The sequence below is a fragment of the Salvia splendens genome, chromosome 21, assembly GCF_004379255.2.
Source record: "Salvia splendens isolate huo1 chromosome 21, SspV2, whole genome shotgun sequence".
NCBI lineage: Eukaryota > Viridiplantae > Streptophyta > Magnoliopsida > Lamiales > Lamiaceae > Salvia > Salvia splendens.
In genome coordinates, this window is record NC_056052.1 from 20,293,632 (window position 1) to 20,356,672 (window position 63,041).

General features: G+C 38.9%; 4 protein-coding genes across 5 annotated transcripts; all 4 read left to right on the forward strand.

The window, feature by feature from the left end:
* The first annotated feature begins 12,692 nt into the window (after positions 1 to 12,692).
* Positions 12,693 to 13,552, forward strand: LOC121783486 (protein TIFY 10A-like). The gene is made up of 3 exons (XM_042181575.1): positions 12,693 to 12,886; positions 12,976 to 13,146; positions 13,230 to 13,552. The coding sequence occupies exons 1-3, from the start codon at positions 12,760 to 12,762 to the stop codon at positions 13,379 to 13,381; spliced, it is 450 nt and encodes a 149-aa protein (XP_042037509.1). The 5' UTR covers positions 12,693 to 12,759; the 3' UTR covers positions 13,382 to 13,552.
* A 10,907-nt stretch (positions 13,553 to 24,459) lies between these two features.
* LOC121783620 (3-oxoacyl-[acyl-carrier-protein] synthase II, chloroplastic) lies at positions 24,460 to 31,319 on the forward strand. 2 transcript variants are annotated; one of them, XM_042181747.1, is made up of 13 exons: positions 24,460 to 25,030; positions 25,728 to 25,933; positions 26,008 to 26,211; positions 26,633 to 26,743; positions 26,836 to 26,931; positions 27,082 to 27,127; positions 27,201 to 27,280; positions 27,695 to 27,763; positions 27,867 to 27,951; positions 29,415 to 29,569; positions 29,659 to 29,739; positions 30,387 to 30,446; positions 30,675 to 31,319. In XM_042181747.1, exons 1-13 carry the CDS (start codon positions 24,721 to 24,723, stop codon positions 30,786 to 30,788), a joined length of 1,617 nt encoding a protein of 538 aa, XP_042037681.1. In that variant the 5' UTR covers positions 24,460 to 24,720; the 3' UTR covers positions 30,789 to 31,319. The 2 variants fall into 2 exon arrangements, with proteins under 2 accessions (XP_042037681.1, XP_042037683.1); XM_042181749.1 differs by lacking the exon at positions 24,460 to 25,030 and adding an exon at positions 25,239 to 25,611.
* A 4,413-nt stretch (positions 31,320 to 35,732) lies between these two features.
* LOC121784359 (glutathione S-transferase T3-like) lies at positions 35,733 to 36,527 on the forward strand. Its single transcript, XM_042182509.1, has one exon. It carries the CDS (start codon positions 35,733 to 35,735, stop codon positions 36,525 to 36,527), a length of 795 nt encoding a protein of 264 aa, XP_042038443.1.
* A 2,664-nt stretch (positions 36,528 to 39,191) lies between these two features.
* On the forward strand, positions 39,192 to 44,910 carry LOC121783725 (respiratory burst oxidase homolog protein E-like). Its single transcript, XM_042181875.1, has 14 exons — positions 39,192 to 40,014; positions 40,088 to 40,247; positions 40,788 to 40,836; positions 41,053 to 41,166; positions 41,678 to 42,076; positions 42,272 to 42,655; positions 42,763 to 42,858; positions 42,989 to 43,104; positions 43,229 to 43,399; positions 43,471 to 43,627; positions 43,768 to 43,956; positions 44,037 to 44,165; positions 44,314 to 44,392; positions 44,483 to 44,910. Exons 1-14 carry the CDS (start codon positions 39,444 to 39,446, stop codon positions 44,590 to 44,592), a joined length of 2,724 nt encoding a protein of 907 aa, XP_042037809.1. The 5' UTR covers positions 39,192 to 39,443; the 3' UTR covers positions 44,593 to 44,910.
* The last annotated feature ends 18,131 nt before the right edge of the window (positions 44,911 to 63,041 follow it).

Sequence of the window (63,041 nt, forward strand, 5' to 3'; positions counted from 1 at the left end):
AATTAAAGAAAACGGAGAATCAACTCTAGTATTACTGGGTAAAAGGAATGTTTGTGGCTTTTTGCCAAAACACATGTTTCACAATTAATAGAATAATGTTCAACAAAATGGGGAAACAAAATTTTTAAATAACCAAATGATGGATGCCCTAACCGCCTATGTCACAACTACGCCTCTCGTTCTATTGTTTCGTGAGTCAGCATTGCATTGCTAGTTTGAGCTATCTCATCCACGTAGTATAACCCGTGACGTTCAGTGCCACGCCCAATAATCATTCCTGTCCGAATATCCTGTAGAAGACAAACTTTTGGATGTATTAGGAGGGTGCAATTAAGCTCAAGGGTTACATGACTGACAGACATCAATTTTTGTGTTAAAGATGGGACATAAAGACAATTAGAGACTTTTAGGGTATGAGATATTTGAATAGTGCCAGCATCCTCTACCCGTGAAATTTCCCCACCAGCAGATTCCATATAAGCACGCTTAGACTTATGAAATAATTCTATATCAGACTTATCATACGTCATGGTGTCGGCTGCCCCACAGTAAAAAATCCACCCTCTATCCTTTTTTCTACCCAATTCACTTACTTGACACGAGACAACAACATCAGGCTCATTTTCTAATACCGAGAAATGATTTTTGCACACTTTATCATCAACAATTTTGTTTTGGGGTTTAAAATACAAATAATCTAAGGTACGAGGGCCACTATCCAAACCATTGGGGTGATTGTGTAAAAAAGGCAAAATGTGGGGTTCCCTTTTTAAAAAATGGGGTTGTTTTTGTGATTTTTGTAAAAGAGAAGGGTTTGGGAATAAATCCCCAAACATGTTACCTTCTTCGGACACGTCTCCTCCGTAATTCGCCCTAGCCGCTGCTGATTCAGTTGGCTTATCTCACTCTCTGTTAATTCCAGTCGCCTACCAGCCTGCTCCGTTCATGGGTTCCTTTGTCCGACCCGCGAGACCCCCGGCGTAGGAGATCTCTTGGTTGCCCCGTCGGGGCATTTTCATTCCTCTCATCATCCTGTCCCACCGCCATTTTTCCTTTTGCAGTTGATCGATTGCTTTTGTGTCCATCCTCCCACCACTCTGGAAAGCTAATTAAATGAAAGCATGTTTCCTTTGTGTGCTTCGACATGCCGCAATGAGAACAATGGAGTTTGGATTTGTCGATTTTGGCATGGTGAGAGGGGTTTCCGTGATTAGGCGGTGGCGGTGGTGGACTTGTGTTCTGGTGATTGAATTGAGTCCGCGGTGGTGGTGTTCCATATTGGCCCCAAAGCCTGAGCCGATACCCGACTCATGTGTTGTCGGCTTCCAGATCATTGTCCGATTCTCCTCCTGTTTGATGATGCCAAATGCCGCTTCGGCAGTTGGCTCCGAGGTTTCCTTCAATAAATCTCACCGGAGCGTGTCGTATCGGTCATCCAGCCCCGACAGAAACTGGTACAATATCTTCGCCTCGCTCTCTTTGTGGTATGTAATTACGGCTTTGTCTCAACACGTATATGGGCAGGGCTTTCTTGTTTCGATGTTTATCCACAAATTTTGTAACTCTCTCCAGTATTCTTCTAGAGTTTGACTTCCTTGTACAAGCTTGCTTATTTTTGTGTCGAGATCGTAGACTTGTAGTGGATCGGCCCTCACTCCGAACGTTGTCGTTAGACTCTTCCACATGTCTTTTGCAGTTTGATGTTGTGCAAACTGCATCAACAATCTTGGCTCCATATTTTGAACGAGCCATGACTAAACGGTGTAGTCCGCTGCCTGCCATGCCTTGTACTTGGAATCGGTTGGTTTCGGTGGTGCTGCCTCACCTCAAGGTGATCAAGTTTCTCCCGGCTGCCTACAGCGGCACGCATCAACCAAGACCAAACGGGGAAGTTTTTCCCGTCGAGTTTTATTCCTACAGTCACCGTTTTAATAGTTTTTGGCCATATTGATTGATGCTCACTTGATTTTAGTTTTTTGGTTTGTATGGCTAGGAATGTGTATCGATGGTTTGTTTGCTGATTTTGGCCGATTGGTTTGAGAAGGGTTAGAATAATGATGATTTGAATCTGAGATCACAAAACATAAGGATCGAAACTTGCTCTTGATACCATGTTGTAGTTTGAGATTTGGGGTTGTATTGTTTTCATTGATATTATGAATGAATATTACATGCATTCTCCACCCTTATATAGGCTATGGAGTCTCTACAAAGGAAATAATAATATGCCTAACTTACATCAATCTAAATAAGGTAAAAGCTTCTACCTAGTTTCCTATAATATTTGGTAACATTTCTTCCCTTGTTTAACACCTCCGCACGCAGACGTCGACCGCAGAGTCCCCCTCGTCGTCGACCCTTCTCTCTGATACGACCGACATCGTATCATAATCTTATGAAAGAAAAAATCTTATAATTAGAATTAGGCCGACAAAGCTTCCTACGAAAATATCATCATCGTGTTTTGCACATCACATTATTGAGCAGCCATAATTGTCACAGTTATGAAAATTATTACTTTATCGATGTCTCTCTACACGACAAAAAAAGTTTACTACTAACTGATTTTATCATTGATTTCCAACGGTAATACAAATCTTATCAACTGATCAATGAACAGCCAGTGTTGGAATAATTGAATGAACAATTACATAAAGCTGTCTATGATGATTAACCAAGAATAACGGAGAAGGAGATAAACTGTAGAGCGGAAGCGTACCTTGATCCATAACAAATTGAAATGCAGAATTACTTTGCAGCGGCTATGGATCTTATGAACGATCAGAGACGTCCTTCACAATAGTTTGCCAAGAGAATACAAAGATATTGAACGTTCTTCTGACGCCTGGGACCATAACCCTGGTTTATATTTATATAAAATATAAACCCCTTTATTTTCTATTCGGTCCTCATCAAATAGAAAATCACATATGGTATCTACACTTATTTCCATAACAAATAAATACATTTTAAGCCCAAACTTAATCTTTATTGAATCACTTTAATTAGGCAACTAAAAGATAGCCATACACATTAAATTAGTCATGTGGAAGCTCAAATTTCTAACAATCTCCCACTTGGGCAACACATGACACCAAATAAATGTGTACAAACCGAATGAGCGCTCAAATATGCTATCAGATAGTGTATTCCCGAACAATCTTATTATCAACCATATCGGCATAAGACTAAAGAGGCAGTCACCATATTTTTCATGATTAAACACATCAGTAATCTCATATGCCAGCATAATCAATTATGGAGTGTAGCATGGAAATTTCATGCAAGATGATCATACATGCATATTTCCAACTGGTCATCCCAAATCCTTAGTGAGATCAAACCAAAACCAAATTACAAAAGTAATGGACAAAACACAATGCTTTATTTCTCCAGAGAATAACATGAGTTTATTATAACTTCATGTTCAAAATACTATATAGAGCAATACCCAAAACTACTCCCACTGAACAGAAGTACCCTTAAACAACATAGCACTCATTTGGGCTATATGCTCATGAAAGACTTTGGGTGATAGTCCCTTGATGAGCGAATTTGTCATCATCAAATCCCTTATACTCTATATGTATTTGTCTATTCCAAACTCTTTATTTAACAACCAGGAAGCTCCTGTTGTTTTAGAATATAATACCGCAGAGTTATTGTCACAACATAACTTAAGTGGTCTTTCTATACTTTAACAATATGCAGCCTCGTGACAAAATTTTTGCAGTCATATTCAATTACTAGATGCCCCAAAACAAGTTATGAATTCTTGTTGTCATGGTAGAAGTAGCTAGAAGTGTTTGCTTAGCACTTCTCCACAAAATGGCTCCACAGCCAACAAACATACTTAACTTAAAATGGATCCTTTACTGTATTGGCATCTAACAAAATCAGAATCAAAATTCCTAAAGATCTTTCCAAATAATATGATTTTCTGTATGTGAGCATGTAATGTTTAGTTCTCCGTATATATCTCATAACCCGTTTTCCTGCTTCCTAATGATCCATATCGAGTTATTGAGATATCTGCCCAACATATAAACAATTAAAACCAAAAATTGGGTCTAATACATACTTGAGCACACATTAGGCTCCCAATAGCCGAAGCATATGGAACCTTCTACATTTTCTAAATCTCAAGATTTATTTTAGGGCACTGAATGAGACCTGGTAGGTCTTCCTTAGTCATATGGGTATTTCTTTACTTGCAATTATGCATCTCAAATACTTTAGGCACTTTTTCACTATATCCCTTTTGTGACAGTGAAAATTATTTCTTTCGATTCCAAATACAAAAGAGACTTCCCCAAGATCTTTCATCTCAAATTTCTTCGAGAGAAAATTCTTGGTGTTGTGCACCATTACCTTATTATTAATGACAATCAATATGTCAATTACATACAATACCAAGAAGATGCATTTGCTCCCACTGAACTTGTGATAAGCACAACCATTCTTTCCGAATCCAAATGAAAGAACTACTTCATAAAATATGTGGTACCATTGACAAGAGTCTTGGTTGAGGTTGTTGAGGTCGATTTTAGATGATCTCATCAATATCAACATGAGATTGAATGTTTACAACATTACCATACTGAGGTTCTTGATTTGCTTCTTCTTCAATGGTAGGAATTGATTCCTAAACACTGTCAGAAGCAGTATTAGGTGTCAAAGCAGACTCCTCAAAAGTAATGTCCCTTATTACATTCTTCCCCTTAAACTCAACATCCTCAGGGAATACTATATTTATTGTCTCAAAATTAGTTCCTTTTGTGGGATCATAAAATTTAAAAACCCCTAAATTCTTCTGGCTGACCAAAGTGAGAATATATGCTACAGTCTTTAATGCTTCTCCCCAAAGTGAATGCGACAAGGAAGAATGAGAAATCATATTCCTTTACATATCCGTAAGAGTTTTATTTCGTCTTTCAACTACACCACTCATGCTAGGCGATCCTGGCATGGTGTACTAAAGGACGATCCCACACTCTTCCAAATAGAAGGCAAAAGGTCTTTGACATTGTTCACCTGAGCAGTCATTTCTGTCGTAGTATTTGCCACCACGTCCAGATTTAACTTTCTTAATGCCTTTGTTGAGTTGGAGCTCAACATCAGCCCTGAATATTTTGAACTTGTCTAAAGCCCCAGACTTTTAATAGATTAAATGTAGGTGCCCAAAACAAAAATATTCGCCTATGAATGATATAAAATATTATTGATCATTCCAAAAACCCCAAGGGAATGAACCACAAATGTCCATATATATATCAATTCTAAAATTTATAGCTTTATTGGTACCTAATTTCTTATGTTTGGCCTGCTTTCCTTCGATACATTGAACACACAAATCAAGTTCTGAAAAGATAAGTATATTCAAAATAACATCCGACACAAGTCTCACAATCCTTTATTTTGAGATATAACCAAAACACTTGTGTCATAAATTAACCAAATCTTTATTATTTAATTTTTGTCTGGTCCATTTTGATTTAACATATAAAGATTCTGAATATGAAGTAACATAATTAAGCATGTAAAGATTGTCATAGACACTTAACATAACAGTGTTCATAATACCGGAATTATTCGAAAGAAGAAACTTACTATTTCTAAATAAACAAGAGAAACCAAATTTATTCTAAGCAGAAATAGAAACCAAATTCTGTCTAAAGAGAGTATAATAAAGTATCCTTCAAAACAAGAATAATTCCAGAACAATCTACAATGCTCAATAGTCTATACTTCCACCGATTTGTCTTATCCCACATAGATGTATCTTTTACCATCAATTGACTTTCGGTAGCTCAGATAGCCTTGCAGTGATAACCTTATGTGAGCAGTATCACCAGAATCTACCCACTATATATCATTAGGGATTAAATCCAAATTACCTTCAGAACATACCAAAACAAGAATTGTAACTTCCTTTGTACGCCATGCGTGATATTTGTCACAATTCTTCTTTTTATATCCATGTCTACCACAAAAGAAACAACTATCATTATCCTTATGTTGTTTCTATTGTGATGAACCTTTATCCATAGTAGCATTCTCAATACACTTTCTCTTAATGCCCTTTACTTTATTTCTTGAGATACTGACCAGATGTGCAACGCCAAATGCACAAACAAGTCTTTAGAATTCAAGCTTAAGTGAAGCAATGTGAGCCATTTTCATAATGTGCTCCCTTATGTTGCCCTTGCCCTTATATACTTTATTGAGATCTCAACCACGCTTGTCTCAACCTTATCGTTTTTCATTAAAACGTTCCTTAATTTTGGCAAGGTATTCAATGACCTTAGTGATATACTTAGATGTAGTGCCTCGAAAGGCTTCTAGTAGGGCTGACAATTTTTGACACGACACGATAATCCGACACAAATTCGCACGAAATTATTGGGTTGGGGTCAAGTCTTATTGGGTGCGTGTCCTTATCGGGTTGACTCATTAAGAACCCAGTAATTTCGGGTTGGGTTTGGGTGGATGCGGGTCGGATACAGATAACCCATTAAGAATAATATTATTATTTTAAAATATATATATTACTTTAATTTTTTTAATTTCTTGTAAATTAGGTTTAATTAGTACAAAATTAATTTTAATCGTGTAAATTAGGTTGCAAAATAAGGTTTAATCGTGTAATATTAGGTTTGGGTCGTTATCGTGTCGTGTCAACCCATATTATATTGTGTCGCTAACGGGTTCGTGTCGGGTGCGGGTCATGTTCGGATTTGAATGTAGAAGGCCGGGTTCGTGTTCGGATTTACAGTTTTCTTAACAGATCTGGTTCGGGTTTGGCCTTATTGGGTTGGATCATTATCAGGTTGACCCGATAACGACCCAATCCACATGATTTGCCAGTCCTAGCTTCTAGGATGCTAAACCCAATGATTAGACTTACACGATTTGAGTATTCCTACTTCTCGTAGTTTCTTCTTTGATAAGAAGTACTACCGTCCATAGGAGAAGTAAGTTGCTCAATCCTTAACGCGTAATCTAGATCCATGCAACCCAGAGCAATCAAAATATAATGTTTGCAATCCTTAAAATTCTACCCATTCAACATTAATATATTGTTTATATTGGAAGAAAATGCAGAAGCATCATAATTGAACAGAAAACAAAATCGAAATAACTGCCATGCTCACATAATAAAATTCAAATAAGAAGGTAACATCTCGAGGTACCGGCACAACATCAATATCAAGTCTGTGGACAGTAATATGAACTTGCAAGTGGTAACCTTTTATAGTAATCAAACACTGACAATAAGATCATGTCAAGTAGTGTCCACTTGTGGGCATCACACTTACTCACACGAAAACTAGATAATCATCACGTATTTATCACCACAGGTATGTGTGTATCTCGTGCCAAATATTAATCTTCTTGTGGGCCGACTAATATCCGCATTAAAAAAATACACACACTTACCGTCCTAACATTCGCAGTAAAGAAGTCTAGACAAGAGAGGTTACTGTTGCAACGTCTTATTTCTACTAATCTATTCTGAACATTAGTAAAACATATCGAGGTACCGAGCACAACATTCACAATAAGTCATCAGACACTAACAATAAGATCATGTTAAGTAGTGTCCACCTGTGGGCATCACACATTACTTACACGAAAACTGAATAATTGTCACGTATTTATCACTAAAGATATATGTGAATCTCGTGCCAAATATTAATCTTCCTGTGGGCCGACTAATATTCGCATTAAAATTCACACACATCAATAAGGGAACATGAGATGCACAAAAAAAACGAATTTAAACTTTAAAACCGAACACAAACACTCGCAAGCAAGTCGTTGTTAACTTTCCGGAATACAGTGACTAGCCAACGAGTCACTGGGTTCGCGTATCTCGCGAACTCAGCAAGTCGCTGAATCCTGACGGCCAGCCCTATAACTCCCCAGCAAATCGCAAATTGCTGACTCCTAATGGGATTCCATAAAATTTTTCCAAATCCGATTTTCACTAAAATCGACAAAATATCCGAATTTTGATGTTCCCAAGATCGCAACCAACGAACGTAAACACATCCAAAAGCAACATCAAAATAACTAAACAAATCCACGAAACACGAACCTTAGATTTATGGATTCACTAAAACATGAAATAGCGAAAAAAAAACCTTAATCGCCAAACAAGAATATACAACGTGCAAAATTTTACTGAAACTAAATCAACCAAACACATAACCACAAATTCTCAATTCTCAATTCTCAATTCTCAATTCTCAATTCTCAATTCGCAATTCTCAATTCTCAATATACATACAAACAATTCTCCATAAATCAACATGTACACATGTATCAATTCTCGATAATTTTCAAGCACATATATTATGTGGCCCATGAAAATCACTTTGAATTCCCTTGATCTAGTTTACGAACCATGAATTGAAAAAATCAAAACACAAACCAAATACGCACGAATTATTAAATCACAAATTGTTGACCAAATAAATAGAATATCGATGGCTATGAACTGGATGTCTGAAACGAGACAATTATGAATGAATTCATATTATATCAACCAAAGTAGTATGCGTACGCGTGAAAAAACATATACTCCAAAATCTATTAACCAAAATTCCCATAATCATGATTATTGGCGAGGGTTAGGGCGAACGACAAGCGCGAATTCGGACCAAGTTATATGGAAAGATAACTGAACCGGTTGGATCAGTTAGCAAATGTCGTTGCCACTTGATCAAGTCGATCTCGCTTTCGCTCGTTTACCCACCAAAGTAATTTATAACTCCCAATTTTGCACTACTTTAACAGTAAATGGCAAGTTCGGGGTCGATCCCACAAAAAAGTTGGTGTATCAGGTGTGTGAATAGTGAACAGGGGTTGGCTGCTGCCACGCTTTAACTTGAGAGTTTTTAACTACTGATTTTACTCTAGACAGAATTAAACTGGCTAATTTGAACAAGGTAAATTTAACTATTGGATCAAGTGCATCATAACGAAACTGAAACTAAAGCAGTAAATGCGAGGATGAAAACGAAAACAACTTCGATTAAACTAGAACAGTACAGCACGAATTTTAAACTAAGCTAACACTCTGGAAATTACGAAAGCAAGTAAAACCGAGAAGAGCCTCGGCGGGAAATTTAAGACTTTGCTGACAGATAACAAGTATTTTGCAGCGCTTCTTCTGTCGCCCTTTTCTAACTAAACATTACTTTATCTAAGCTAAGCTAAGCTAAGCTATTCTAGAAAACTGAACTAAGCTAGAGAACTAAACTAAACTAGGCGGAAAGTAAAGGATCCGATCTCCTTCATGTGGTGGCACATTCTCTATTTATAGGCTCGGCACGACCTCCAGCTGGATAACGATCTTGGCAGGGAGTATTCGCTCATGCTGAGAGTGAGCGACTCATTGATTGCTACGTGCTCTTCTTCTAGAACGACGACGCTTTTCAGTAACAAATTCGTGACTCAGCTCCGTCCTTGCGTCTCATATATCAGCACGTGTCCCCTTCTAGAACGTTGTCCTTGATAACAGAATGTTGCGCACCATCCAGTTCATAGCCTCGCGTGTCCTTCTTCTGACATCCAGCGGTCCTCTCCTTAACTGTTTGATTACTCCCCTTGATCAACTTCCCCCGAAATCTGGCCTTTTTCGCCTGTTGTACTCGCTTGATCAGTTTGATCTTGTTGCTTTGGTCAAGCGGCATTCCTGCACATTTAATACTTGCTTTGCGCGATAAATCGATCAAATAGAGTACATTTTACTCTTAACTCGATGCATGAAATGAGCCTTATCAATTATCTTTTGATAATATCTCAATTTGGAAACTATTCACGCATATGTAATAAAAATCAGAGAATAATCATTCATAATCAATTCCAATATAATAAATGCGCATAATCATTATAAATTGGTACGGATGTGAATCATTTGCGATTTTTAATTCATGAATTGGAGAAACGTCTCCACAAACCCTAATATAAGAAATTTGATATCTTGATCCCAAAGACAAACGAAAATATAACACCTTAATACTCCTTTTCCAATTCTCATAGAATCATCAATAGGGTGGTTCTGATTCCACTTGTTGAAATGATTGAGTGAACAATTACATAAAGCTCTCCATAATGATTAACTAAGAACAACGGAGAAGGAGATAAACTGTAGAGCAGAAGCGTTCCTTGATCCATAACGAATTGAAAGGCAGAATTGCTTTACGACAGCTATGGATCTTCCAAACGATTAGAGACGTCCTTCACAATAGTCTGCCGAGAGAATACAGAGATATTGAACGTTCTTCTGACGTCTGGGACCATAACCCTAGTTTATATTTATATAAAATATAAACCACTTTATTTTCTATTTGGTCTTTCATCAAATAGAAAATCTCTTATGGTATCTACACTTATTCTCATAACAAATAAATACACTTTAAGCCCAAACTTAATCTTTATTGAATCACTTTAATTGAGCAACTGAAAGATAATCATACTCATTAAATTAGTCACGTGGAAACCCAAATTTCTAACAATTAGTAAATATCATCGACGGACTATCGATGACACTATCCGTCAGCGATATCTACTCCGAAAAACGTCCTTCGACACACAAGGGATACAAAGCAATATATGAATCCAAACTTCGTAATCAAATCCAAAGGAAACACTCCAAATTAGGGTATAATAAAACAGAAGAAGTAAACAATTCAAAATAGCTTCGTAATGCAACAAAAGTAAACGATCCAAAATAAACACCGAAGCAGCTAACAAACATCACAGAAGTCTAAAATAACCATAGTTATGTTGGAATCGTGGTCCGGTCAACGCAAATGGACCGGGTCGTACAAGTGACGATTATTTAATTTTGAAATAATTAAATAATTTATAATCGATCTACGCCTCGAGTAGATGAGTGTGTTATATTCACTTTCTCTAAATCGATTCCGGTGAGTGAGAAATAATATATTAAAGTATGTCACGATATATGGAGAGATGTAATTAATTAATTGAATAATTAATTAATCTTATTTTGGACACGTAGATAAAACAATGTAGCAAATGAGCATACGGAGAAAGCTTAATGAAATGCGTGCACATTGATCGGGTCGTCCAGATACATTTTTGGAATGAACAACTACGTGAGAGGTGTCTAGATACATCCGTCCAGGTTCATGCTCCATGATTGACGTTTGTAACGTGTGTAACGTTTGTAACCGCCGACCGTTACAAATTAGCCTTAATGGCATGTTTGACTCCATATCCTCCCATGGCCTATAAATAGTGGTGCACACTCTTGCATTCTTCACACACTAAGACATTTCAAGATATACTTGAAATCTCTACACTCAAAGCATTCTCTGCATAAGCTCCCTCTCCCTTTTGTGCATTGTTCTTCTGTCGAAGCTCTGCCCTTACATCCATCCAGTTCGTCGGAGCTCTGCTGATAGCGGTGCTGCTTTATCAGAGACGAAGTCGTTTTATCTTTGGGGACGACACGTCAATCCGATAGCACTACCAGGGTGTATCTCGTCTTGTGGAAAGAGGACTCCTCGACTCGACTTACTACTGCATTTACAGTTTATTGTTTCGAATTCTTCTTTGTAATTTCGTTTCAGTTTACTATTCTTTATTCCTTCTTTTGGGTTGTATTACGTCTGGCTATTGTTTATATCTTGTAATCCAGAAAATCCAATAAGTTAAAATCCTAATTAAGCCCAAACAAAAAAATAGTGGAGTACTAAAAAAAATTTCTCCGATATTGGTGCCCTTTTGTTGAGAAATTTTAGCTCTTCGGAGAAAATTGAATTTTCTTAATGTGTGTTGAAATGTTGGAAATTGGCAAGAAACGTTTTTTTATGAATAAATAAATAAGAAGTTGTTGATGGGTGAAGTGTCTGTAATTGTATGGTCTAGAGTAGGTTGTGCAACTCTAATTTACTCACTCCGTTTTTTAAAAGTAGCAACTATTTCCATCGTTCCTTAAAAATAGAAACTTTAGAATCTTTTTATTTAAGGACATGAACCCCATAATCCATTAACTCTACTTTCACTACTTTTTCTCTTCATCTATCTTATTTACTCATTTTTCTTTTTCTCTCTCTTACTTTGCAATTTTTCTCACTTACTTTACGAGTTGTGCATTAAAACTCGGTCCGTTTCAAATGTTTCTATTTTTTGAATACATAGAGAGTATACTATAGGTGTGATCCGTTGCTAACCTTTAAAGTTGCTAACTCTATAATTCATTAATGCAGTATATTAAAAATATCAACACAGTCAATATTGAAATGTCAATATAAACTTAGATATTTTAATATATTGTGTTGACATTGATATTTAAAATGTCAACACAGTATATTAATATCTTAACATAATTTGTGTTGACAATGCGATCGTATTAATATTTTTAATATACTATATTAATAAATTAATAATTTAAAAAAATTAGTATTATAACCCATGCCATGTATAATATTAGTCCCTTGTCTATAATAATAAACATATACTCTATAGTTGGTCGTCTGGAAAATATGGTAATAAAAAAGAAGAATAATAGCCATCCACTTAAAACATAGTAATGGTGGAATAATGATAAGGTGTATGCTGTCTGCTGAAGGGGCCCTACAATTAAAATATCCCATTACAAACACAATATCCTCGTGCTCTATTTACGAATCTTCATCAATTATAAAGCAAAGCCAACCCCCTTCACCCTTATCATCTTCCCAATTCAACAACTACTCTGCTTTCTCCAATTCATTTACGATGGACAAGTTTCACGGCGCCAGATCCAACTTCTCGCAAACCTGCAACCTTCTCAGCCAATACTTGAAGGAGAATGGCGGATTCGGTGACCTTAATTTCACCCCCGACTTTCCTCAATCCTCCATAGGTATAATTTAAATTCTGTTTCCGACTTTGCTAGATTTGATTTTCTCTCTCTCTCTCTCTCTCTCATCATTTACTATTTGAGGGAAATAGGATCTGTCAATCCGGATCAGAATCCAAAAGCGGAAAAGGAGATCGGGCAGATGACGATATTCTACGCGGGTAGAGTGATTGTGCTGAACGATATTCCGGCGGAGAAGGCCAAGGAGATCATCAATTTAGCCACCACCAATAATTATCCTGCGGTTTCGCCGCTTGGCTCAGGTAAACACCCTCGCCGAGTCTAATCACGCGGATTTTGTGTTTACTGATTTATGAGAGTATTGATTTGGCTTTCGCGTCTGCAGATCTACCAATTGCGAGGAAGAATTCACTAGCTCGGTTTCTGGAGAAGAGGAGAGATAGGGTCGCCGGAGCTGCGCCGTACAAGGCCAGCAAACCGGCGGTGAAGGCGGAGCCGTGGCTGGAAACGGACCGGCTCCAGATTCAGCGAAATTAGGGTTTCAGATCCATCGGATTTTATTATTTACATGTTGTATTGTATTGTATTGTAGTATTGTATAATTCCCACTAATCTACTCATTTCATATATTATTACTATGTTTTAGGAAGCAAAATACAAACAACATCTTATCGTTATATGTATATGTTCGATCTTAGTTTCTTTTCATCTGTCTGCTTGTCTTTTTGATTGGAGAGATTATGATCCGTTTTTTTTTTTTAATTTTTCTAGTAATTAGAATTGTTACATGTTGAGTATTGAATGCATAGTCATAACCATTTGTGGCAACCTTTATGCAAAAATTGGCATTCGGTCAAATCATGTCGTCCTGTTCATGTTAGTGGGAAAATTTATGCGTACAGTTGAAGCACAGCTTATTATTCGTTCTTGTGGGAACGAATCATAGTATTAGACAATTTTTTTAAGCACTCAGGGCATCAGCGGGGCACCCTATGGCGCGCCACGTCATCAGTTTTATCCTCCTACCTCCCCACCTGTAGTGAGGCGCCCTATGGCGCGCTACATCATCATTTTATTGTTTTGTTTAATTAATTTAAATGTTTTCAAATCACAAGTAACGAGTAAATAAAAAACGTCTACATAACAAATGGCGACGAATTAATAAAAAAAGTTACACCATTCAACTTACAAAAAAAAAACAACTAAGTCGGTGCAATTCCCAACTTCCGACGCAGCTCATCGATTAATGCCCGGAGATATTCGGCTTCGTCGGGGTCGGTACACTTCTTGAGGGCCTTGTGCGTCTGCAATAACGTCCTCGCCATCGACGATGTTGCCAACAACTCAAACGCGGTGGTCGTCTGGGTCGGGAGCGTTTCCGGGAACTTCGCAGCCTTGACGCCGGGCGGACGCCGGGAGGACACCGGTGTGCCGGAACTCCCTTCATCCACGTACGTCCGGTTGAGGTCAACCGGGTGATTGCCGCTGCCGCTGCTCGTGTAATCACCAGCTTCGGTGGTCTTCGTCCTCTTCGGCGCACCAGTGTGCAGAATTCCACCTTGGAACTTATGCTTGTCTCTCAAGAGCGCCCAGATGGCCTCGTGCTTGAAGTCGTCGTACATCGACCGGTACGACAACAGCGCTTTAGCGCGCACGTCGCTCAAGCTCTCGCCGCTCCCCTGTGCCCGCATGAACTTCTCGAACTCCGCCGCGTTCACTTGCTTCTTCACTTGATCCCAGTGCTTACGGAGTTGCTCACGTTTGCGCTTGTACGCGGTCGGCGGCTTGGCCTCATTGTAGAGGCCGGCGATGCGCTCCCAGTGCACGCCCTGCCTCTGGTTGTTCGCGAAAATCAGGTCTTCCGATATATCTACCCAACACAGGGCCAAAATAAGGGTTTCGTCGTCGGTGTAGTTCGTACGGCCGGTGGCGTACTCATCGCATATTCTGGGAGGCGGCAACTTCTGCGCCCGCTGCCGGTTCCGCTTCTTTTTTGGCTGGGGCGGAAGCGGTCGCGGCGAGTTCGGGATCGGCCGTTGCGGCGTCACGGCGGGAGGGAGCGCTTGGTCGGTTAGGAGACGGCTCCATGTCAGACAACCCGTACGATTCCGTATTGAAATCGGGATCGTACTGGGTGTCGGCGTCGAACGAACAATATTCGCCGGGTTCTGTACCCGGCCAACGCGCCTCTCCGATAAACATAGGACTTTTGGGACTTGAATCCATTTCGTAGTAATTATGTAAATGTAATAAGTTTCGAAAGTGAAATCATGAAATGAAATTACAAATGAACTCTATTTATAAAAAAACGAAACCGCGTGCCATCGTCCGCGTCGATCGTCCGCGTAGCCCACAGTGGGCCCGACGATGGCACGGACGATGGCCTATCGTCCGCGGCCATCGTCCGCGTAGGCCGCAATGGCGCGGACGATGGGCATCGTCCGCGCTATACTCCGCGCCCTTAGTATAGGGCGCGGCGATCGTCCGCGGCCTATGTCACGCACCCGCAATGGGGCGGACGATGTCGGGCGCGGACGATGCGCGCCATCGGGCTGGCCTCAGTTGAGAAAAATGATAATTAAATTTATAACTTTTTAAAATTTGTATATTTAATAATTTAGTTTTTTTATTTAAAATTTACTTTTTAAAAATTTAAGAGAAAAAAAAGAGGATTTGACTACGAAAAAGTGACCTGAAAAATCGTGTACATTTTAGGTACTCAAACTATAAAAAAATATTATACCTAATACTCCATCCGTCCGCAAATAGAAGTCCTATTTTTTCATTTTGGTTTGTCTTCGAATAGAAGTTCTGGTTCATATTATCATAAATGGTAAAGAGACCCACATTCCACTACTCATTCAACTCACATGGAGTATAACTTAAAACTAATACTACCTCCGTCCCCAAAGAGTATGAACTTTGGATTTTGCACGGGTTTTAATGCATTATTGGTAAAGTAAGAGAGCGCTAGATAGACAAAGTTTTTTAAGTATTGTTAGTGGAAAATGAGTCTCACCTCATTAGAGAGAACATAGTTTCCAAAATTGGAATGTTCATACTTTTGGGACGGACGAAAAAGGAAATAGTGCATACTCTTCAGGGACGGAGAGAGTATATACAAGTGGGACCAATATTCCACTAAATTTCTTTCATCCACTTTTCTTTATATTTTCTTAAAACCTATGCCGAAAAGAAATGGGACCCCTGTTCGCGGACGGAGGGAGTACTAGAGAGATAGTGAAAATATCATACGCAGTACTTATATATGTCATTTTTATAAAAGTCCAAAAATATTCTCTATGCAATAGGGACATTTTTGGTGAAAATTTGGGATAAATAGTGAAAATGTACCATAAATGTGATTATATCTTAGTCCAGAGACTTATTACAATATTTTTAAAGCTTAGAATCTATTGGCGTGCAAAACTCAAAGTTTAGAGACCATTTGTGTATTTCACTATATAATACTCTATCAGTCCCATCAAAGGTGACCCAATGTTTTTCGTCCATCCCAATCTTACTTATTTAAGGAAATAATTAAATTATTCAACACCTTTTGTATCTCTTACTTTTATTTCTCTTTTCTACTTTAACACCCAATAACTTTTTATCTCTCTTACTTTATTTATTTATTTTACTTCATTCGTCCCAACTAAGTTGAGTCATATTCCTTTTAGAATGTCCCAACTAAGTGCAGAGCATCCACAATAGGAGTGGACTAGCAACAACCTAGCAATAACACAGCCTAAAACTCCTCCTACCACATCATCATGTCATTCCAATAGCTTAATCAATGTTCTAGCTCAGCAACAGCCTAGCAACAACCCAACCAATGTCCTAGCCGTCAAATATAAATGACAATACGAAATTAAATTGGACAAAAAATGGAGAAAGTTCAAACATAATAAATTAATTAAAAAAATTAAAAAAACATTCGCCGCGCAATAGGCAGCGCTCATCCACGCCCTAGCTCTAGGGCGTTTTTTTTCATCCTCTCGGCTAGCCTACCGCAATAACGGACTAGTCAAGCACCTAGCCGCACGTCGGTGGCTAGGGCGTCGGCTAGTCCACTATTATGGAAGTTCTGAGTCATTTACTTTTTTGACAAAAACAAAACATCCAATTACTATTACTTTATTTCATCACCTACTTTACCCTCTCTTTATTATTCCTACTTTATTTTTCTTTTCTATTTTTCAACACAATTTCTTAATCTTTGTACCCAAAAGTTTTTAAATACTCAACAATCTTTTCTATCTCTTACTATTATACAATTTTTATCTTTCCTATTTTTATTTATCTTTCCTATTTTTATTTACAAAAAGTTTTCAAAAATTTATGGGTGGTGCATCTCTCGTTCAATTCTTTAATATGATAGGTTTTATCACCTACTATGATTTAACAGTGGAATATTGTAGTATGTGATTAATTGTTTCACACTCCCTCCTCCCACAAGAATATGAACTCTTTCTTCTTTATTCTGTCCCACAAGAATATGTATTTTTCAATTTTGGAAACTCTTTTCTTTCTAATGAGATAGGACTCATTTTCCACTAACCATACTTTTATTACTTTTTCTCTCAACCTCTCTCTTTCTTTACCCATTTTGCATTAAAACTCATATCAAACTCAAAGTGCATATTCTTTGAGGACGGGGGGAGTATTTATTATTGATCTATAGTATTTATTATATCCATTTTTGTTTAACATTTTCATAATGATATTGTTCCTAATTGGAAACATGTAGTAGTTTTTAGTCTTCTCTTGTCTAGATCTTTAGAGCTCCTCTCCTATTGAAGATGGAAGAATTATGTGTGAAATATGTGTTAGAGTTTGTATATTAGAAATCACCTTTCGAGTGATTGAATACTGTAAAAACTCTTATATTATTTTCCAAGGAATAAAACAGATTATTTTTGTCATAATGTTGTTATGTTTTACATTTAATGGATGTTTATTGCATGTTTGAATGTATAAGTAACTTAACAAAGTCTAAGTCTTTGTTTTAGTAGACCGGTTGTGGGCGTCGTCTACTTTAAGGTAACACGGTCAGTTCTGAACAAAGAAAAATAAGAATTTCACAACCCAAATAGGCCTAGACTACCTATCGTGAAAGGTTGCAATGTCAGTCCGCATATTTCTAAGTCTTACTAAAATAAGATGACATTGGTGTGGTAGAGCACTGAATTGTATCTAACAGCGAGACAAATCTTTATGCTATCTACTGAAAGACGATGTCTGATAATTATTTATTTCTTAATCAATGTACGTTAGCATTGAGCATACGATATTGATTATGCACTACTTTGACTTACCAAATGGTGCGGGTTTTTCGCAACCCAATAATCCTGGTATATTGGATAGTGATGATTAATATCTAGCGGTGCTAGGATTGCTATTATATTGAATCGTGTGCGAGGTGGTCTCGTTTGATAACGTCCTCAAGAGGAGCTCGAAATAAGGCTTTATTATTCGGAACCTAGCTAATTGGAGTTTGATTACTCTATGAATAATAAATAAGCGTTTCTTGCTGAGTCCACTCTTGGGATTAATAAGATGTTAATTAATTAAGTCTATAGCAGACACTAATTAATTAATGGATGTTTCTATCTTAAGCGCGGAAATTAAATGACAAACAATGGAAACCCGAATTACTTATAATTTCGGATTTGGATGGGTAGTGCAATATTACTTCTATAGTGGCTGCTCGTAATATTCCAATACAAGCTCGTATTGAATTGTGGGTTCAATTTAATTAGTAAAAAGCTAATTGGGAGAGGTCATATCCAAAACCTTCCATAGATCCTTGTTTGGGCCCAATATGTGATTTAATATAAATACGAGAATAAAGGAGATAGAAAATATACTTATTTTAATCATAATTTTCGTTCCCCTCTCCTACACTGTGAAGGATGAAATTTTCTCCTTTAGCTCTTCTCCGTGAGATAGAATTTCTGTCTTCTTTATTTAAGTCCTAGTATTCTGGTGAGATCAGCCCACCCTAATATCAGCATACAGTCCGGGAACCAGTCAGAAGATCCGTGGTTTAGTACTCAAGATCTTCACGTGGAGAAGGCGCTAGCTATCTTCAATTCTTTGGAGAATCATCAAGGTAAAATGGCTAATCCGTAGAAAAGCATATTTTAGGTTTCAATTATTCTTAAAGCATGATTTTATTTGAGTTATGAGCATGATACATGTGATAATTGCGCGAATAGAATTTGTCTAAATAATCTGCTAAATAGATCGCTTTGTTATCTGATTTATTTGTATGCACGCTTTCGCTGCTAACCCCTTCACTCATCTGCATTGACATGTTGGAAGACCCTATCATCAAAAACAACCACAGGATGTTTTGGAACCTGGTTGCCAAGAAGTACAACACAAGCATGCCGAGATGAACACTTAACATGATAATGACTACTATGGAAGCACTGGTCCCGGTGCAGAATGACATGACGCACTTCACTAACATCGTGGGAACAACCTGAAGATGTGGTCAAGTTGCCATAGTTTTATCGACATTGTCCATAAATCGAAGAATTTCTTCTTTGAGGAAGAGAAAAGGATTTTCAAGTTCGAAGATATTTGGACACTTTTTCAATGGAGCCCTAAATTCAGTGGTGGGATTCGGGGTTGAATGTGACACACCGTAGAGGACCAAAGTCTTGGCCAACGACAACTACTCAACAAGCGAGGGAGGTGCGTTTATCGACATGAACACGACTGTGGAGGAACCCGCCAACTATGTTTCATCTCTCAACACTTATAGCCGTCCTATGGGTGACTAAAGCGACGAAGAAGGATCCAACATCTTTGAGCACTAAACCGACTCCAACCGCACCCGCCTCTCGACTCTAGATAAGGTTGCTTTAGCAATGAACAAATTTATTAAAACTCTCTTAACTACGACAATTGGAGAGTTTGATGGAGAAACATAAGTCAGCAATGTCTGAATTAGTTCTAGAAGTGCACAACGACATGTTTGCTTAACTCCGCGCCAACTTAAAGTCGAAGACACCCGAGGAAGTATAGGAATTAAAAATTTTAATTTGTATATAAATAAAAAGATTCTAAAGTTTCTATTTTTAAGTAACGACCCAAAATATAAATAGTTGCTATTTTAAAAAAAAACGGAGGGAGTATTTTTTTAGAGTGATTAATTGTATTAAATCTCTATTTTTTCTATTATTATGCTGATAAGTTGGACATATTACATACTAACTACCGATGTTTAAAATATTTAACGGAATGTATTAACTTAAAACACTAATGTAAACTTTTTGTATGAAATATATAAACTTAATATTTTTTGTATGAAATATATAAATTTAATACTTTTTGTACTAAATTGAAACAAAGGTAAAACATTTTGTATGGAATATGTAGTTAGCCCTCACGGTGCAGGACAAGGTTTAAACTAGCGCATAGAGTAAGAGGAATATGAAGACGAAGATGGAGAAAGGAGACGTTGGCCGGCGGTCGCAGTTCAAGTTGTGAATCATCACAAAAATCATCCCCAACCCTTTCCAAAATCGTCATATCTCTGCAAATGCAGCAATGAACTAAAGCGTTGGGAATGAATTAAACCGTCTCTAATCTTCTCTCCGACTGGAACATCATCCTCGTCCCCAATCTTGAGCTTGAAAAAAGCAACAATGGTGATTGATATTTAGACGTAAATGAAAAAGGAAAGAGAAAGGAATAAAGTGTTGTTGAAATGAGATATACAAATCTTGCCGGGCGAAATTACAATGGAAAATAAAACAAGGAAATTACATGGAAAACTTTCTATCCGCAAGACGAGATACGCCTCGGTAGTGCTCACGGTTTGGCGTGTCGTCCCCAAAAGATAAAATAGCTTCGTATCTGAAGTAGCAGCACCGCTAGCAGCAGAGCTCCGTCGAACGGGAGTAAGGCGGGGGCAGACCTTCGAAGGGGAAGATTATGCAGAGAGGGAGAGAGCGTGTATGCAAGATGCTTGTGTATGTTCTATGTAGAATGCAATGGATGCCATTATGTGGGCCATGCTCGAACCACGCTCAACGACCAGCTCCAAAGAACAGCCCAAAGACCAATTGTCAAGATCCAAGGCACCAGGCACCCGGGGCACGGTGCGCGGGTCGCGGGTCGCGAGAGGGCGGCGGCGGCGCGCGCGTGTGCGCGAGTGTGGGCTCTATCACCCGTCTTATTCCACGATAATTATTACACATGATAATTAATCTGATTAAATACTTCATCAAAGAAGTTTATCATCCCCGATGTAGGATAATTAACACCTAGTTAATTAATCCTTCAGTCTTTTCACATAGCTCATTTCTAGCTTTATTGTGACCAACTTTAATATATTATTTCTCACTCACCGGGAATCGGATTTGAGAAAATGAATATACTACGGTCATCTACTCGGAACGTAGATCGATGTTATTGCATTTAATTTCACAAAATTAAATGTCTTGTAACATTTATTATTAGTCAAAAATCATTTGACCAAGCACGATTCCAACATAAAGAATGTTAATGAGACAATACGAAGAAAGAGAGGGTATGTTGTAATGGATCAAACATGTCATTTATGGAAGAAAAAGAGGGTATGTTGTAAAGGATCAAACATGTCTTTTATGGGATAAGGGGTATTATGATTCGAAAAAAGTATCAAAGAGTGCAAAAACACTTCAAACATGCTAAGCGCAAAGTTCAAGGACCTTTCATGATAAATTTTTTCGTTGACCGCAAATGTGCGACCAACAAAGTTCAATTCGTATTTATGTAGTTATCCCTTTTATTATTTATATTTAAATCTTTATAAAGTTTTAATGGTATGATATCAGATTTTAACATGTGCTATTAAGTTTTGATTCTGTAATATTAGGTTCAGATCGTTATCGTATCGTGTCAACTTGAATTGTATCATATCGTTAACAGTAGAGCTGAAATTTTTCGACAGACTCGAAATCCGCCACGAACACGCGCAAAGTTAATGAGTTTGAGTCAAGCCTTATTAGGTTAGAGTTATTGTTGCTCTAATAAAACCGCAATAATTTTGAGTTGAATTTAAATTAGACTTTATTAAATGGGTCAGTACCGAGTTGACATGATAACTACCAAAGTCACACAATTTATTTGCCATAACTTAAATATTGAAAATATTATTCATTATTGAATGCAAAACTTTGTATACGTCTGTACAACTAATTAAATGTAATTAAATAAATATTTATGCATTTCTAAAAGTACACTTCAGTTTAAATATACTCCTATTATTATAATTGAACTGTACCTCTTGTGACTATTGTTTTGTCCTATTAATATAGGATATCGTCCGCGACATAGGGCGCGCCTTATGAATCGGCCGCGGACGAAGGGGACGGACGATGGCGGGCACCCACAATGGGGGTATCGTCCGCGCCCGAGGACGATGGACTCCATAGGGCGTGCCATCGGGCGCCCCATTGCGGGTGCCCTTAGTCCAATTAAAATTTTAGGATATTATAGATTAATAGTATAATTGGTGAGTATATTGTTAAGTGTACCTCGTTATAGTGAAAATTTTACCCAAAAATTTATATTGGACTATTTTTTATAAGATGGATTAAAATTTAAAAAATATCTAATTTTATTAGACGGATAGAAAATTCTATACCAGTATAAATTGTATCCTTACGATAATTGTATACCAGTATAAAATGTATCCTTTGTCCATGTATTGACCCGAGATACTCGATATCATAATAGTAGTTGATTATGCGATGTATGAGTATGATGATTTGATTATGTGATGTATGAGTATGAATATTATTATCATAAAAAATCATCGCTCAAGAAGGAAGACTTAATAATTCCCTTGCCTTAAAAATGATTATCATAGTATAAAATTCTTTGCAAGTGTGTATACATTTTTGATACAGTACAATAGAGGAGAATAGTACAGTAAAAATTAAAAAGAGAAAATTACCAAGCTATAGTTCAGCAGACCGCTGAGCGGCTCCTTGTCTTCCGTTCACTTATCGGTGGACCACTGAGTTGGTTTGCAATGTGGTGGAGGACGTCAGAATGGCTACTGGTGCGGGACAGAACGTGCCGCCTGTTGCGTGCGCGACACTGCACCGCCAGGGTGGGATGAGGTACGAGGGTCTAAAATTTAATTTAATATTCCCTCATTCACACGCAGTGGCGGACGCATGACTTTATAGTGAGATCGATAGAGATATGTGTAAAGTGATTGTTGATAGATGCAACGCCAACGTAAAAAAACAACTTTGTCGAAAAAGAGTTTTTAAAAAAAATAAAATAAACCCTTAAATCACGGGATTGGTTTTGCTGAAAATCGATCGCTCGTCAATTATTTGTCATGGTTGAGAACAAGCCACCTGTGCTACTTAGTTATTTAGCACTATTGTTAATATAGATAATGCATAGTTATTTGTAAAATGGTTGGGGATTCCATGGGTCCCCCATGACCATCTTTAGGCCGCCACTGTTCACACGGTAGTCTAATCGTATTTTTTTTAGGCCATCCAAAGATAGTCTAATAGTTTCTTTTCAAGGTAAAAACTTTATTCTCTTATCTCTTACTCTTTCTTTCTCTCTCTTACTTCATTTTCTTTCCATTTAACTTCTAAAAAGTCATTCTTAATCTTCATGCTAAAAAAATACCTCAACTAAAATGAGACGTATTGAATATTTAATTTCAAATTCAAAACTCATTATATACTCACATATCCTGCACCAAACTCATCCATTTTTTGGTTTCTCATTCTATTCTAAAAGGAAAGCATTGTTGTTCGAAACCATCATCAGAAACAATCAAAAAGTTCAGGATGTTTTAGAACCAGGTTTCCAAGAAGTACAACACGAGCAGCCTGAGATGAGCACTTTTATGTGATTATGACTATTATGGAAGTACTGGTCCTTGGTGTAGAATGACATGATGCACTTCACTAAAGTCGTGGGAACAACCAGAAATATGCTCTAGCTACCATAGTTTTATCGACATTGTCCATAAATCAAAGAATCTCTTCTTTGAGGAAGAGAAAAGGATTTTTCAAGTTCGAGGACATTCGACCACTTTTTCATAGGAGCCCCAAATTCAGTGGTGGAATTTGAGGCTGGATGTGACACACCGAAGAAGATCAAAGTCTCAGCCAATTGCGACTACTTGACAAGTGAGGGAGGTGAGTTTATCGACCTGAACACGACTGTGGAGGAACCCGCCAACTATGCCAACTACGTTTCATCTCTCAACATTCAGAGCCATCCTATGGGGACTAAAGCGACGAAGAAGGATCTTACATCTTTGAGCACTAAACCGACCCCAACCGCACCCGCCTCTCGACTCTTAGATAAGGTTGCTTTTGCAATGAACAAATTTAACAAAACTCTCAAATTCCGGCAATTGGAGAGTTTGATGGAGGAACATAACTCAACGATGTCTGAATTGGTTCTAGAAGTGCATAACAATATGATTGCTCAACTCCGCACCAACTTAAAGTCGAGGAAACCCGACGAAGTGTTGTTTTTAATTTTTACAATGAAAATATTTAAGTTTTTAATTTGGATGGAAATAAAAATAGAATATACTAATAAGAACAATTCGGTCCCCTCCCTCCCTCCCTCCCTCTCTGCTGCTGCTCTCTCTCTCGTCAGATTCAATCAATGAAAACCGCCCTCTCGTTTGTTTCACCAGCGTCATTGCAATCCAACCTCACTCTACGTGCTAGTACATAAGAGAGAGCAAAATTGACCTCAACCTCTTCTCCATAAATACAAAGTAGCTACTGTATGCTTACTACAGATTGATACAGGAGATAAATCATAAATATACAGCCATAGATTCCGTATAGAGGTCTAGTCTTGGCTGAGAGCGGATTTCGATGGCGGCGTCATCGGCGATGTGCTCTTGGCTAATGGCCGCATGCATGTGCGACAGAGAATCCGGCGTTTCTGCTCTATCGACGACGTCGTCTAACTCACGCCGCCGCCCAATGAAATGCGCCGCCCACCGGCGCAGCATGATTCTCGCCAAATGCGCGCCGCGCATTGGGAATCTCGTGAATTCCTCTCTCGCCTTAGAGCCCCGCCACCACTTGGATAAATCTCACGAATGTTTCTTCGGCTTCGAATCGAGGAATGTTTTAATGCAGCGCGCCCGCCGGAAATTACTCCGTTCCTCCGCCCATTCTGGTGCAGTGTTTTTGCTCATTATTATTTTGTTTTCGCGTCTGTATTGTGTGTTTTGTTTTCTGATTTTGTCAAGTGTTTGCTCATGTTTGGATTATTATTCTGATTTATTTGTGGTTCTCCATGGGTTTTATTAAATTTTGAGCTGATATACCTATTTTCCCCCAATTTATTTTCAATGGCCTAATCATCATCCTGTGGGGGGATTCATTTCAATCACTTCTTAGTTTTGGACTTTAGCTTTGGACGGATAAACTGGAAGTTTGTATTATGTTTTTTCTCTATTATTCATTGCATACATCTGATATCAACTTCATTGCAGCTGGTGGCTCTCATTGTGGTGTAGTTGTTGCTCTAACCTCACTAATACGAGTGAAGCTAACCTACTTTCTGTGTCTGAAGTGTAAATTATTTTGTTTTGGTGGTGGTTGGTTGGTGCGGTTGGGTTCAATTATGCTTGCCAATTTGCATGTTGTCGCCTTCTCGTTCTCATCCCTGCAATTCCAGCTTCGCTGAGAAATTGACAGCTATGGGTCAATGTGCAGTTCATCTTATTGCGGACATTTAATTTTATTCATTTTAGTGTATGCTAAACACTTTCAGTAGTTATGCTCTTTTATACTCTGTAGTACTATCAGTAGATATATACATACATATACGAATATTGTATTAATTTTTGTTATTTGCATGTGAAATACAGGAGAAACAAAGGCAGTAGCTGTAAGTCCGGCCATTGAAGTTTCACTCAGTAAAAAGCCTCCAATCAAGCAACGGCGAGTGGTCGTGACAGGTATGGGTGTGGAGACACCGCTTGGTAGTGATCCAGATATCTTCTATAATAATCTTCTTGATGGAGTCAGTGGAATTAGTGAGATAGAGGCTTTTGATTGCTCGAAGTTTCCAACCGTATGTCTTGAGCTATATCTCATTTTCATCGCTTCAGGACAGTTAGATTTTGTTATTAAGGGTTTCAATTGCAGAGAATTGCTGGAGAAATCAAGTCATTCTCAACAGATGGCTGGGTTATACCTAAACTTTCAAAGAGAATGGACAAGTTCATGCTTTACATGCTGACAGCAGGCAAAAAGGCATTGGCTGATGGAGGAATTACAGAGGATCTCATGGATGAACTGAATAAAACAAAATGTGGTGTTCTAATTGGCTCTGCTATGGGTGGAATGCAAGTATGTTTATTTTTCCATTTGCTTAATATTGAATAAAGAAAGTGGCTGGGCATTAACTTTTGCTGGGCGCCAAGCTAGAAATATTACTAGAATTACTTTGCTTGCTTCTCATATTGGCTTTCTGGCTTTTCAGTTAAAATCCAATTTTCCGGTATCTGGTTCGCATGCCATTTCTTCTTGAGATAACAGATTGGAATCTTTTGTAAACTTTATTTTTCATCAAATGAAATTATAAAAATTAGAATGTCATATTTGGTCTGGTGGGGTATTTTTCTTGAGTTCTGCACCTTCAATAGCTCCTTACAGTTTCACCATAATGATCTACATGCTTAAGACTTGGAAGATAGATATTCTGTCCTATAGTTTTGGTCATGATATTTACAGTTTGCCTCCTCTCTCAATAGGTTTGGTATTTGTACAGGTTTTTTATGATGCAATTGAAGCATTGAGGATCTCATATAGGAAGATGAATCCATTTTGCGTTCCTTTTGCAACTACCAACATGGGTTCTGCTATGCTTGCCATGGATCTGGTTAAATAAATGCCTTCTTTTTTTTAACAGTGGTGGTTTGGAATTTGGATAATGCATAACTCATGACATCATCTAGCACTTAATTAATACAGGGATGGATGGGTCCAAACTACTCAATATCTACTGCTTGTGCAACAAGTAATTTCTGCATACTAAATGCTGCTAACCACATCATCAGAGGTGAAGCTGTAAGTCAATTGGTTCCTCTTTCAAGATCCAGGCTAGTGGTTTCTGTTTGTATGCACCAATTCTTCGGTGAACGGATGGGAATATTTCCAAAGATAGTGAATTCTATCTTTCTCCTTGCCTGATTCTGATAATTGTTTGATATTTTTCAGGACATGATGCTTTGTGGTGGCTCAGATGCAGCAATTATACCAATAGGTGACTATCCTTTCTCTTGTTCACAAATTTCAAATTTGACTTTTTAATGTCTCAACCATAAACTCTGGTTTAGGCTTGGGAGGCTTTGTTGCATGCAGAGCATTATCACAACGAAATGGTGATCCAACTAGAGCCTCGCGCCCCTGGGATAGTGTAATGTTCTGTTCATTTTATCCGTATCATATGTGCATAAGTTTGATAGTAAACATCACCTAAAAATCAGGATCTTATGTTTCATTTTAATGTTTAAAAATTTCAAGTCTCCCCATGCTCATGTTGCTACATTTGCTGTACTTTTGATTACTCTATCTTCATTTCTTTGTAAGATAAATTTTTACTGCCTTGATAGTTGATGCCACTGTAGCTTTTTTGTAACAACTTATGTGTACTGGCATGGTCTTGTGGTAGTTGTATAATTATTACTTTGAGAGAACTTTGGTTTGACCAAATTTAATATTTCAATATTTATTATCTCAGTTCAACCAAGCGTTTAACTTACAATCCTGCAGTATGCTGGTAGCAGAATAAGAGCTATTCAGTATTTAATTTATGTGTTATCTTTGACAGAGTCGTGATGGATTTGTTATGGGAGAAGGTGCCGGAGTACTGCTCTTGGAAGAACTTGAACATGCCAAGGTTTTTTAAAACTGTTACTCTTACAATATATGCCGGAAATTTTTGTGTTGGGTTGGTAATAATATTCAGACAATTACATGTCAAACCATTAATGGATGAGTAGAGTAGAGGTGCAACTATCTATGCTGAGTTTCTCGGAGGAAGCTTCACTTCTGATGCTTATCACATGACAGAGCCTCACCCACAAGGTACCCCTTGATTTACTTTAAGTTGTCCAAATTATTTTGTGAGAAGAGAAGTAAATTCAATGAGTAAGACTGTCATAGAAAGGAGGTGAACTGTGAACTCTCTTGGTAATTAGCTGCAATCTGTTGAAACGATTGACTGAATCCCTGAACAAAGTGCGCATAATAGCAACCATAAAGTCAATATTTTTTGTTTTAACTTTTCGTGCAAGATTTTCCTCATTTTCAACTACTTCCAGCATAAGTGAAGTAACCTTTTAAAACTAGGAGCTAATTTAGTACTCCATAACAAATTGTAAGAATTTCTTAATTTAATTCCTTTATAATGACATAATGGATTTTCCTGGAAAGTTCAATTCTGAGGTATTAAATATTGCAAATAATCATAACTTGCAGTAGTAATAATATAGACATTGCATATAAATTTGTTCTTGGAAGAGTTACTTGTATGTTTGTTGTAGGAGCTAAGGCGTTATGATTTTGATTGAAGTTTTTAAAGAATAAACAAACACAAAAATATAAAAAGACTTATAACCGAAGCATTTTGAATTGTTTGGTTGCTTCTTAAGTTCCTATCATACCCATAGCGAAACTCTGGTTCTCTTTCTGGCCAATGTGTACCCAAATGATATTTATTTGTTCTTACAGTCTAGAGAAACAAGCTATACCGTCCCTTCAATGCTCCCTTAAGATTGCCAAAATGTACTACAAAAAACTTAAAAGAAGATGTTTGGATATGTGATCTTTGGTTAACTGCATTGCCACTTTGCTAGTTCTACGATTTGAGCAATTTCTATAGAGAGATCAAGTGACCAACACATTTTCGTTCACCAAATAACTAAGAACTTACTGCAGTTCTAGTTATGGTTGATTGTCACCATGCTAATTTTATCAAGGAATATGCAGCCTGTAAATTTCCACTGTACTGTCTTAATTCTGTAGTTGTAATTGATTTTTCATTTATCCATAGGATATGCATGAGAAAATTTACTTTTATAAATTTTGACATGATATTTACATCAATAAAACCTGTATGGCATGCCCCTTCTCTGGCCACTTTCTGGAACTGATTTCTTAACTTTGGTCTGTTCCATATTTACTGCTCAGTCCATATTTGACCAATATAATATCAAAGACGATACATTGGGACCACCAAATGCAGCAATTAAATTATTTGTAATGATAATGCAGAAGCATTCCCTAACATCTTTGGGATGGATAATTACAAGATTTTCATCCAGTTTATTCCATTATCTGATGATTTGGAACAGTCTAGATATTGCGATAGTTATGTATTTGATGTATGCAGAACAGGCATTACATATTGGTCCTAATAGTTATCTGATGTTGAGCTGTTCTTATCAAGTTCAACTTCTGTAGTAAACAAATTAAAAGTAGTGTAGGCTTCTGAATATATTTGTGCCTGCTGCCATGTGTTTTGACTTCCTGACCTTACCTACGAGCAGGAACTGGTGTCATTTTATGCTTAGAGAAGGCTTTGGCTCAATCAGGAGTTTCTAAAGAAGATGTAAATTATATAAATGCACATGCGACTTCGACTCCAGCTGGTGATCTTAAGGAGTATCAGGCTCTTTTTCATTGTTTTGGCCAGAATCCAGAGGTCTCCTCATTAACTCAAACTCTTTTTCATCTACTGAGGATTATTTCAAGGTGTTTGTATAGATTGAGGCTAATCCTAATTTATTTTAGTTGAAAGTGAACTCCACAAAATCCATGATCGGGCACCTACTAGGAGCAGCTGGTGCCGTTGAGGCTGTCGCAACCGTCCAGGTGCCTTAAATTTTTAATTTTTTTGAAGACGGTTCTGAATATTCAGCATAACTTTGATATATCCATTTGCAGTAATCCTCATAAAGATCTGTGCATAGAAAATTTTGACTTTGTGATGTCTTATTGATAATTGTTCAAGCAGTATTGTAGTAGGACTGTAGGAGCTATTGCTATTGTATATTTTTACAAATTTCTTTTCCTGACTGAACATCTCCTTTTACCAAGTGGGTGATTGGGTGGGACTTGGCTTTCTTAACATTATATGCGGGAAATGGATTTTCTAGTAATTTAAATCAAGAAATGCAGAAAAAGGCTTTTTTTTCAAGGATTAAGGTGCTCAATTTATAACTTCGTAGTAGAAAGTGAGGAATTGAGTTTTTGCGTGGGATGAAGAATGACTTTGACTACCTCAGTTACCTCTTATAAATCATTTTTAGTACAAAGATTAACATCTTCACCTAAAAGGTTTTACTCTGTTGGGATGGAGAGCATCTGGATTCTAAGCTGATACAACCACCACTTGCACTTAGCCACTTACGTGATATTTAGCGATATTCATTTGGATTTATTGGCCAACTGAATTCACGTACTCATGAACATCTGGAGTTATAATCCATTATTGAATTATAATCCTTGTTTTCTTATAGGCAATTCGAACTGGCTGGGTTCATCCAAATATCAATCTTGAAAATCCTGATGATGGTGTGGTATGAATTTTCTGTCCCTTATAAATTTTGTATGAGATCATTAATAGTATACTCTGTCGAACATTCCTGCACTGCAACCAGAAATTTATTTGACCTTTTAATCAGATTAACCCAAGATTGTATATCTGCTTATTAATCTACTGAAATGAAATAGTCAATCCTTGTGATGTTTGTCAATAGACAAGAATGTATCTCCTCATATGTTAACAAAGGCCACTCATGATCCAGGATGCAAATGTGCTAGTGGGACCAACAAAAGAAAGACTCGACATTAAAGTGGCATTATCTAATTCGTTTGGATTTGGTGGTCATAACTCATCGATTTTGTTTGCTCCGTACTAGTAGATTTTTTTTTGCTTGTATCGGGATGAGAATGATGCAAGAGGTACATGTCTCAAGATTTTACTAGGAAAAAGGCGCACAAGACAACTCTTGAGGCATACCACATTTATTTTCAGTGATAAGCTAGGCACATTCCTTAGTAATTAGCATCTCTTTCGAGTCTGTTTCTTTCCTGTGATGAATGTTCCTGCTAGAGGAGAGCAACCTTACTCTCTGTGCCAGATGAAAAGTTTAGGTCAATTCATTGGCAGAGGCAGTGTTGTGTTTTGTCGAATTATGTCAGTCGTTTGCCTTGCGACTGAGGGGATCATCTCTGCAGTGTTTTTGTTCAGCCTTTTTTGTGCTAGAATGGGATTAAAGCCGATTCGAAAATTTGATTATTTCTGATACTTGTTTAGACCATTGGCAAAAACCTGAGTTGTGGTGTAACATAAAGTTTTGATATTGATTTGCTTCAAATGTGTATAAGCTATGATATATTGTGAACTGAAATTAAGGTTTTTCGAATCTGGTATGGTTTATTATAAATAATGTATGATGTACCTACAACACTTAATATTTGTTTGGTATAAAATAGACGGTTTTTGACAAATCAAAAGCTTGAAATATTGCATATGTCGTGATACATGTAATACAAATCATAGTTATAATTAAATAATTTCTAAAGTATCATATCGAACAATGGATTACATATTACAAATATTAATAATTTTTTGTATATTTTATATACAAATGTATGAGACAAAATATGAAATTGAAGTATGATAAACAACTATGAAATGTTCAGATTTACCTATGACAATCTGTGATATGTTTCACACAATTTATTGTATTTTACATATTACGATCAAGTAAAATTCTCATGTGATGAAAGGGATAAATGTCTACTTATGTAATTTTGATTATGAATTCGAAATTTTGAACAAAGTGCCATTAATAGGGTTAAGATATTCCTATTTAGCATAGTATTCCAAATCACTTTAGTTGGCGCTGCTGTATTTTAATTTTTGTACAAAAATATTCTCAAAAGTAACAAAGTTACTCCTACTAACAATAACCACATCCTTTTATTCTGTAAACGATAACAATTTATGTAAAAAAATGTGACATTAACCGCACGTTTTCCTTGAAAGTTTTTTATAAACTTGAAACTTTGCAAGAATGCATAAACGTTGCGAGACAATTGGATGAGTGTAAAACTCGCACGTACTATTTTTCAAACTAAATTTGCAACACGGAAGGGATGATAAGAATGAGATTGCGACAGTACAAAATATTTCTCAACAAAAAAGAATAGTAGATTAACAACATGACAAGCATAACAAGCATAATAATAATCAAAATAATGAGATAGATTTTGTCTTTTGGTCCTAAAAGTGAACTTAGAGCATCCACAACGGCGAGCAGGACGACGTCCGTCCGTCTGTCCGTCCGTGCCAGCGGCACGGAGACGCTGTCCGTACGTCCGTGCCAGCGAGCAGGCGACGTGGCAGCGTGTGATTGGCCAACGACATAGCCGTTGGCAATTTAATTTAATTTTTTAAAAAAAATCAAATTTTAATTAAAAAATCTGATTAAAAATAAAATATATATATTTTCCCACTTCCCAAAAAATTATATCCGTTTTCTATCCACTTTTAATTTATTTTTCAATTTTTTTCCCCAAAAATACACATTTTCATCTATAAATACCCCCACTTCCACACTAAAAATTCACACCACACTACACAATTATCATCCAAATTCTCTCATTTCCATTCTCAATTCTCATCCAATCTTTCATTCACTCTTACTCTTACAACAAAACAATGTCCGGCCACGGCGATCACCCCCCGGGCTCCCACGGTTGGAACCCCGATTGGTTCGGTTCACAACCGTTTCCTAGTCAGGAAATGGAATATTCGGCCCCTCCTTAAACCCAAGGTTCGGAAGTTCCGGGTGGCTACCGGCCTTACCCGATCGATGACCAAGATGCCCCCCGAAGGGAAATACGGGTGGACACCCGAGCCTAGAGCGAGGTCAAGCGGCCCCTCCCAAACTCGGACTCCTCCTACTCGCGGTGTCCGCACACCGTACACTCCGGCGGAGATGGAGCAATTGTTCTAAGCGTTCTTGTCAATCTCCGAAGATTCGGAGATTGGCACGAACCAATGCGGCGATCATTATTGGTGGCGCATCTGTCGCCGGTACAATGAAAACCGGCCAGTTTGAAGAATCGAGCGCAACGAGAGTATGGTGCGCAACGAGAGTATGGTGCGCAACGCCATATACAGAGCCAACGAAGAAATCCAAAAGTTCCAGGGGTATTACCTCCAGGAAGAGCGGTCGGCGGGGAGCGGCCTGAGCGAGGTCGACATCATCAGTTGCGCCTTGTCGACCTACCAATCCATGAACTACAAGCCGTTCAAGTACCTCAAACGATCAAGCTCCGAAGACGTGGCTAGCCAACTTGCCGGAGCTAACTTGGGTAGCCCCGACGCCGGCCCGAGCGGTTCCCAACGCCGACTGCAAGGAAGGAAGAAGGCGGCGGCCAAACGCCGTCGCGCCGCGACTCCATCCGCCCCCGCTCCCTCTCCTTATGTGCCACCTCAACCTTGTGGGGGGTTTTGGCCCAACTCAATTTGGCCGATAGGTCAAATATGACCCCCGAGCAACTTCGATCGCATGTGGCGATGATACAGGGTCTCCTAAGAACGTTGGGGGTATTGCTGGACGATAATTAGTCTTCACCGGGGACATTTTTACGCTTAAATTGTGTAATTTTTATTTTTTAGTAGTTTAATTATGTAATTTTCATTTTTAGGATTTTAATTATGTAATTTTTATTTTTTAGGAATTTAATTATGTAATTTTTAATTTTATTGTAATTTGTAATATTATTCCGGGTATTTTTAATGAATTTTAATTTTGTGAAAATGTTTTTATTTACATTGAATAATAGAATTATGGGACCCTTGTGCTCGTCCTTGCGGAAGAGCACGGATGTGAGTGTTGTGCTCTTGCCTAAGAGCAGGCAGAAAAAGTGGGGTCGGGTCCACATCCGTGCTTGCTGTAAGAGCACGGATTTGGATGCTCTTAGATCCATTAATCTCTGATAAGTGTGTCTTATTTAATTTCAGATTATATAAAATTATACACCAAATTTTCAGATGCAATAAATGAAATATTATACTCATACTGCTATTCAATAGTTTTTCCAGCCCATCTTTGTTAATTAAACAAATTAACAATACGAGGATGCAAACTCTACTTACTCCAACAAACTTCAAATAATTTACAGGTGATAGATTTGACTAATAGTTAGCTACTAGTTTTTTAAGAAAATTAAATAGAGCAAATTAAATCATAGATGCATGATTGTTGCAACTTTGCAACAAAATGAAATGCCCTCCCATAAAGAATTTTACAGCACATATTTTCAATGATATGTAAAGATGAATGTTTTCAGTTTTCAAATTTACACATTGAAACTGTCAATATTATCTAAGACGGCAATGATTCGAATATTTTGATTATTTTTGTATTTTATTACTATGTCTATATTTTCTTTCTTGAATTTGATAGATAACTATTGAAGAATTTTTCATTGACTTTCATATCAAAGGATCTCAAAAATAGAATGGAATCACAAGGTTGAGTCTTTGACTGGGAGTTTCAATAGTTTAGGTCTAATTAATAGTTTAATCTTTCAAGCCATCCAACAATATTTACTAGTATCTTCTAGTCCCAAATCAGTCAGACAGACTCAATTTCTTATAACATAAACATTGTGATTATTTAATTTTCCGTATGTTTGATGAATATAATAACTTAACAAAGTGCTCTAAATTGAGATAGCAAGAACGTATGGCTGTGAATTACTATCTTGTTCCCGATATACTCCTTCTGTTTTTTAAAAATAACAATTACTTCTATTTTGGATTACTCCTTTAAAATAGAAACTCAAGAAGAGGTAAATATACATTCTCAAAATTAAAGAAGGTATAATACCTTCTCAAATACTTCTTCCCTGGGAGAATAAATTTTTATGAAGAAGAGGTAAATATGATAGTTATGTCTCTTTATCTCTCCATTTACCCTTTTCCTTGGAAATGCTCTTTTTGGCATGAGTTTCAGAAAGAAATGGACAGCCTGGATTATGCAATGTATCCATATAGCCTCTGTCGATATTAGAGCATCCACTATAGGAGAAAGGGGGCGGATGGCTCGGAGGGGGCGATCTATATTGGGCGGAACGTCCGCGCCCGGGGCGGACGATTCAGAGTGGGGCGGACGAGGTAGCGGCGGATAGGGGGCGAGGACGGGGCGGTGGGGGATAGGCGCGCCGGTCTATAGTGGGGCAACGGCAAGTGCACCTTAGCCCCCTCGATTTTTTTTTTCGAAAATTTTTCCTATAAATACCACTCCTCCACCCTCCATTTTCACCATTTTCACACACTCTCCTTTCATTCACTATCTACACTTTCACTCTCTAAAATGCAAGGTGGAGACGACGAATCACCCGGCTCACACGATGAGGGCTATGGCGGCAATCCTTCCCAGCCGTCGGGATATGGCGGCTATCCTTCTCAGCCGTCGGGATATGACGGCTATCCTTCTCAGCCGTCGAGATATGGCGGCTCTCCGTCCCAGCCATGGAGTTGGAATCAATCTCCCCCGCCATGGGCATCGAGTCCAACTCCTCCACCATCTCAGCTGTGGAGGTCTTCGAGTCCAACGCCCCAACCTTTTCAGAGGAATCTGAGCCGCTCGGAGTTTGGAGATTACAGACCCAACCTCGACGCCCTTCACCGGAGACCCCTTTCCAATCCAGCAGCTCTCCTTTCACGCAGGCAGATCAAGACGCACTGGATATGATGTTCAATCTACTTAGTTCCGGCGTACCGGATATGCCCGTTGCGACGAGAGGAAAGGGGTCCGGTGGCGGTGGCGGCGGCCGTCGCCATGGCGGATCGGGCAATGTCAGCGGGGCCGGCGGATCGGGCAGCGGGGCCGGCGGATCGGGCAGCGGTGTCGGGTCCGCGACTGGCAGAGCTTCCAGCAACTCACTTCCAGCCGGACGGCAAAAGGCACTACACCAAGGAGGAGTCCGTTGCTGTGGCGAGGGCGTGGGATGCCGCCACATCCGACCCCATATTGGGCACCGATCAGAACACGTTGAGCTTTTGGAAGCACGTCGTTGCGGCCTACAACGACTTCAAACCTCGCGGTGCCAGATCGCGTGACGCGGAACAGTTCCGCAAGAAGTGGTCTAGGATTCTGCCGCCCACCCGGCGGTTTGCGGGCATATACCAGAACAACCTGCTCCATGCGGAGAGTGGCCGAAGCGAGGCTGACGTGAAAGCACTTTCGGTGAGCCAATACAACTCGCTGGGCTATCCCAAGTTCACAATGTGGGAGGAGTATCTAGTTCTCGAGGACTGCCCGAAATTCAAGGCCATCTGTGCGCAAGAGCAGGCTCCGGCGCTGAAGCGGACAAGACACAACATTGTCGGGGACTACAACAGTGGCAGCGGCTCGCAATCGTTCGACCTGAACGAAGAGCAAGCCGAAGAGCCATCCTCCACACACTCTAGGCGCTCCCGCCCTCCGGGACAACGTGCCTCTATCCGACGCGCTAGAGAAGCTGGCAGTTCCTCCCGCCGATCGTCGGCAGCGTCTGGATCGCGTGCCCCGCAACCTGCGCCTATGCCGTCGTCAAGAGTAACCGAGGTCTTGAGGGATAACGTATATGTGTAGTTGACACACGAATTGCATGAAGTCTGCAGCAAATTCGAGGCCGCAACCGACCCGTACATCAAGAATATATACTCCGACCTCATACGTCGGCTGCAGCGCCGTCTGTACGTGGCTGATGATGGTCCTGGGGCTGCGGCGGCCGGCGGCAGCCAGGGCGACGGAGAAGGAGACGGAGAAGAGGAGGAATCGGACTCCGCCACCGATTAGACGGTGGCGGCGTTTTTATTTGTATTTTTTTTGGATGTTCGTTGTATAATTTTACATTTACAAATACAACGAATATTCGGTCTCAATTAACTCGTTTCATAATTATTTCAATTCCGCTGATTTAAAAACAAAATGAAAAAATTAAAATGAAAATTGGTTATAAAATTTCGGGGCTATTGGAAGTGTCCGCCTATAATGGCGGAAACAAAAAATTGGGGCTGTGGACAAAAAATTGGGGCAAGGCTATTGGGGAAGGCCGCCTATAGTGTATGCTCTTAGTCAATGGTTCGCTCACATTGCCTTTTCATCTACAGGGAGGATTGAGACAAGGAGACCTACTGTAATGAGGTAGACTTCATTCTCTATTAGCAATACTCTAATTATTTTTTTCTATCACTCTTATACTTACCAATTGTATATTAAAATATGTGATATCCTAAAACTTTTACTTTTATTGGGCGAAGGAAATATAAATTTTTCAGTTAAACTTTGGCGTTTGATTAACACATTCTCCTCTATGTCGATGTTGGCCTATTTTATTCATGCTTTCACGTTTAGTGACTTTATTCATGCTTTCACGTATTCCCAGTTAGACTGATCAGTCTAGGTAGAATCCTTTGTTTTCCATCTCAGTCAAGTAGTTAATTCTTAACCCACTAGCAGTCAAACTCTTCCAAAATATCCTTACACATGCTTATAATCTCATATCCTTGTGAGATTCGACCCTTACTTCCATGTGCTAATTAGTCGTTTGTGGGTTAAGGTTTTGAAAACGCTTGGATTACGTGTTCAATGGCACGTGGATAGGTCTATAGAGCACATCTACTTGATCAGTTCACGTATTTCTCATGCTCTTGCACGTTCGTGGATAGGTCTATTGAGTCTACTTTATCAGTCGACGATATTTACACGCACACGAAAGAACAAAAGAACTATTCAATAACTCTCTTCCTTATTAAGCCTTTTAAGGTGACGAATGACCTATTTCTAATATGGCATGAGAGTAGGTCTGAGTCAGTGTGGATTTGGATTTCTTTCTGCATTCGTGGAAGTCTGATGTGCATTACGACTATTCTTTTCTTCTTTCTTGTGTTCCTGCTAGTTTTCGTCTTGGACTGCAAAATTTTACACTAAAATTTCCTTCTCCAACAATGGTTCGATCTATCCTTTTTAGCCCCATAAAGACAATCATTGTCATCTTACGTGTTCATGGATGCGGTGGTGCCCATATTCTAGTTCTGGGCATTTTGCTTGAGCTACGAAGACAGATTAAAATGGCGATAAGAATGTGTGAAAGTTTCATTTTTTAAATTTTGAATTAATTGTATTTTATTGTGCATGTGGGATTAAATGTATTTGATTTTATTTTTTTACAAAAAAATGCCCTCGCTTTTTTTTTCTTTTTCTTTTTAATAAAAAACCGACGTCTACACACAGATTTATCGACTTTCCAATTTCCATGTTGTCATTTGGCAGGAAATTAGCAGATTCAGGTTGTACTGAAAAAATTGAACAACCGTAAATTTGTTTTGATATAATTCGCTAGTATTTTTAAAATTCATAGAAAATATCATAAAGTAGCTAAAATTCATGATTTTAATTGCTACTATTAAAGACTAATTTATAGCCTAGTCAGTGCTCCCTCCTCTCTATTAGTGTTGGATTATAGTTTTCTTTTTGGACCGTTCTGTTAGAATTTGGTTATTTCATTTTAAGAAAAATACAACACATTTATGTTTGTTGTTTTATTTTCTCTTTACTGTCTTGTCCCTTGTTTTATTATCTATTCTACTTTATTTGAACTCCACATAACTTATTAAATATGTACGTATTGCTTAATATTTATGCCTAAAATAAATATTAACACTAATGAAATAGAGAGAGTACAATATTGTAAATTACCCTCATTTTATTCCCAACCAAACAATAGCTTGTTAGTACTCCCTAGTCTGTACTATCTTGGTACTATAGTTTAGATTAGTCGCTCTCTCAAATTTACAGAAAATAATAGACAATTATATTATTTCAATCTAAAATGGTTAAAGTTTTTTTTTAATCATTATGGCCATTTTATCTTTGTTATATCAATTTGAATAGTTTTATTTATTTAAGGAATTGGATATTTTCACTTTTATAATATATATATATATATATATATATATATATATATATACTCCTATACGAATAATGATCCTCGTCTACTTAGTAAAAATGAAGTAGTACATTAAAAAGTGAGGTTACGAAACTTAAAATCAAAGCTAGCTCGAAATATAGGACAAAAATGCAAACATGCAGGGTTATAAATAAAATAAAATAAAATAAAATGAATAGATTAGAGTTTGATTGCTTAATTAAAATAAAAAAAAAAGATTAGAATAGTTAATTGGTGGGGGTAGCTAAGGACAAAGACAGTAATAAAATGGAATTTGAAGAGAGTCATTTGTAGAAATTGGAAAGCTCCAACTACTCTGCTTAGGCACGACTGGGCACATCACATACATGCGTTGAAATTTGTGTGCATTCCATTCGGTTGAGAGGTGCTCTCCTTATTTTAACATCTCATCTCTCTCTCCTCCTCTTTCTTCTTCGTAATTCCTAATTTTCACTCATCCACAAAGCTGATGATGTTGATGACGATCAAATCGATGCGATCTAAATTCTGATCAATTCCTCATTCCGCATTATTCATCAATTTTTTATTAGTTATTTATGCGGACGCCGTCGTTCGGGAGCAGCAGCCGCTCCTTCGACGCGGCGGAATGCTCGCTCGAGCAGCCGCCTCTCTTCGGCGGGGCAATGCTACCGGTCTACCTCAACGACCTCAGCCGCAACATCGCCGCCGAGGAGATGGTCGAGGTCACGCTCGAGCTCGACGACAACTCCGTCGTCCTCTGCAGCCTCGCCCCCGCCAATGCCTCCTCCTCCGGCGACGACGACCAGGCCGGCGGATTTCTCGCCCGGAGCACGTCGGCGGCGTCGCGGCTGCGGCGGATGTTCTCGTGGCGGAGGACGCCGTCGGAGAGGACGTCCACGTCGGACGCCGCCGAGGACCAGCACCACCAGGCGGCGGTGGTGACGGCGCGTGAGCTGATGAAGATGAAGGCGAAGATGATGCGGAACAAATCCACCGCGCAGAGAGCGCTCGGCGGCCTCAGATTCATCAGCCGCAGCACCGGCGGCGAATCTCACCCCGACATGCTCTGGAAGCTCGTCGAGGCCAGATTCGCCGTCCTCGCCGTCGACGGCCTGCTCTCCCGCCACGATTTCGGCGAATGCATAGGTAAATTCAAACAAAATTGAACACTCAATTGGCATCGATTTCGGAAATTCGATCCGTAATTGTTTGAAATTAGGGATGGGAGACTCGAAGGAGTTCGCGTTGGGGGTTTTCGACGCACTGGCGCGGCGGCGGAGGCTGAAAACCGGCAAAATCACCAAGGCGGAGCTCCATGATTTTTGGCTCCAAATTTCCGACGGCAGTTTCGACGCGCGTCTCCAAATTTTCTTTGATATGTAACAACCGCTCATTTTTACTTCTACTAATTTAAATATTCAATTCTGACCGTTGATTTGCCTCTGATTTTGATGATGATTTATACTGCTAGAGATTGAACGGTCCGGATTAGTGCTTTAATTTTTGAGGTTTCTCTTTTCTATCACTTGCGTTTAGTTTAATTTTCTTGTTACTCTAAAATGTCTAATCTTATTTTAGGTCACTCATCTTTCTTTGTTTTCTTGTCAAAACCACTTCCTTTTCACTTTTTTACATTTATTCCATTACTCTAATCACGTACCAAATCACTACCAAACATTAAAATTTCGGGAATATGAATTGATGAGTAATTTACTAAATCGACTATTAGAATCGACAATCTTTGTCAGAATACTTCTACTAGATAATATGAACTGTTGAACACTTTTCCTCTCCTAAAATAAATTTGGTTCGATTTTTTATTTTTTTTCAGATTTTGGAGATTAATTTCTATTTTAGGGATTGTAGTTGTAATCAGACTTTTGGCTATTGATGAAACATGATTTTGATTGTTGGCACAGGGCTGACATAAATGGAGATGGAAAAATCACTAGGGACGAAGTACAAGAGGTAAGAAAAAAAGGTTATGATATAGGTAAAATTGTTATATATACTATCAATTTTAAATTGTGTTATTTCATTTAACTCATGTGTTTTTTCTGGTTCACCTAATTCGAGATCGACAGCAATATTCTTGAGTTAATTTCTTTCTTTATTTAAAAAAAATTGTTGGAGAAAGTCATGAAAATGCTAATATGAGTTTAATTTATGTTTTGACCTAAACAGCTAATAATGCTAAGTGCTTCTGCAAATAAGCTGTCCAATTTCAAGGAACGTGCCAACGAATACGCCTCTTTAATAATGGAAGAGCTTGACCCTGAATGCCTCGGCTACATTGAGGTACCCATCATTGCCTTCATAAAAATAATATTTATGTTTAGAATAATTTGTCTTCTAAATTGGCCACGTAAATCGTAGTGGTTGCATGATCCTTCGTTAGATAACGAAACCAGAGAAGAAAAGGCGATGATGCAATAAAAAGTCATTAACTTTTAATTAAGTCTATAATCAGTTGAAATGTACCCATCATTGCTATACTAACCTAATCAAAGTTAGTCTATACATTTGCCTTTTCAATTTGACACTTAATGATATTAACAATAATTTCACTTTGGGTCAACTGAATTATATTAATTTCACTTACCAGACAACATTCTACTCTTCAATTAAGATACAACTCACCACCAACCCCCTAAAAAAATGGAAAACAAAAAAAAAACTTGCTTTCAACACAACTAGAACTAGATATGTAGTCTAAATTTATAATTAAAGAAGTAGATTAAATTTCTTATACTCTTCATCTAGGCCCCTATGTGGTGAGTCATCTCATGGGAAAAAGGATGTGTTTCAGTTATGGCAGTTGGAAACACTTCTCCTACAAAGGGACAACTATATGAACTACAGTAGGCCTCTGAGCACAACAAGTGTGGGATGGAGCCAGAATTTCAGCAGTGTGGTGATGAACAAGTTCTTGTCGGTGCTGCTGGATAACTGGCAAAGAGCCTTGCTTCTGCTGGTCTGGGCTTGCGCAATGGCCGGGCTCTTCACGTGGAAGTTCCTCCAGTACCGGCAGAAGGCCGCATTTCAGGTGATGGGCAATTGCCTCACCACGGCCAAAGGAGCCGCCGAGACGCTCAAGCTCAACATGGCCCTCATCCTCCTCCCAGTTTGCCGCAACATACTCACATGGCTGCGTTCCACCAGAGCAAGACTAGTTATTCCTTTCGACGACAACATTAATTTCCACAAGGTAGACTCCCTCCTCCTCAATATGTGTCTCACTTTGACTAGCACATGTATTAGTAAATAAAGAGGAAAGTGGATAAATAAAGTTAGTGAACTAAAAATAGTAAAAATGAAGTATGATAATTAATAAGGGGGACGGAAGGAGTAGCATTTTAAATTGATTAATCGGAAGATAAAACAAATGGGCGCTCATCTGCAGATAATTGCGTCTGCTATCGCGATTGCGGTGGTAGTCCATGCGGGAGTGCATATAACGTGCGATTTCCCCCGCATCGCTAGGTCTTCTCCAGAGAGGTTCGCGCTTATTGCACCCGATTTTAAGGATGGCCAGCCTACCTACAGTGGCCTTTTGAGAGGTGTCATCGGCACTACTGGGATCTCTATGGTGGTGCTGATGATGCTGGCCTTCACATTGGCCACACGGAGATTTAGAAGAAACGGAGTAAAGTTGCCTCCTCCGTTTAACAGAGTAACAGGGTTTAATGCGTTCTGGTACTCGCACCACCTCCTCGGTCTCGTCTATGTCCTGCTTTTGATTCATGGCTCATTCTTATTCCTCGTTCATCGCTGGTACCAAAAAACAGTAAGAACTGGGATATTCATTTTTAAAGTTCATATCACTCTAATATTGTTCTACAAAGACTACTATTTGTTAGCACTAATGTTATAATTTTGGTTTGCATGTAACAGACATGGATGTATATATCTGTTCCGCTGATTCTTTATATAGCAGAGAGAAGTTTGAGAACCTGCAGATCAGAACATTATGCAGTTAGGATTCTCAAGGTAATCTCGATTGCAATATGACTCTAAAATAAACAATTGTGCTAAGTAACAAAACGATAACAGAGAAACGAAATAAATTATGAGCATGAAAAAATATTACATTTTACATGCTTGTTTTTGGACTTTATAGGTTTCTGTACTTCCAGGAGGTGTCTTCAGCTTGGTGATGACAAAACCGAACGGCTTCAGATATAAGAGCGGCCAATATATTTTCCTGCAGTGTCCGGCAATCTCTTCCTTCGAGTGGTGAGCACCACCATCACATTCATACACGTTTTCAGGGGTGGACACAAAAATTTTTTATTGTATGAATATACTATATTTCTTTCAAAGTCGATCGTGATAAAATAATTATATGATTTTTCTGCAGGCATCCGTTTTCGCTTACTTCAGCACCAGGTGACAATTATCTGAGTGTTCATATCCGGACAGTTGGTGATTGGACTAAAGAACTGAAGCGAGTGTTCACTGAGGATAATAGCTCAACATGTGTGATTGGTCGTGCTAAATTTGGATCGATGGGAAACGTTGATCAAACAGGGTAAACTTTTCTTGATCATTTTATTTTCAGTATTATTGAATGATCAAAACATTTAACCTAACCTGGTGCAGCCTGCCAAAATTGCTGGTGGATGGGCCTTATGGAGCGCCCGCGCAGGAATACCAGAACTACGATGTCCTGCTGCTCGTTGGCCTGGGCATCGGGGCCACCCCTTTCATAAGCATCCTCAGGGATCTCTTGAACAACACCAGGCTTGAAGATCAAGTGGTACGCTAAGCGGATTTTAATTTTAATTTTATTTTTATTCTAGCATCACTGATGGTCAGATATATCTTATTTAAGCTCAACAAAATGTTTTTGGACTTGCAACTGTTGACAAATATTAGTCTCCTGTTAATTTTTATTAGGACTCTAACACGGAGGCCAGCCGGTCGGATGACAGCTCAAACAGCTTCGCCTCCTCGTACGACACATCTGGCGGGAGGAAGAAGTCGCAGAAGACGAGGAATGCACATTTCTACTGGGTGACTAGGGAGCCTGGATCGTTTGAGTGGTTCAAGGGGGTGATGAGTGAGGTTGCGGAGATGGACCATAAGGTACTTATAGTCGCTTTCTTCACTTCTTTTTCTTCTTCTTCTTCGTCATCTTATTTATATTAATGGTTGATATTTAACAGGGCCAAATCGAGATGCACAATTACCTAACAAGTGTGTATGAAGAGGGCGATGCACGGTCGACTCTCATCACGATGGTGCAGGCTCTCAACCACGCTAAACACGGAGTCGACATCCTATCCGGAACTCGAGTACTATTTTTTGTGTCCCCATGTTATTTTAAAAATAAAAACTATTTTACTATAGCAAATCATAAGTTAAATACTACACTGTGTTTCTACCATAGTTTGTCTTATCTATCTTCTCTGTCAAACGGCCCCTTACAATTTCACGTTGCAGGTTATAACACATTTCGCAAGGCCTAACTGGAGAGAGGTGTTCCACAAAGTAGCTGCGAAGCATCCATGCTCGACAGTAGGTAAATGACTCGTTTCCGGTCTCAAATTATATCTCACTGTTATCTTGTCTTACAAACCGAACATCACCTGAACTAACTGGTGACGTGCAGGTGTATTCTACTGCGGTATGCCTATTTTAGCGAAGGAGCTGAAGAAGCTATCGCAAGAATTGAGTTACAAGACATCCACAAGGTTTGAGTTTCATAAGGAATATTTCTGAAGCAAGAAGATATATCACGCGCGATTTGTAATTACTCATGTTCAAGAAGGGCATATATATAAATATATACACACATACACGCATTATAAATTCATTTTTAAAAATGTAAATGAATCAAAGAAATCATTATACGCATAGAATAGAGAAATTCCGATTATTGAAAAAGTAGAGATTTCTATCGGAAGCAGGAACAACGGTGAAGCAGGAAATGTATGCATAAAAAGAAATGTAAAAAAATGTATTTTCGTATAGATTGATTTTGATCTCATGGAACAGCATACAATACATTAGACTAAATAAACGATTATTGATTTTGAATATACGAATCTTGCACCCGTGACTACAAAAAAGTTCGCATTTTAGTAATGGAATGTGTGATAGACGAAATAGTCACTGTTAATATATTATATGTATTCTGTTCCACATCGATGATGTGACATAGCCTAGCTTAGTTTCTTATATTATGTATATGTGGTCTATGTTGAATAATAATATACACAATTACTTTCTCCACCATGTCTCTATATTTTACTGTTCTACATGGTACTAGAGCAGATTTGAATTAGTCTGAAAAAAAGTAAAAAAAAATAAATTAGGCTTTCAAAATTTAGGTTTTTTTTCCGCCTCCGTTGCTACTACTGCTCTGTTCTGCCCCTGTTCCGCTACTCTGCCTACAACTGTTATTTGTCTGCAATTGTTATATGTCTGCTGTAATTGCAATTGTTATCTGCCTGCTGCTCTGCTCTACTGCTAGGGCTGGGGAAAATATAAAAAAAATGATATATCGCTCGTATCGTATTGAAAAATATCGAAAAATTATCGAATTTTCGATACGATACGATACCGTATCGTAAGTTTTCGATAGGATAACGATATGAATTTCCTTATATCGCTATATATCGTTTTATATCGAATATACGATATATATTGATATTTTCGATATATCGTTTTATGTCGAATATACGATATATATCGTATATATTGAAACATATTGGAATTCAATACATATTAAAATTTAAAATTATAAATATATATAAATCCATTTAATTGTACTTGGTTGTGTTGTATTTTGATTATGGAGATAAGAACACTATTAATTTTATTGTGTTGAAGTTTTATTAATTTTTGTGTGAATTTTAAGTTTTAAAATTATAATTTTCGATATACAGGTATTCGATACGATATCGATATTTCGATATATCAAATTTCGGTACGATATATCGAAATATCGATACGATAACGATATTGATATTATCCATATCGAAAGTTCGATATATCGAAACTTTCGATACGATAACGATATGAAATTCTTTCATATCGATATTTTCGATATGATATACGATACAACGTTTTCGATACGATATCTCGTATCGACCCATCCCTATCTACTGTTATTATTTGTCTGCTCCGCTCTCTGCTATCTGCCTGCTGCTTTACTACTACTACTACAACTATTATTCTATTCCTCCTACAGTTGTTGTCCTCCTGCTACAGTCTATTTTATTATGTCTGATTTTAGACCGCCTATCGAAACTCCCACTAAGGCGCCAAGTTCTTCATCTAGTACTGATGCTACCTCTGTAGCTGCGTTTGTTGTGTCTCTTGGTAAGTCTTGGATGTTGGATTCAGGTGTCTCTACCCATATTACTGGTACAAAATCCTTTTTCTTATCTATTTCTCCATCATCTCTTCCATATGTTCGTCTTGATGAAGGCAACTATTCTCCAGTAACTGGCACTGATGTTGTCAAACCCACTACTCATATCACTCTTGATAATGTTTTATTTGCCCCAAATTTTTCAGTCAGCTTAATATCTATTGGCTAGCTAACAAAAACTCATAATTGTTCTGTCACTTTTTATCCTTCAGGACCTGCAGACGAAGAGGACGATTGGTAGAGGACATGAGCGTGGCGGTCTGTACTACTTGGATCCTATTTCACTTGTCTCTCCTAGTGCTCTCTTTACTGCTGTGTCTCCATATCAGTGGCATTATCGTTTTGGTCATCCGTCTTCTTCCAGCCTTCGTAGTCTAGTTCCAGTTCCGTCTGTTGATTTTAATTGTGAGTAATGTGAGTTGGGCAAGCACCATACCACTTTCTTTCTTTCTCGAGTCGAGACTCGTAGCTCTTCTGCTTTTTATCTAGTTCTTTGTGATGTTTGGCGTCCTAGTAGGATTTAGTCCAGAGGGGGTTTCAAGTATTTTCTAATTCTTGTTGATGATTATTCTCGTATGACATGGTTATATTTGCTTAAACAAAGAAGTGAAGTTTCTACTGATCTCAAATCCTTTTACCATGAAATAAAAACACAATACTATGTTGATTTGCGTATCCTCCGTACTGATAATGCCCTTAAGTTCACACAACAATTTATCTCATCCTTTTGTGAATCTCATGGTATAATTCATCAAACCTCTTGCTCTCACACTTCTCAACAAAATGGGGTAACTGAGCACAAGCATCGTCATATTTTAGATGTTGTGCGTACTCTTATGTCTCACATGAATGTGCCTAAGTATCTATGGTCTGGTGCTGTTTTTACTGCATGCTTTCTTATTAATAGGATGTCATCTAGTGTGTTGCATGGGGATATTCCTTTTTCGTGTCTTCATCCTGATAAATCTCTCTATCATATTCCTCCTCGCATTTTTGGGTGTACTTGTTTTGTTCATGATCTTACTCCTGGGTTGGATAAATTGTCCCCTCGCTCCATTAAGTGTGTTTTTCTTAGTTATTCTAGAACCAAAAAAGGATACCGATGTTTTGACCCTCTTACCAAACGTCATTATATCTCTGCAGACGTCACATTCTCTGAGTTTCAGCCTTATTTTTACCCATTCTCAAAATAAACCAACCAACCAGTTAGATCCTACTCTTTTACCTGCCCAAACTTTTGTATCTCCTATGCCTTCTACTCCTCCTTTACAGGTCTATACACGACGTCATCGACCTGCAACAGCCGTTGAAGCCCTTGAAACAGAACCAAATACAGGCTCATGTCCATTGCCACAATCATCTTCGCCTCCAGCTTCTGAAGATGCAGTTCCCCCTGATGAGTTACTCATAGCCATTCGCAAAGGTAAACGTACTTGTACCACCAAACACCATGTGTCTAATCATGTTTCCTTTACTCGATTGAGTGCTCATTTTCGTGCCTTTGCTCTTTGTCTTTTATCTACAGTTATTCCAACTTTTTACTAAGAGGCACTTAAACACCCTCTATGGGGAGCCGCTATGGATGAGGAGATGCGAGCTCTCTTAAGTCGTGGTACTTGGATATTGGTACGTGCCCCTAATTCTGTAGATATTGTATCTTGTCGTTGGGTGTTTACCATAAAATTTCTTACTGATGGTAGTATTGATCGATACAAAGCTCAGCTTGTGGCCAAAGGATACACACAAACTTATGGTATTGACTACTTTGAGACGTTCTCGCCAACTGCTCGTATGAACTCAATCCAAATTCTGTTCTCTTTGGCTGTTAATATTCTGTGGCCCATGTACCAGCTTGATGTGAAGAATGTCTTTTTGTATGGTGATTTGACTCCGACGATCTTTATGGAGCAACCTCCAGGATATGTTGCTGGGGGGGGTATTTTACTAAGGTTTGTTGTCACAAAAAGGTCAGTTATGGCCTTAAACAAAGTCCCAAGGCGTGGTTTGATAAGTTCAGTAGTGTTCTTGGAACTATTGGTTTTAAGCAATGCAAGTCTGATCATTTGGTCTTTGTGCGACATCAAACATCGGGTATTGTCATTCTCATTGTGTATGTTGATGATATACTCATATCTGGAAGTGATGTTCGTGGAATTGAGGTAATTAAGAAATATTTGCATCAACATTTTGTTATCAAGGATCTGGGGCGTCCTAAGTATTTCTTGGGAATTGAAATTGCACACGGAAATTCTGGAATGTCTCTATCTCAGCAAAAGTATGCTACAGATTTACTGAAAGAAACTCGACTACTTGGAACAAAGCCTGTTGATACTCTTATGGAGGTTGATCCAAGTGTTTGGGATGCTAGTGGAGAATTTTTGGAGGATAAAGCTAAGTATAGACGTCTAGTTGGAAAACTTATCTACGTGACAGTAATAAGGCCTGATATTTCCTTTGTTGTTGGTTTAGTCAGTCGTTTTCTGGATAAACCTAAGCAAGTTCACTAGGATCTGCTATTCGAATTCTTCAATATATCAAGAAATTGCCCGACAAAGGATTGTCATTTAAAAAGAATGGTCATCTAAAAATTGAAGGATATTCTGATGCTGATTATGCTGGTTCTAAGTCTGATAGAAAGTCTACTTCTGTATATTGCACCTACTTGGGAGTAGGGGTGGGAAATCATGCGGATTGGGTCGTTATCGGGTCAACCTGATAACGACCCAACCCACTAAGGCCTAACCCGAATCCGACCTGTTAAGAAAACTCTAAACCCGAACACGAACCCAACCTGCTACCTTCAAACCCGAACACGACCCGCATCCGACACGAACCCGTTAACGACACGATATAATTTGGGTTGACACAACACGATAACGACTCAAACCTGATACTACACAATTATAACCTATTATTACACGATTAAATCTAATATTACACAATCAAACCTTGTTTTTCAACCTAATTTACACGATTAAAATCTGTTTTATATGATTTAAACCTGATTTACAATAAATTTTAAAACTAAAGTAAAATATATTTTTTTAATAATAATAAAAAATAATAATGTTATTTCTTAATGGGTTATCCGTATCCAACCCGCATCCAACCCGAACCCAACCCAGAATTATCGGGTTCTTAACGGGTCAACCTGATAAGGACACGAACCCAATAAGGCTTGATCCAAACCCAATAATTCCGTGCGGATTCATGTCGGATTATCGTATCGTGTCAAAAATTACCAGCCCTACTTGGGAGGAAACCTGGTAACTTGGCGAAGTAAGAAACAACATACTGTTGCGAGATCGTCTGTCGAGGCCGAGTATAGAGCTATGGCTCATACTGCTACTGAGATGATTGGAGTCAAGAATCTACTTGGAGAATTGAGGTTCACTTTCAATGAACCTTTACTGATGCATTGTGATAATCAAGCTGCAATCTATATTGCGAATAATTCAATTTTTCATGAGAGGACTAAACATATTGAAGTTGATTGTCATTTCATTCGAGAGTGTGTTTTGAATCAGACAATTACTACTCATTTCACTTCATCGTCTAACCAGATTGCTGATATCTTTACAAAACCGTTGCCTATGAAGCGTTTCTCAGAACTTTGTACCAAGTTGGACATGATCAATATATGTGATCCAGCTCGAGGCGGAGTGTTAATATATTATATGTATTATGTCCCACATTGGTGATGTGACATAGCCTAGCTTAGTTTCTTGTACTATATATATGTGGCCTATGTTGAATAATAATATACACAACTACTTTTTCCACTATGTCTCTATATTTTACTGTTCTACAGTCACTAATATTGCGACAACCTAACGAGGAGGTCGTGGCGGATCCATAACTACGAATGTCAATTGGGGCAATTCGCTCGAGTTTGAGCCAATTCTATTGGGATGTTGGGCTATTCGGTTACATACTATTAACTTTATAATTTTTCTGAGTTATAAAGTAAAATTAAATAAACCGCAATGGAAAGATTACTTAATTTAAAATTACATAATTTAAAGATGTAAATTCTAAAATAAAAATGAAATTGAAAGTGAGCTGAGAATGATATTGGAATGAAATTGAAAGTGAATTGTATATAAATTCACAAACGTAATTTCAAAAGTTTTTAAAAAATGTACCCCATCGACCACTTGTGCTTAACCTAGCCTAATCCGCTTGCAATACGGTCCAACGGGCTACAACACAAATGTCGGCCACACCAGACCACCATCGAGACACGACGTTGGACCTCCACTGTGGTTCTGCTCCCTACGCCCTCCCTACAACACAAGGGACCAAATTGGACCGCCATTTCCACGGTCAGATATGTTTGAGGTACCGAATGTGAATGCTCTAAGGGCTTTGGGCTTGAGTACAGTTGTTCCCAAATTCCCATACAATCCACGAGACCGGACCAGACAACTTTTTGATGGAATCGTTAAATATATATCAAAATATATTATTTAGGACTAGAAGCTATTACACTAACAAAATACTATTGTTTAGGACTAGAAGCCATTACACTTAGGGCGTGTCTGGTAGGCCCAAAAATTATTTTCAGGGGTATGTGGTAAATGGACTTTTCATGAGTGGGTGGGTAGAGTTTTTAGTTGTTTGGTTGAGCCCAAGAAATTAGTATAGCCCAATATGGAGACTTTGGTTGAATGGGAATACGGCTGAGAACAATTTTCGCATACAAAATTACCCCTCTTCGGCTCCTCACATGCCTCGCACTCTTCATCCCCAACACCACCCTTCCTTTTCTATCTTCGTCCTCTCCACTCATCGGTGGATCTAGGTGGGGTCGGGGGGTTCGGGCGACCCCACCGCTGTTCCCGGAGAATAGCCGGATAATACCCTTCCCCAGCCGCCGACCCCACGCCTCGTGAAGTTCTGCCCCAACAGCAAACCAGTCGCCGCCGCCTGTGGAGAAGAAGATGTTCCAAATTTCCAATCTTTTAGTAATTGGGCTTTACAAATGGACTGGACTTGGTATAATCAATACTCTAATTAAATAAACCCAATTTCCAATAAACCTATTTAAATAAAGAGAATGCGAAAGGACTGCTGATTTTCGGTACAGACGGGCGAATTTTATAACAGAGAAAAGAATACCTTTCATTCTCTGCGCAAAATTTATATAGAAGAGAGACTTTAGGGCTTGTGCTACGAAAAGAATTTCGAAGGAAATCCTTAGCAATTGGTACTATTATTGAGGTATTTAAAATTATCATTCAAGTTTAAGTTGGTACTATTATTTATTTTTGTTCTGTTTTTACAATTCACATTATAGTGCTATAAAATTGATCAATAATTATTCATTGATTTTGTTTACCTTGTCCGAGATTAGATTAGAAAGTTTCATAGTATATGATAATTGATTAAATATAAATTTTAAATTTGTGTTACATTGTTTTTAGGTTAATGGATAAATTTCTAAAGAAAAGACCTCGAGTTTCTATCGGTTCTTCAAGTGCTAATGTTGAGCAAGAACCACAACAATTGGAAAATCATGTGGTAGTTGAAAATAATCCGGACGAGATTGAAATTGATAAAGAGAAAATCAAAGCCGACCCCGGATTACGAGACCCTATAGATAGTTTTGATGTGAATATTCATGATCGAATTCGTAGAGAATATGTTGCCAAAGGTCTTTGCCAACCAAAAGGCCATGACTTTCCAAAAAAAAAAACATATGGGAAAGATAAGAGAGGTTTTAGGGATGTTTGGTATAAAGATTATATTTGGCTTGAATATAGTACGACAACAGATGTTGCGTATTGTTTTTGGTGTTTTCTTTTCAAGCGTGGTTATTTAGCTCCAGGAGATGAAGCATTTGTTAGTGGTGGTTTCTCTAATTGGAAGAAGGCTAATGAAAGATTTAGAGCTCATGTTGGATCAACGGGTAGTGCACACCACAAAGCTAGAATTGAATATGAAAATTTTGTAAATCAAAAGCAGAGTGTGCCTTATATCGTTAGTAGAGTTGGTTCAAAACAAGAGAAGGAATATAGGATTCGTTTGACTGCAACTCTTGATGTTATTCGATTCCTTTTGAATCAAGGTTTGGCTTTTAGAGGACATGATGAGACACCAACTTCTTCAAATAGGGGCAACTTTCTGGAGTTATTATATTGGTATAGTTTAAGGAATGATAAAGTTGGTCAAGTTGTATTGAAGAATGCTCCCGGAAATAATCAAATGATTGCTCCATCAGCTCAAAAAGATATCGTTAATGCGTGTGCAGTTGAAACTACACTTGAAATAATGAAGGAACTTGGTGATGGATTATTTTCCATAATGGTTGATGAGTCTCGAGATTGCTCGGTGAAGGAGCAAATGGCTATTGTTATTAGATACGTGAATAAAAATGGAGAGATAATAGAAAGATTTTTAGCCTTAGTTCATGTTAAAGAGACTTCATCAAGATGCTTGAAAATGGCAATTGATTTTGTATTTTCTAAGATGGAATTATCTTTGTCAAGATTGAGGGGTCAGGGATATGATGGGGCTTCAAATATGAGGGGTGAATTTAATGGACTTAAAGCACTTATTTTAAAAGAAAATCCATCGGCATGGTATGTCCATTGTTTTGCCATCAGCTTCAATTGGTATGTGTGGCGGTATGTTAGGCAAATCGACATGTTTATAATTTTTTCGGATATGTTAGCCCGATTGTTACAGTATGTGGATCTTCTTGCAAAAGGGCAGATAAACTCTGACAAATTGAATATGAAAGAATGGTTGAAAGGATTGAGAAAGGGGAAATCACTTCAGGTAAAGGTCTAAATCAAGAAACTTCTTTGCTTAGACCGGGTGACACTCGATGGGGATCTCATTATCTTACTTTAACTCGTCTTGCATTTATGTGGCCCTCGATAGTCATAGTACTTGAAACTGTATTCGAAGATGGGGTTGATCAAGAAACAAGTGGCAAATCTAAAGGGTTGCTTCAAAAGATGGAAAGCTTTGATTTTGTGTTTCTCATGATGTTGACGAAACATTTGTTGAGTATGATTGATCCACTATCTTGTGCGCTGCAATACAGAGATCAAAATATTTTGAATGCAAGAAATTTGATAGTGACTGTGAAAGAGGACTTGCAAGCATTTCGAGAATCTGAATGGGATGATTTCTTGCAAGAAGTGGAAGCATTTTGCCGGGCAAATGAAATTGATGTTCCTAACATGGATAAAATTGTTCCAAGAAGAATTCATATGAAGAATGATGGACAAAGTATTACAAACTATCATTATTATCGTGTTGAAATTTTTTATCAGATATTTTTGATAACTAATATTCTTGTTTATTTAAACTTTGATATTAACTCCTAACATAATTTTTTTTCACAGTCAGGTTGTTGATTTAATTAGTCAAGAAATGAGGAATCGTTTTTCTGAGTCCAGCACAGACCTACTCGAGTGTATGGCATGTCTTGATCCAAGAAATCATTTCTCCAATTTCAATGTCGATAAACTTGTTCATCTTGCCACCCTTTATTCGGAAGACTTTTCATCCATGGAGCTTAACTTGTTAACTAAACAACTTCAAAGTTTCGTGAGTAATGTAATAAGAGATACACGTTTTTCAGATGTTGAAGATTTGGGAACTCTTTCAAAGAAGATGGTTGAAACGATGAAAGATAAGATTTTTCAATTGGTTTATCGATTGATAAAATTGGTCTTACTTTTACCAGTAGCTACAACATCCGTTGAAAGAGTGTTTTCTGCAATGAAATTTGTGAAGTCAGAGCTGAGAAATAGGATGGGAGATGACTGGTTGAACGACAGTTTGACGGTATATAGTGAGAAGGAGGTGTTTGCAACTATTCCCAATAAAATGATTTTGAGTCGTTTTCAGAAAATGGATACTCGAAGAAGCCAACTATCTCGCATAGCATAAGATTGTGGTATTTATATTTTTACGTATTTTTGTTTAGAGATATTTATTAAAATATTATATTTATAATCTTGATAGGTTCGACCCCACGATTTTTTATTCTTGGATCCGCCACTGTCTCCACTGCCTCCGTCACCCGTCACCTTCGTCCGCCTTCCCTTCCCTCCCCTCCCCCAATCTCTCGCCCGACTCCAACTAAGCAAAATCGTAGATTTCACATATACCCTCTCCTCCCCAATCTCCTGCCCGACGCCAATTTCACCCCTATCTAGCTCTTCTTCGAAACCCCTCGCCTCAACAATCCTAATTTTCGACAAGCCCTAGCTCAAATCTCGCTGAAGTCAAACATTAGAGATGTAGTTCTCGATTTCTTATGCAATTACGCGTTTGATATTTGCGAGAGTTTGAGCATCCCGGTTACTTCTGCAACACCACCGACGCGTCCGCCCTCTGCGCTCTGATATACTGGCCGCAATTTCACGACAAAATCGACGGAAAATTGGGGGATTATGTAGATTCCCTGCTGTCCGTCGATTCCAGTGGTGGATTGCCGGAGATACTAAATTTCCCTCAGAGATCAACATTCAGAAATCGGCCAAAGTCAAGCGTCAATTGAATAAACGACCGGCAAAAATGGAGGGAGACGTGGGCAACAGTTGCTTCAAATTGAGGGCAAAAATGGGAGAATATTTGTTTTCAGTAGAATTGAGAAACGAGCGGCCCTTATACCTGCCTGATTGAGTGTGAAACCCGTCTTTTTTTGACCGGGTTGACAGAGCTACCAAATGAAGAATAGAGATGGTGAACAGTGCCTTTTCATGGTATTTCAGACGCTCCCTTAACGTGTAGAACCATTTTTTTTTTACAAATATAGAAAAGTAGTTTTGAACTTTATTCAATAATATATAAGCCTCAGAGCATCCACAACCGTGCTCTTGCCAGCAGCACGGTTGTGGGCCCGGGCGGTACTATTCATGTCTGCTCTCTGAAAAGAGCACAACACCTACAACTGTGCTCTTCCGCAAGGACAAGCACAATTAATATAAAATTCAATTAAACAATAACATTTCCATAATATTAAAATCCATTTAAAAACCATAATAAATATTACAAATTACAAATAAAATTAAAAAATACATAATTAAAATCCTAAAAATTAAAAATTACATAATTAAACCCCTAATAAGACAACGCATCCGGCGGGATCAACCCCAATTGTTTTTGGAGACCTTTTATCATGGACTCGTGTGTTTCAAGTTGCGTGGGGGTCATAGATGACCTATCGGCCATATTGAGTTGGCTTAAGAGCATCCACAGCGAGTTGTTCGGGGGTGGAGGTGGCACATAGGGAGCGGGAGCGGCTTCGGGAGTCGAGCCGCGACGACGGTTGGCCGCCGCCTTCTTCCTTCCTTGGGGGCGGCGTTGGGAACCGCTCGATCCGGCGTCGGGGCTACCCAAGTTAGCTCCGGCGAGTTGGCTAGCCACTTCTTCCGAGCCGGAGTCGGATAGGGCTACCGACTTTGATCGTTTGGAGGAGCCGCTAGAGGAGGATGTTATGCCTCCCTTATACTTCGGGTGCGTCCGCGTCTCCTGCCAAACGTTAAGATATTTGAACGACTTACCGTTCATGGATTGGTAGGTGCTCAGCGCGGCAGTGATGATGTCGACCTCGCTTCGGCCGTTCCCGGCATTCCGGGACTCCTGGATGAAATAGCCGTTGAACTTGCCAATTTCTTCGTTGGCTCGGCCGATGCAGTTGCGCACCATACTCTCGTTGCGCTCGATCGTTCCGAGCGGCCGGTTTGCATTGTACCGGCTAGAGACGCGCCACCAAAAGTGATCGCCGGATTGGTTCGTTCCAACCACCGCATCTTCGGAGATTTCCAAGTACGCCTTGAACAATCTTTCCATCTCCGCCGGTGAGTACGGTGTGCGGACACCGGCGTGAGATGGAGGAATCGGCATTTGGGAAGGGGCGCGAGGCCTAGGCTCCGGTGTCCACCCGTAGCGCCCTTCGGAGGCACCTTGGTCGTCGATTGGGTACGGACGGTAGCCACCTGGAACGGCCGAATCTTGGGTTTGAGGAGGGGCCGAATATTCCATTTCCGGACTAGGAAACGGTTGTGAACCGAACCATTCGGGGTTCCAACCGTGGGAGCCCAAAGGGTTATCGTCTTGGCCGGACATAGTGATGTTGTAGGGTATGAGAGAATGAAGATGAAAATGGATATGAGAGAATGGAGATGAGAATGGATATTGGAGAATAGGGATGTCAATGTAACCCGAACCCGCGGGCCGGCCCGAATAACCCGATAAAAATACAGGGTTAGGGTTGTAATTTCGCAGCCCGAATTTAAAATCGGGCCATTCGGGCTGACCCGTTCGGGTTGTCGGGTTATGCGGGCTGACCCGATCGGGTTACGGGTCGGCCCGTCGGGTTGAAGGCTTCTGCACCGTGAGCAGTTTTTGTAACGGTCATAACTTTCTCTACAAAGCTCCGATTGAGGTGTGCAATATATCCACACGAAGCTCTTTCAAAGACGAAGAGAATGATATGTATTAGAGGTTTATCAGACTTCAAAATTGCGAGAAACATTGACTCAAACAAGGCTGCTGCACATCCACACATTTTCTGTACATTTTCTATTCCATTTTCTATCATTTCTCAACAAACATGTAAACATACCAAAATATAGAAATATAATCAAAATCATCCAAGACAACCCTTTAAAACCATGCAAAATCCAAATACGTCAACCGACTATAAAAGATCACGAAAAAAATCACTATGTGGTTCATGGATTCATAAATACTCGTATATATTTCTTTTAGTATATTTCCAATATAATAGTGCAAAGTGTTTTGACGCAGCTTCGTCATTTAATTATGCGTACTTTGATGATTCTTAAAACAAAGATAAATTATTATTTGACTTATTTACAGCTGGAATAAATTAAATTTGACCAATCATAATTCAAGAAAATTTGGAGTTACTCCAATTAGCTAGCATCTTGATAATTCACTTTTTAACAATTCAAAATATTTTTGTTACATCTACGATGCACCTCTCACGTTATGAAAATTTTATTTAATTTTCTACGAATTAATTTATGTTTGAATTTTGAAACAAAGTGTTGATTTATATTTTAAATACATAAACATAAACATAAACATACTATTGATAGATATTTTGTAAATAATTATGTAATGAATAAGTTATTTAAATTTAAATAACTTAATATTTTTTAAAAATATTAAAGAAAATAAAAAATACATATTTCATTGTTGAATGATTAATTAAAAATATGTATATAATTAAAGAAAATTTAAAATACGTATTATTTTTTTGAAAATATTAAAAGAATTAAAAATACGCATTGACTCGAATAACCCGGTGGGTTAGCCCGAAACCCGAAGATTAGGGTTAGGGTCAAACTTTTATAACCCGAAAAAATCATAACCCGAATAGCCCGTACCCGAATGGCCCGACAACCCAAACAGGTTGGCCCGAACCCGAACGGGTTGGCCCGATTGACATCCCTATTGGAGAATGATGATGAGAGTTGTGTAGTTTGATGTGAATTTTTGGGGTGAAATTGGGGGTATTTATAGATGAAAGTGTGTATTTTTGGGGTAAAAAAAATGAAAAAAAAATAAAAAGGTGTAAAAAACGGTTATAAACGGATATATTTTTTTGGGGAAGTGAAATTTTTTTTTTATCGGTTTTTTTAATAAAAAACTGATTTTTTTTAAAAAATATATATATAAATGTTTAAATGCAACGGTCGAGCCGTTGACGAATGGGAGCGCGCCACGTGTGCGTCCGCTGGCACGGACGTGCTCGATACATCGAGCAGCGCCGTGCCAGCGGCGCGAGCGCAGCGGCGGCGGATGGCGTCCGTGTTGGTTTCTGGGGATTACAAGAGATAACAGAACCAGGCGTAATACAACCCTAAAGAAAGGAAAAGAAGGAACTGAACTTTAGAAAGTACAACGTAGAATCGAAACTACTAAACTAGTATGATTGGCCGAGTCGAGGAGGCCTCTTCCCGCAAGACGAGATACGCCCCGGTAGTGCTCTTCGGTTTGGCGTGTCGTCCCCAAAGGTAAAACGGCTACGTCTCTATTGATGCAGCACCGCAATCAGTAGAGCTCCGACGAACGGGATGAAGGAGAGGGCAGAGCTTCGACAGAAAACAATACAGAGAGAGGGGGAGAGCTTATGATGCAGAATGCTTGTATGTGTATCCTAATGCAGTGGTATGGCTAGCCTATTTATAGGCCAAGCCACCATGCAGGGTCAACCAGCCATTGAAGGCTCATCTTGGCAATTCGTAATCGACGTCGGTTACAGGCGTGTGGCTGGAGTGTGCCACCCGTGTGTGGAGCGTGTGGATTTCTCACGTGGCAGCCGTGACTGTGCCTCGCTTGACGACGTGTCAAGCCACTTGGATTGGTGACTCGGCGGTGGTCTAAAAAGAATAGTTTGGGCCAAGCACCAAGCCCAAAGACCACCCAATTGCCAAGATCCAAGATCCAAGTCCAAGTCCAAGTCCAAGTCCAAGTCCAAGATCGAGATCGAGATCGAGATCGGGATCGGGCCCGGGCCCGGGCCCGAGGCCCGCGGCCGCGAGCGAGAGCGCGAGCACGGGCACGGGCACGGGCTCGGGCGGGCGGCGGCGGCGGCGCGCGCGTGTGCGCGCGTGTGGGCTCTTTCACCCATCTTGGTCCACTATAATTATTAAGTAACATAAAGTCACTTAATTTATACACATTAAAAGATGTGTTAATCCTCCAATGTGGGATAATTAACACTAGTTAATTATTCCCTAAGCTCCAACTCCAAACTTTAATTAAAAGCTAATTATGCCCAACTTTAATCCATTATTTCTCACTCACCGGAAATCGGATTTGAGAAAGTGAATATACTACATTTATCTACGTAAAATGTAGATCGACGCTATGTCATTTAATTTCACAAAATTAATTGTCTCGTCACATTTATTATGTGGTCAAAATCCATTGACCGGGCATATTTATTACCATGATTTCTACAATCCCCCACATGAGTGGAAATAGCCGAATGCATATGCATGCAGACACAAGCTCAACCCTCGAGAGGTATATAAGCATAAGGATAGGTAGTTGTTGGTCTTGAACCTTCCATAGTCGACACCATCGGATACACAGGCGGCTTAGTAGCACGATGCTTTGAACTAATCCCCCACGGCGTGCACCGAGACAATGGTGTTAACGCTTAAACACCTCAACCTCATCCGTTCTCACGTTTTGTGTCCATTGCAGTCTTGGACACCACTTTGGATTCATAAGTGTGTTTTATGAAGCGACCACACTTCACACTTACATAGGTGATTCTTAGTCAAGTACCTTGCTATACTTGGTCTCTTTGAGAACTCCATCTCTTTGAGATTCTTAAGAACCATTAGAAGTCATAGACTTGGCCTTTACCACTAGGCAAGTCCTCCAACACTCTATTGCTCTCTAGGGAATAGATATAGTTGAGTGTTTCTCATGAACTCTCATAGCTTAGTTGTCCCTTTGAACCAAGTTCTTGGGATCTCCAGTCATCATGGTTGAGTTACCGCTATGATAATTCTTTAGTTTGTGGATTTCAAACCCATTCCCTCTAGCAACTTATTCATTTGATCACGGTTTAACCCTTTGGTTAGCGGATCCGCTAGATTATCTATTGACTTCACATAGTCAATTGTAATCACGCCAGTTGTGATCAAATGTCTCACGGTGTTATGTCGTCGACGTATATGTCGAGACTTACCGTTATAGAAACCATTGTTTGCCCTTCCAATAGCCGCTTGGCTATCGCAGTGGATTAGCACTGGTGGCACTGGCTTAGACTAACATGGAATATCTTCAAGGAAGTTCTTAAGCCACTCGGCTTCCTCACCCGCCTTATCTAAGGCAATGAACTCTGATTCCATTGTTGATCGGGCTATACATGTCTGTTTTGTGGATTTCCACGATACAGCACCTCCCCCAATAGTAAAGACGTATCCACTTGTTGAAAGTGAGTCTCTATTATCGGATATCCAATTGGCATCACAGTACCCTTCAAGTACCGGGGGGTATCTCGAGAAGTGTAGCCCAAGATTTTGAGTATGTTTTAAATATCTCAAAACCCTCACAAGAGCTCTCCAATGCTCTTTGCTTGGATTGCTCGTGTAACGACTCAACTTGTTCACGGCAAAAGCAATGTCAGGTCGAGTGCAATTAGTCAAGTATATAATGCACCCGATGACCCGTGCATACTCTTCTTGTGCAACGGGCTCGCCTTTGTTCTTGCTCAAGTGAACGTCGAGTTCAATTGGAGTCTTAACCGGCGCGCCATCATAGGCTTTGAATTTATTCAATATCTTCTCAACATAATGTGATTGTGTTAAGATGATTTCATCATTCGTTCTTAGAATCTTCATTCCAAGAATTACATCGGCTAGACCCATGTCTTTCATGTCAAAGTTTCTCTTTAACATGGCCTTTGTATCGTTAATTACTTGAGTGTTGCTACCCAAGATTAACATATCATCAACGTAGAGACACACTATAACATGACCGTTATTAGTGCTCTTGATGTAGACACATTTGTCGCACTCGTTAATTTTAAACCCATTTGATAACATCACATTATCAAACTTCAAGTGCCACTGCAATGGCGCTTGTTTCAATCCATATAGGGACTTTACGAGCTTGCATACCTTTTTCTCTTGTCCAGGTACTACAAACCCTTCGGGTTGTTCCATATAGATTTCATCTTCTAGTTCACCATTTAGAAACGCTGTCTTTACATCCATTTGATGAATCTCAAGATTGTGCAATGCAGCAATAGCGAGAAGCACTCGTATAGATGTAATCCTTGTTACAGGTGAATAGGTATCGAAGAAGTCATGTCCTTCCTTTTGTTTAAAACCCTTTACTACTAATCGGGCTTTATACTTATCAACTGTTCCATCGGCCTTAAACTTTCTTTTAAGAACCCATTTGCATCCTAAAGGTTTAGCACCTTAGGGCAAATCAACCAACACCCATATGTGGTTTAGCAAAATTGAATCAATTTCGCTTTGAACAGCTTCTCTCCAATGCAGCCCGTCTGGGCCAGCAAAGGCTACTTTTATCGATGTTGGTTCTTCATCCAACATGAAAGCAATATAGTCAGGACCAAAACTTTTTGGTGTTCTGACTCTATTACCACGTCTTAGTACTGTATCTTTTGGATCGGGCCTTGCACGCTTGCGCGATTCAGGTTCCGCATCCGCTGATTTAGAACTAGTGGCTTCTTCTTCCACTGGTTTAGAACTAGTGGCTTCTTCAATTCTTGTCTCAGAATTGGTTGAGACTTTTTCCTTGTCTTTGCAAGGAAATGTATTTTCGAGAAATACAGCATTCCTCGACTCAATTGTTGTTCCTACTGTGATAGTCGATATTTCAGACTTGTGAACAACAAATCGATATGCACTACTGTTAAGTGCATATCCAATGAAGATGCAATCAACCGTCTTAGGTCCGATTGTAACTTCTTTGGGCGGAGGAACCATCACCTTTGCCAAACACCCCCACACTTGGAGGTATTTGTAGGATGGCTTCCTTCCCTTCCACAACTCATAAGGAGTGACATCTTTTCCTTTGAGAGGGATCTTATTCAAGATATAGTTGGCTGTCAAAATAGCTTCCCCCCACATGTTATGTGGTAATCCTGAAGTTAGAAGCAGTGCATTCATCATCTCTTTTAGAGTTCGATTTTTGCGTTCTGCAACACCATTAGATTGTGGTGAATATGGAGCAGTTGTTTGATGAATTATACCACTTGCGTTGCATAACTCCTCAAACGGGGCTACATTTTCTCCTCCTCTATCGCTTCGAATCATTTTGATTTTACAACCAAGTTGATTCTCAACTTCGTTCTTATAATTTTTGAACGCCTCTATTGCTTCATCTTTACTTCTTAAAAGATAAATGTAGCAATATCTTGTGCAATCATCTATGAAAGTGATAAAGTACTTTTTACCACCTCTTGTTTGCACCATCTTTAAATCACATACATCCGTGTGAATTAATTCAAGGGGTTTTGTGCTTCGTTCAACCGAATGAAACAACAACTTAGTCATTTTTGCTTCAAGACAAATTTCACATTTATCTTGGATATCCAATTCATTAGCCTTTAGTAAATCTAAATTTACTAATCTTTTAATGGCTTTTGAATTTACATGTCCCAATCTACAATGCCACAAATTTGAAGACTCGGTCAAATAAAAGGAAGTAGATGCTTTATTCTTATTAGCCAATGGCTTTGGAACACGCAGTGTTGCTACACTAAGCTTGAAAAGTCCGTCGGTTACATAACCTTTTCCGAGGGACTTCCCAAACTTATACAATGCAAACCTATCGGATTCAAATACAAGTTTAAAACCCTTATTCACTAGTATTGATCCTGAAACTAGGTTCTTCCGGATGTCCGGAACGTGCAGCGCATCCTTCAAGGTGATTGAGATGCCAGACGTCATCTTGAGGATTACATCACCAACTCCGAGGATTTCAGACGAGGCTTGATTCCCAATGTTTATCTTTCTCCCTTCAACGTTGTTGTAGGTGGAGAACATACTTCTATCAGCGCAGACGTGTGCAGTAGCGCCGGTATCAATATACCAGCCACCCTTGTTGTTGTTAACAAGGTTGACCTCTTCAGTGACCACAGCAATGAGGTCGTTCTCATCCCAGTCCTTGAACTCCTTCTCAACGACGTGGGCAGCCGGCTTCTTCTTCTTGCTGCGGCAGTCTTTAGCAAAGTGGCCTTGTTTGCCACATTTGTAGCAGTCGCCTTCAAACTTCTTTGAAGGCTGCTTTCCCTTCCCTTTGT

Excerpts from the sequence above, each read along its gene's own strand:
- LOC121783486 (XM_042181575.1), top strand. The coding sequence starts at position 12,760 with ATGGACAAGTTTCACGGCGCCAGATCCAACTTCTCGCAAACCTGCAAC. Across the intron at positions 12,887-12,975 it reads CTTTCCTCAATCCTCCATAG|GATCTGTCAATCCGGATCAG; the intron begins GTATAATTTAAA and ends TGAGGGAAATAG. Across the intron at positions 13,147-13,229 it reads GGTTTCGCCGCTTGGCTCAG|ATCTACCAATTGCGAGGAAG; the intron begins GTAAACACCCTC and ends TCGCGTCTGCAG.
- LOC121783620 (XM_042181747.1), top strand. The coding sequence starts at position 24,721 with ATGGCGGCGTCATCGGCGATGTGCTCTTGGCTAATGGCCGCATGCATG. Across the intron at positions 27,281-27,694 it reads CCTCGCGCCCCTGGGATAGT|AGTCGTGATGGATTTGTTAT; the intron begins GTAATGTTCTGT and ends TATCTTTGACAG. Across the intron at positions 29,570-29,658 it reads GTTTTGGCCAGAATCCAGAG|TTGAAAGTGAACTCCACAAA; the intron begins GTCTCCTCATTA and ends AATTTATTTTAG.
- LOC121784359 (XM_042182509.1), top strand. The coding sequence starts at position 35,733 with ATGGCGGATCGGGCAATGTCAGCGGGGCCGGCGGATCGGGCAGCGGGG.
- LOC121783725 (XM_042181875.1), top strand. The coding sequence starts at position 39,444 with ATGCGGACGCCGTCGTTCGGGAGCAGCAGCCGCTCCTTCGACGCGGCG. Across the intron at positions 41,167-41,677 it reads AATGCCTCGGCTACATTGAG|TTATGGCAGTTGGAAACACT; the intron begins GTACCCATCATT and ends GATGTGTTTCAG. Across the intron at positions 44,166-44,313 it reads ACATCCTATCCGGAACTCGA|GTTATAACACATTTCGCAAG; the intron begins GTACTATTTTTT and ends TTCACGTTGCAG.